Genomic DNA, 72,089 nt, shown 5'->3' with positions numbered 1-72,089 from the left:
TGATGTGACTTTGTAAGACCACTTCCCCATTCTCTTTATTGTCACTTAGCAAACAACTCAGCATCCTCCGTCTAAGACATAATGTTTTCTCAACACATCACGGTTGTGTTACAAGCCCACTATGGATCACATTTTGCATGTTTGGAATTTTGAGCCTTGGCCCCACATGCAGGTTAGAGTCATATAGTGGTGGAATGATGCCATCACTTGTATGGCAAGATTTCTCCAAATTTATGGTAGGAAGCTTGGAATGTACCAGAGGCATTCGTATGAAGCCACCATCAAAAATTAGTGTGTTTCTTTAGACACTCTATCCTTGAATCCTTTTGACACTCAAATCTGTAGCTGAGGCTTGCCAATCTTCACTGCCAAAAGAAAATTGCTCACAACTATGCTACTAGAGGATCTCAAATCAAAGCATGTCTCCATTGGCTTTAGATTGGAGACCATCCAAAAGAATTAAAGATGGGCAACAGGTTCTTTCAAACCTTCTTGATATTCTTCAATCCTTTGTTTTCCATTATGAAAAGGTTTTCATTCCCCAAGATTTCACTCTAGAGGGTGAGAAAGCCTTGAAGGAGTGTATTTTTTTACTCCAAATTGTCTTGCAGTTGAGTAAAATGCTTTCTGTGAGCAATTTCTTACCCTCAGTGACCCCAAGGAATTCATCTTTTTCATGGTGGATGACAAGACCCCAGGGTGTGATGGCTTTCCTTACAAATTTCATGAAGTCTTTTGGGATGCTATTGGGTCTGATCTTCATAAGATGTACCTAGAATCTTTTCACACCAAATCCTTAGGTTATTTCATAAATAAGGGAAACATCAAGTTCATACCTAAATTTGGCAATCCAAAATATATTTTCAATGGGTGGCTAATCACTTTGCTATATATGTTTCCTACAAAATCATAGTTGAATAGCTCTCAAAATTTGTCATCTTTTACCCATGATTGCTCGACCTAAAAAGACTAGCTTCATCAAATCTTATTTCATCCTAGACAAAATCATTGTTGTTTGGGAGGGCATGGAATGGGCCAATAGATCTAAGCAACAAACTCTTTTTCTTAAAATTAACTTTACTAAAGCTTTTGACTGCATAGAATGGTATTTCATTCTTGCTATGCTTCGTGCTCTAGTTTTTGGTCTTTTTTCCTTAGTCAATAGAAATGCTTTTTAGGGATGCCTCTGTGTGCATCACCATCAATGATAGGGAATTTGAGGACTTTGTGCTCTTTAGATCCATTTTCTAGGGTTGTCCCTTTGCCCCTACTCTCTACGTGTTAGTTGCTGAAGGTTTTGGATATTTGTTGGCTCATTCCATTTCTATTGGTCGGGTCTGAGGTATTTTGCTTCTGGAGTCTTCTTCCTAGCTAGTTAATGGTCATTTTTTTATGACTCTTTTCTCACTCTCATTGATGAGGAAACTAATGTCAACAATTCCCTTGAATGTTTTGAAATCTTCTACAGAGCCTTTGGGTCTATCATCCAATGGCACAAGATGCCTTGTTATGGGCAATCATTCCTCCCCACTTTCCCTTGGATAGATTAGTTCCATTGGAGATGGATTAAGCATGGAGAAATATTTTGATTTATGTACATTACTTTTTCTTTTCAAGCCTCAATAGTGGATCTTTGGAATGTCATGTTGGAGAAAATTTCCAAAAAGCTAGACTACTGGCTCACTAAGCCTCTCTCACTTGCTAGTAATTCCAAATTTTCTCTTAAGTTTTAACAGTGACTCATGTTCATTACTCTTCACGCTAGGCCCCTTATAGAGCTCCTAAAATAAGCTAGACAATCTTTTTAGACATCTCCTCTAGGCCTTAGATGCAAAGCATCATGGCTTCTATAGAGTTTCATGGGATTACTATTGTTTGCCCAAAGAGTTTGGTGGTTTGGGTCTTATCTCCACTCAAAAAAAAGGCATTTCCTTGCATGTCAAGTGGGTTCATAGAGCTCTCACTAGGGATAAAGCCTAAAAAATTCTCCTTTGGCATTCCATCTCCTCTGGTTTTCTTGCTCATTAGCCAATGTGGAAGGGGATATGATTTTAGACCCTTCTTATTGCCTCTGAACCTACACACATTCAAAGCTCTTCTATGGTCAAGAGCATATGGAAAGCTTGGGAAGCGATCAAACTGTGGCTTCATTAGGTGGGAAACTAATTTAGATATGGGCTTTCCCTAAACCATCACAACCTTTGGTGGTCGCCCCTATTTTCCATTAACAATGTTCCCCTAGCTAATATTCAAGGTCTCAGTGTTCCATGTTTCTTCAAACATGGCATCAGGAAACCCAAATATTTTTTCTCTAGAACCACTATGAGTATGAGATCTTGGATGATTTGTAGGTCCAGTTTTTTTTGCCTCACTCAAATCAAAAAACTTTTGATTTACTGGTCTCTACCTTTCCCTCTCACTTGCTTCACAATCTCGGCATCCAATCTATCAATCCTTGGTGGAAGGACTAGAAATGGTATCCTTGTACACCTCTTTTTAATTACAACCCTAAGATGGGCTATATGTGGTTGGTGCATCACTTTCCATGGTTGAGACTCTCAACCAACATTAGCATCTCCACTCCACACAACAATTTTGGAGATACAAGTTTAATATTATTTGGAAAGCCATTATAGAGATGAAGATTGCACAATTTTCCTGGTGTGTCATCTTCCAAGGTCTTCCCTCGGGTCCTCGACTCAAGCATCTAGGTATTCCTAACCATCGATGTACGTTTTGAGGTCAACTAGAATCTTTCCTGCACATCTTTTGGTTTTGTTGTAGAGCTCAACAGTACTAGCTCTAGATTCATGATTTCTTTAGACCCTTTAGGCCAGAGCCTTTCTCCCGGCATATGAATCTTCTCAAGGATTCCACCAAAATTTCCTTTAAGTTTTCTTAGATTTGTCACGCTTTTAGGATGGAGATTTTGTTCACTTTATGGAAAGATAGAAATGCAATACTTTTCACTCGCACTTTTCTTGACATCAATATTTCTATGTATACTAAAGCTTGCATACATAATAATGTCTTGCTCCAACTTAAGTACAAGCCAATAAGGTGGCTCTAGAGGTGGCCCACCTGCAGTAGCCACTTAATCATTGGGGTAATGCTCCATATATCATTTCCCAGGTTCCATCAAATTTTACTTCACTAGAGCAGACTCTACCTCATGGGTGTCATTGAGGGAGTAGCTCTTAGGCTCACCACTCGCAAATGCCTCATTCCCAGGCCCCCCACAACTCTCCTAGCAACTGGGATGTTTAGTGCCACCGCTCTTCCTTTCTGCGACATGGTTTTGGGTGGTCCTTAATTGCTCCTCCTACCTCTGCTAGTTGGTTGACTCCTCTTGCCTCAGATCCCAAGTGGTCCTTCCCTCACTCGGATCTAGCCATTTTTCCTCCCAGGGCAGAGGTAGAAGAAAAAGATGATAATGCTACTGCTAAAGATGGTTGGGCTCCACCTGAGCCTCCTACCAACCTCGTAGATCATTGGGGTTTTAATGATAGACATGACCCTCCTCCCTTGGTTGGCACCGTTGTGGCCGCCTAGGGGTGTTCTTTTATTTGATGAATAGTTGTTGATTTCCATCCTAGTGTCGAGTGGACTCTCATGGGGTGATCTTGTATCCCCCGACCCTTTTTTGTGAATATGAAGCTTTTATATTTTAATTTAATAAATAAGGTATTATTCATCAAAACAAAATTGTAAAATGCAATGTTAACTATGAAATGTTTAAATAGAATATTAAAAAGATTTCTCATCTAAAATTTTCTTGACATTATAATAAATTATAATTTTAAATCAAATATGAATAATTTTTTTATTTCAAATTCATTAATATTATTAAAAATAATGAATAAGAAATCTAATATATAAATTATTTTAATGAAAAATTAATTAAAATATAAATATTAAATATAATTAAATAATTATTATTATTTTTTTACGAGTAGTAGGCCAAAGCTTAGATTATTTATTATTTAATTATTGATAATAATAATTATTTTTAGATTATTTATTATGAAGTGTTAAGTTCGAGGCCGAAGACTTTCTAGATGAGAGGATCACTAGGCTCTTGCCTAATTTTATAATTATTTATTATCTTCTTACAAGATTAGAAAATATTAAATATTAACACATCCCTTAACATCTACTTTCACTAAACATAAGATTTATGTGTTAATTTAAAACAACAAAATTTGACTTATAAAATAATTAAAAAGTTGTTCCACTTAATTGATATACTCAAATGAGTGTTTATTTTAATTTTGTAAAAGATATTTTTACATTCTCAACTATTCTAGTCTAAGAGTTTATTATTCAGAAAAAAATATAGTATAACTATTATATTCTTTTTATAGGTAGACTTGTTATCATATACTTCACATCTATAATGAATAAAGTGGGCACATCATGTTGCTTACTTATCTTTAAGTTACCACACCACTAAAGGTTACTATGGAGACCATTGTCATGGTTTATGAGTCAAACACAAGAAAAAATTTGGACAAAAAAGTTCATTGTTGCATCATGATCTTAAGAGTCATGTGTAAAGGTCATCAAAAATTAATTATTTTGTATCCCGAACGCATATAATCAAGAACAATTGAGGCATGCTTTCAAACCAAAGTAGTTGTTTACATTGTTGAATTCTATCATTAATAACTTCAAATAATATGTAATGTGATTGAGAGGTAACATATCTAAAACTCAATTACGAAACTTTGTATTAGATTTCAAAGTGCTTTAAAATATCATACAATGTAGTTATAACTATCAACTTAACCCTTGCACCTTTCAAAGGTGTTAGTGATAGTAAACATTAATCAAAATATTGAAGTACAAGCATGTAATATTTACAAATTTGTAAATGTTGAAGTGTTTTTTTAAATTTTACTTGATATTGTTTTGTTTTTCATCGAACTTTTAAGTGAAATTTTTGAGGATTATGAAATTAGAAGAATCAAATCAGGTGTAAAGAAAAATTGTGGTTTGAGAATTACACCAAAATGCACTTGCCAACTTGAAACAATACCAAATAGGCTTTGACAAAAAGATATTCAAAATCAGTTGTAATGTGTTGTATTACCTAGATTATTATTTATTTCGCTAGATTATAAATATGAAACAAGAGATGTAGCGATGACATTGCCCATACAAAAGTACTAGTCATCTATTAAATGTATAATATGATATTCATTAACTATTTCAAATTTTCTAGTTATAGGTGCAACTTATACCAGGTTATTACTAACTGCTTGCAAATATCTCAAATTTGAGCACACTAGATCACCTTCTAGCCAACTAGAATAAAAAAATATAAGTTTGACATTAAATGATATTATTCTCCATAAATATGTTCTAAAATTTTTTTAAAACTATACTGTGATTTTTTTTGTTTTTTTGGACTATAACCTAATTGTCCAGACATTTACCACTAAAATGAAGAGAGTAGATGACATGCAGGCAAAGCTATGACTTCTCTAAAAATCTATATATTACTCTTGATGCCCTTTCAACAGAATTGATATTTGTCTAAATATGACACCAAACAACTACTAGCTAGCTATGTTGATGTGGCTTCAATCTTGTCTGAAATCTTAAAAAGAAAACAAACTTTACTCATTAAAGTGTTGCCACTCCACCAAGTAACCATATAATAGTAATCACTAGTACACATCAATAGACAATTAAGCTTAATTGTTTGAAGTATATTGATCTTATGCAAACGATTAGTCTATTCAACAGATGCAACTGGTTACCATACTACTAATTAATTGAGAATTAGAACAGTTTAATTATTTTCACAAAAACAAGAAGCTAAAATTAAACCAATAATAACAATCTACTACGCATTTGTCTCTACAGAATATGATAGTTCACTTAGAACAATTTGACACGTAATGATAGTTTCCAAACTGCAAAAAAATCACTTGACAAACAAGTTCTTTAATTTTCTGAAAGCATATTAAACATCAATTTTCAAGGAGATATGATATGACCCACGCAATCACCCTCCCAAGTTGGAACTAATTAGGTATAAAGTTTGGTTAACTGGTCGATTCTTCTCGGAAGGTGTAAAGTTTGGTTAACTGGTCAGTTTTTCTCTGAAGTTTGATAATCAAATCCGTTGCTACTTTCTTCATTTGATAGATAACTTCTCTCATTACCTGAAAGCATACTAAACATTAATTTCCAATAAGAAGACTAAACATCAGTTTCCAAAATGAAAAAAAGAGAGTATGGTTGCTGCTTAATAATTGAAGTTCTTCAATGTAGTGCCTGCCCCTAAGTCACATTTCTGTCATCCTTGCCAAACTCTTTTAGGCCAATGTTATGTTTGATGATTAGTATTATTATTTTAGAGATTATCAGATGTTGTTTTTTGCTCAGTTTATTATATGATGAGATTACTTGGTACTCTATATTTCATGCATGTATGATGATTGTTCAATGTTTTCAGTTATCGATGATGATTAGTTAGATGGTTTATTATCACATGTGCTTTCTTATGGATACTTACCCCATACTGCATGTGTATAGTGTGCATGTTTTTTTTCTTTATGTATGGTGTTTCTGATGTGGTTAGGGAAGGGAGTCGTAGTCACCTGCTAGTCGGGATCTACATGATGCACCACTTCCTACCGTTGTCTGTTTAGCTTAGAATATTGTGTTTGTACATGCATGAATTTTATGCAGGTTGCAAGTACCAGGTATCGACTTCCCTAAATTGCCAGGATGAGCATACCCTATCGCATTATCTCAATGGTAAGAGAGGGGAGATAAAATCTTAAGTCCAAATCCTAAACCCCTTAGCCATTTGTCCTAATTGATAATTAGGACAAGTATCTGAGTTGAGTACCCTCCGAATGCGTCAGATGATGTTAATTCGTGATTATAACCCTTTGTTTTATTTAGTATGTGTCTTTTTATGATGGGTTTTCGTATGTTGCTTTATGAGTCCTTGGTGTATTTTCTATTAATTAAGTCTAATTAAAAAGGTTAATTAATGATTTAATTTAATAGAAAATTATTATGATATTTTAATATTTAATTATATTTAATTAATTAAATAAAAAGAATTAAATTTGGAGATAAAAGTTTAAAGATAAATTTAGAACGTGATAATATTTATTCAATTTAATAATAATATATATTTAGAGTTCATTTTTAAATAAATGCTAAATATTATTGTTATTTAAGTTAATTAAATATTCTATCAATTAAGTTTCTAAAATAAATTAAAAAGTGAAAATATATTAATTATTAAAAGTTGTAAGATTGCATGATGCAAGCATGAGTTGAAAATAAAAAAAGAAATTAATTAAAAAGATAAAATAAGAGAAAATTATAATGTTGTTTTAATTTCATAAAGTGCGCATGGGTGTTAAAGTAATAAAGATTAAAATAGAAGACAAGTGAAATAGTAAATAAAGTTATTTAATAATTCAACTTAATGTGCATGAAAAGATGAATGCACAAGAAAAGAAAAGATAATAAAGGTTAATTTGGAGTTAACTCAGTTGTGCAAAGAGTCTTCTTGGGTGAACGCACAATTAGTGCCCCAATTTGAGGAGAAAACTTCTTATCACAACTTTGGGGGTTCATTTTTGGGGAAGGACACGAATTTGGACGAGAATTTTTGGGAAACAACTTTTGAAAGCGAATTTCAGAAGGCTAATTTCAAAGAAAGATTCTCGGAAGAAGGTTATTGAAGAGGAGCGAATTCTCTTACAGTTCCTAGGGATTGCATAATAGCATCAGGATTAGGTAGGGTCTTGTATTTTGATCATCGATTAAATACACAATTATCCTTTCCTGTCTTCTTCGTGCCTGTGGATTGTATATCCAAATTCTCTGTGATGAAAGCCTAAATATTTCAATATTGTAAATTATTAAATGTTTGTCAATATATTCGGCATACGTAAAAATTAGAAGAGTGATTAGGAATTCTTATTTGATCGATTAATGAAATCTGAATTTAATCGGGGAAGGGTTAAATTCTAAACTCATAAATAAAAATTGTAGATTGAAATTCGAATGGTTAATATTATTTTCTCTATCAAGTTATATTTATGAATGTTATAAAAAAAAAAAAAATGAATTAAATTATTTATAAAATATTTATATAGTAATAATAAACATATCTTAATTAAATTTGGAATAAGAAAGTATTGAGAAACAATTTTTAATTAAAAGTTTCTTTTTAAAAAATATATATAAAAATAATAATTAAAAAAAAAGAAAAAAATTAATATAAAACGCATGGGGAGGGGTCTTACCCTTCCCGCCCCCCCCACAAGCGATTTGAATCACCGACGGTGACCTATGTCAGCAGGGGACCGCACGGCTTTTAAAGCCTGCGGTACCCTGTGATAGGGCCACACGGCTTTTAAAGCCTATGGTACCCTATGACAGGGCCGCATGGCTTATAACACCTGCGGTACCCTGTGACAGGGCCGCACGACTCTTTATTTGAGGAGCATCAGTTATGTCTTTTAACAATGTTTAATAATATAAATTTGTTAATATATATTAATTATAAAAGTTTTTTTAATAAATTTTTAATTTATAAAAAGAAAATTGTTAATAATTTTAGAATAATAAATGTTTTTATAGTTAAATAAAATGTTAATTTATTTAATTAACTATAGTTAAAGTAATATCTGAAAATAGTAAAAGAGTTATTATTAAATGAAGATTAAATAATTGGGTTAAACTATAAGGGTAATAGTGAGAAACCTTTACATTAAAAACGTTCATTGAAACTCAAACTGAGAATTTCAACTTAAACCTTAGTGTGTATTATGGAAACAAACTTGAACTATGAACTGAATTATACTATTTTGATTTCTTTATGCTTCTATGATTTGGGGTTTGGGATTGTCTTAGTGTGGACCGGTTTAGGATGTTACCAGAGGCTTGGGCGTTATGCGATTGTGACATTATGATTATTTGTTCTCGATCTTTCTTAACCCAACCATGGTTATGTGATGGAGTGCTCTATGATGGATGTTTTACTATTTTTTATTGCTTTCTAGTTTCTTGGTGAGAAGCTGATGGTGTATGTATTTGAGTTACCTGACTTAACCATTTTTGGAGTCTTTGATTAGTTTTGTGTTCTATTATTGGGATTCTTTCTAGTTGCTCGTTGGAGAACCTTTGGATATTGTGATTTATCATGGATGCCTTCAGTTGCTGATAGAGAACTGTTGAGTTCATCATGATTATTATTTGATGCTTATCAGTTGCTCATGGAGAACTGATGTGATTATTGTGGATTATATTTATGATGCTTTCAGTCGCTTGTATAGGACTGAGGTGATTTTTATTTTGTGTTTTCATGAGCCTAGGGTAGGTTATCTATGTGTAGTGTCGAGAAGTGGCTTGCAATGAGCGACAGGAGACTCGAAGTGGCTCTGGGCATGACTCATTGTAAGTTGTTTGTTTTATTAAGTGAAAACATCTCACCTAAATACTGACTTAAATGAACCTAATAAGATAACTGTAAGTTCTCTCCCATGCCTTGAGTGCTAGTACAGGCTAGGATGGGGTAGAGAGAATGCTTGGTTACGACCTTGCATTCCGTAGTATGCCTTGTCAGTATGAAATGTCCCTTTTCTGATTTTTCATAATATTTTCAACCTCTAATCAGATCTTTAAAATCAAATAGCTAATATCCCAAAGATCCACCAAATTCCTCAAGAAACCCCAAATCGGGTATGTTGAAAATAGTGCTAAAAGCTTCACAACTTCACAAATTATTAATGAATCTGAAAATGGAAATTTTTACAGAACTTTCAGCAGCATAACAGCCTACAAATTGACATTTCCAGATCCGTATAGCCTTTACACAACAGCTCAAAAATGTAGGACCAAAACTATGCTCATCGGGCTCCCGAAATAGCACAAAATATGCCCGAAAACACCACAAGAACACTAATAATCTATCTCAGAAGTTTAATCACGTCCCAATATATATATTCATCTCTATTTTAACAGCTTAAAGTCTAAAATACAGCAGCAACCAAAACTGATATGAAATACTCAACCGGAAACACCAAACTCTTACAAAAAATACACCCAGAAACTCACAAATCTGCACTGTTCAGCACAAAGGCAAACTCTGTATGAGCATGCACATGGAATGGCTTCAAACTCCCATCCTTAGCCTTCCTAGAAACCTGCAAACTCCCGTTCTTGGGTCTCCCTAGAAACCTGCAAACTCCCGTTCTTGGGTCTCCTTCTCCCAGGTTTGGCAGCCTCTGAAGAATAACAAAGAATGAGCGAAAATCAAGTCTGGAATCCCCCCAAAATGCCTCCAAACCTCTTTAAAAAGGGCATAACTGTAACTCACATCCAAGAGAGGTTAATGAAACATATTTTAATAATAATTATCATTTATTAGTCCAACGGTTTCCAAAGATTAACTCCCTTTTTCCGAAACTTCACTTTCTTGGGCCTGCCTGCCTTAGCAAAGATTTTTTTTTTTTTTTTTTTAATTATTTGAAAAGGGGACATGACAAGTCCTCCCCTCCCAATCATTGCTTGTCCTCAAGCAATGGCTGAACAATAAACCAATCAATCCACCTGGATCCCAAATGTAGTCATGAACTATACTACTACCAATTAACATAGGCTCCTGCAATATCCTTTGCAATATGACCAAGAGGAATCCATAATCAAATTGACAATTATAGCTCAACCAAACTCCGAAATCACCACTACCACAAACAAAAACCCATGAGGCACAAACTCTTAGAACATCAGAACCCAAGTAAAGTGGACAAATCAAACTACCAACACAGTAAATACCATCAACGCATCCCACTGGCCTATATGGAATGTACAATCCAACTCTGAAACAATGGTGAACCCTCTTGAATGAAACTGTACCAAGTATGGAGAATCCACACACTGTACAACTCCTGCAGTCAACACAACTCTGCAAATCATCGGCCACTATCTCATAACCATAACTCCCATACACTGCTGATGGTGAAAAGACATTACAAGATAAAGAGTAAGAAATGGAATCCAAACCAAATTTGTCTACCATCAACTCCTCAGCACAAGGATCAAATGCTAACTGATGTACATACCCTGCAATATAATGTTGATAAAAAAAACCAACCTCAGTCAACAGCTCACCATGAAGAAGTGATACAACCCACTGTGACTGATCACTAGCTAAGTCAAGAGATCTCATAGCCAAAGGAGTAGAATCAATAACAACACCTGCTGAAGCATCACTCTGAAACTCCTGCTCTAAGTCATGTATTATCAAGCTGTCAACTGTAGAACCTATCACCATGTCATGCCCATCACAACTCTCATCTTGAGGCATCAAATTGTCCCATAACTGATGATAAGCACTAGGAACCAAAGTACATCTCTGTATCATCATCTCATCAACATGGTCATCAAAGGTAGATAGATGAGCATACCTCACAGTGTAATGCCGATAGAATGCACCAATCTCAGTCAGTGGCTCAGACTGCAATCCAGATGTAACTAACTGCAATCGATCATTAACCAAATTGGAACTGACTACTACCTCTGAAGACATTGCGAAGGGAGTAGTATTACTAGTAGGAACCATGCCAACTATCAGCTCACCAATGTCACACATGGTCTTTGATACAACATCTCTAGTCTTCGTGCCATTAGTACTAGAGGTCACCACCATGTCAGGCATACAACAATCTGCTACAACACCCAACTCAATTGAACCTAACTCTAGTGGGAATGAACCTGATATTCCAATGTTAGTATCAAGAATGGATGCATCCCCATCTCCACTGTCTCTGACAATCTCGGCCATGGACATCCTCGGATCACCAAACACCACTGCTTGTGACTGTATAGAATCAGGTGAAGACTGTAGTCACTCTAACTCCATGGTCACCTTGGCCAAATGAAACTGTGACTCCTTGAAAGCCAACTGTGTACTCTCAAGAATCTCAGAAGTCACCACAAGCTGCTCAGTAATCTCACTCACCTCATCTTCCTTGGCCAACAATGCATCATATGCTGTACTGCCCCACTTCATAATATAATCTCTGTCGGCTACCAACTGCATATAATCCTGTCTCAGAATCTGGATAGCCTCCCATAAAGAGTGGAACTCTATCAAGGAAAGATAACTGCCTCCCTGCTCATCACTAGTAGGAGAACCCCATCCATAAACTGCTAACAACTGACGAGCAGCATCGAAATGCTGGCAAGTGATAGCAATGTCTTGGTCACTAACTCTCAACTGATTAGACACATGATGGCACTGGCTTGACTGTCTCCTACAAACCTCCTCTGATGCACTGTCTAAAGGAGTATCCTCAAAGTTACTAGTCTCTAGAGTATTACCATCCATATCCTGTGAATCAAATCTAAAACTCCTATCAACATACAGAGTATCAAAAACACTGGCATTGCTGTCCAACTCCTCTATACCCAAGGAAACTAAGTCTTCAAAATTGCCCATTGCATCCTTCTGGATGTCATCAATGCCAATATGATCCTGGGACTCATCTATACACACTGCCAAATATGAAATATCATCAACACATTCCAGCAAGTATGGCCGACTGGATATATGAACAAGGCCCAACATTGGTGTATAAAAACTAATACCAACATCAGACAAGATACTGGCACAAGAAAAGACAACACCATGTAATCTGCTAATCAAATCCATGATAGCACCCAAACAAACACTGCTACCAAAAAGTGTTAAAGATCTCCAGTCAACTGAATCCCAAATGCCAATATAACAATCTTGAGTCCATATCCGTAAACTAGAATCAACTAGTAACTCAAGCAAACTCCTCACCTGAGTAATATGACCAATACCAACTAACTCCACATACCTGTCATGATGAGATAATGAAGTCACACTACTATCTTTGTTCACCTTCAACTGGCTGGACAAATCATGTGAAGTACTACCAGCCTCAACCTCATGTGATGAAGCATCTAACTGTGTCTGGTACTCTTTCTCAGCAAAGTCATGAATGCTCAATGTCTGCTCATCTCTACCAGGTATCTCACCATCCTGCACAACAACATCCTCATAATCATCATCTGAACCCACTACACTGTAGTCACTGCCTGTTGTAACTATACCATCCTGAATACCTGTGGCATCACCCTTTGACGACCTGTAAACAATTGTCTTAATTTGAGTATCAAGTTGACCGTTACTATCAATCTGTGTAATATCCTTTCCCACCACCTCTTGTGGCAGAGTAGAATCTGAGACCTCTACCTGGCTATCAGCTAGTTTCTCAAACTCCTCATGCAAGTTCTTGGGAATTGTGTCATCTGTCTTGTGAGAAAATCTGCCAAATAGAAATCCAGTCAACTTATCCACCTTAGCTGGGTCAGATAACATGTCATTTATACGGTGGTGCTCAACCAACTGTTTAGACATGTCATGGCTTATTTTCATAAGTTTATCTCGAATGTCTAAATAACCATCCTTTCTATTATTTTGACTCTGGCTATCAATTGTCCAAGATTGTTCCCTTTGAGACTCTGTACTATACCTGTCCATTCTGGATAAAGTAGAGTGTAACCCCAATAGGATATAACTTCTTCAAACATCAAGAACTAACATGCAAATGATTAGAAGTAGCATGCAACCATATATTTGGACATGCAACTGATTAGAAGCAACATGCAACCACCAAATTATGACATGCAAGATCTGGGTAGTTGTCAAAACTGAAATGCAAACTTCTACAACCACCAAATTCACCAAGAACTAACATGCAAATGATTATAAGTAGCATGAAACTATAGATTTGGACATGCAACTGATTATAAGCATGCAACCACCAAATTATGACATGCAAGATCTGGGTAGTTCTCAAAACTGAAATGCAAGATCTGGGTAGTTGTCAAAACTGACCTGCAACTTCTACAAACCCTCAGGCTGGCAAGATCATGGCTCTGATACCACTGAAATGTCCCTTTTCTGATTTTTCATAATATTTTCAACCTCTAATCAGATCTTTAAAATCAAACAGCTAATATCCCAAAGATCCACCAAATTCCTCAAGAAACCCCAAATCGGGTATGTTGAAAATAGTGCTAAAAGCTTCACAACTTCACAAATTATTAATGAATCTGAAAATGGAAATTTTTACAGAACTTTCAGCAGCATAACAGCCTACAAATTGACATTTCTAGATCCGTATAGCCTTTACACAACAGCTCAAAAATGTAGGACCAAAACTATGCTCATCGGGCTCCCAAAATAGCACAAAATATGCCCGAAAACACCACAAGAACACTAATAATCTATCTTAGAAGTTTAATCACATCCCAATATATATATTCATCTCTATTTTAACAGCTTAAAGTCTAAAATACAGCAGCAACCAAAACTGATATGAAATACTCAACCGGAAACACCAAACTCTTACAAAAAATACACCCGGAAACTCACAAATCTGCACTGTTCAGCACAAAGGCAAACTCTGTATGAGCATGCACATGGAATGGCTTCAAACTCCCGTCCTTAGCCTTCCTGGAAACCTGCAAACTCCCGTTCTTGGGTCTCCCTGGAAACCTGTAAACTCCCGTTCTTGGGTCTCCTTCTCCCAGGTTTGGCAGCCTCTGAAGAATAACAAAGAATGAGCGAAAATCAAGTCTGGAATCCCCCCAAAATGCCTCCAAACCTCTTTAAAAAGGGCATAACTGTAACTCACGTCCAAGAGAGGTTAATGAAACATATTTTAATAATAATTATCATTTATTAGTCCAACGGTTTCCAAAGATTAACTCCCTTTTTCCGAAACTTCACTTTCTTGGGCCTGCCTGCCTTAGCAAAGATTTTTTTTTTTTTTTTTTTAATTATTTGAAAAGGGGACATGACACAGTACGAGAGGATACTAGTGGCCGCAGGATCACAGGGGACCTGGAATTCTTAAGGGATTGCTCGGGTAACTTCCAACGTGATTTTTGTGATGACACTTTCTTGCTTGCATAGTAGGTTTCCTACGTGTCTTTGTGTGCCTCTAGGTCTAGATGTCTATCTATGTTGGAACCTTTGAGTTAGTGTACTTTTAGGATTTCCTAGACTTAGAGAGTACTTGTGTTTTGTGTTTGATACCTTGTTTGGGACTTGAGACTATCTCCTCAGCATGGTGGGAGTGGATGATTTAGGTTCCACGTGGTCGGGTGGTAGTGCTTTTCACTCTTACCATTGAGATCTGTCCATAGTCGCCATGGCTGGAGCTTTCTTGTTTGGCTTTTATCTTCATTCTGTTCATGGATGTTTTATCATTTTGGATGTATTGATGTATCATGTATGGTGGATGATCTCATTTATTTTACTATACTTTGTATCATGGATTTGAGGATGACGTATCTTTATCTTTACATATGTATATTCTTTTAAGCCTTTCATACCCTGTGACATGTACAGTGGATGATTGAGCATTCCAAATTAATTTACCAAGAGGCATTCAGAACAAATGTATATTATGGATATTGGAGTTTCTGATTATTCTTTCATATGTATGTGGTAGTTGTTAGACTTAGAATTAATTAAATTTAAATGTGACTCAACGTCTTGGGATCCTTAAGGTGTAACTTGTGATGCATGTTTGTTGATGATTACATGTTATTGCTTCTGCTACTATGTGTTTGATGTGTATGTTATGCTTTCTTACTTTTAAAAAAAAATATTTAGCAAACTTAGTGAAACTTTAGGTTAATTTTTTTGGATCCCTTGGTAGGGCATTACATCTGGTATCAGAGCCCGAGTTTCTACATTGGGAGCTCTGGGTTTATTGGAACGCCACTAGTGTTAACTAGTTGAACAAGAATGCAAACTTTAAACTATTATGTGTATCTCTTTCAAACTGAAACTTGAAACTAGTTGAACTAAAACATGATGTAAACTATTAGTTTCATATTTTTCATACTTCGACACTTAGACTTCAAAACTGAAATTATACTTAAACTGAAATTATAGGCAAACTGAAAATTGAAACTATCTTGTTTGCAAAACATGTGTCTTTTATCTATGTTTTTCAATAGTATTTTTATGGTTATTATAGCATCTTGTGTCTTGGATATTATTGTAGGATGGTATCTCGGATGAGGTCTTCCATTAGAGGTCGTGGTAGAGGGCATTGACGAGGTAGAGCTATCAGTGTCCATGAGTCTATCCACGAGAGCCCCATTCAGGAAGAGAATAGGGAAGAGCATGTCAATGAGCATCAAGAAGAGAGCCATAGAGAGGAGCATGCTGACTCGGAGGAGGTTGACATGAGGCAAATGATGTAAACCATCATTGAACGCCTACCTCCTATTCATGATCAGGATAGAGCACATCGGGCAGGACATGAGCATAGACCTAGGTCTAGGAGCCCTCTGAGGGATCAACATAGATCCATTGTATCTTCACAGATGAAGGACCTTCAGAGGTCCAAGGTCAAGCCCTTTAACGGGAAAGGTTTTAGATATGTAGCTGAGAAGTGGCTTATTGCCCTTGACAGGATTTTTTCTATGCAGGACTTTGACAACAATGTCAAAGCAATGTTTGCTATCACCAACCTAGAATTCTTTGGGGCCACCTGGTGGACTATTGAGGAAAAGAAGTTGGGCATTAACATGGGTAGTGTCACTTGGGAGATTTTCTTGGAGAGATTTCATGAGCAATTCCTACCAGAGGAATGGAAGCAACATAGAGCAGATGAGTTCCATAACCTGAGATAGTACACTATGACCGTTGTAGAGTATGAGCGCAAGTTCTATGAGATCATGCCCTTTTCAAGATTCAGTGACAACCCAACGCAGTTGGCACAACATTTAATTGGAGGTTTGAACAACTGTTTAATTGGGGGTGTGAAGGTGTTTGAACCTAAAACCCTCAAGGATGTTGTACATCGAGCCGTCCTTGTAGAGCAGAGTGTGAACTTAGGAAATGGGGGTTTTGTAGGAGCACCTTCAGCATCAGGATCGAAGGGTGGTCAGGAAGCAGGTGGCAATAGGAAACCTCCTTCTAGGGGTAATTAGCGATAGGAAGGAACTTATCCTCCCACATAGAGTGGTGGTGGTGGTTCCAATGCTAGGAACTATCACAAGACTCATCACAACAAGCCCAACCAGTATGATCGGCCATCTCAGAGTGTTTAGTCTTATCCTAGTGGGGGTAGTTTTCAGTAGTCTAGTACACCTAGAGTTCAGAGGAGCTTCGATGGAGAGTGTTTCACATGTGGACAACGTGGACACAAATCATCTCATTGCACTCAAAGGGAACCACAGTTCTCAGGCCAGGGACCCGCAGCTTCAGAACCTACAGTTGGTGACATGGGTAGAGCCCAAAGAGTGTACTCAATGGAGTCTTATCCTCCTACAGGGGGAAAGGGTCCAATGGGACCCGCACAGTGAGTCCTTAGCTTTTCTGTTCTTGTAGGCTTCCAGGAGTAAGCCTAAGTCTAGGGGGAGTGGATGTAGTGCCTGCCCCTAAGTCGCATTTCTGTCATCCTTGCCAAACTCTTTTAGGCCAATGTTATGTTTGATGATTAGTATTATTATTTTAGAGATTATCAGATGTTGTTTTATGCTCAGTTTATTATATGATGAGATTACTTGGTACTCTATATTTCATGCATGTATGATGATTATTCAATGTTTTCAGTTATCGATGATGATTAGTTAGATGCTTTATTATCACATGTGCTTTCTTATGGATACTTACCCCATACTGCATGTGTATGGTGTGCGTGTTTGTTTTCTTTATGTATGGTGTTTCTGATGTGGTTAGGGAAGGGAGTCGTAGTCACCTGCTAGTCGGGATCTACACGATGCACCACTTCCTGCCATTGTCTGTTTAGCTTAGAATATTGTGTTTGTACATGCGTGAATTTTACGCAGGTTGCAGGTACTGGGTATCAACTTCCCTGAATTGCCAAGATGAGCGTACCCTATCGCATTATCTCAATGGTAAGAGAGGGGAGATAAAATCTTAAGTCCAAATCCTAAACCCTTTAGCCATTTGTCCTAACTGATAATTAGGACAAGTATCCGAGTTGAGTACCCTCCGAATGCGTCAGATGATGTTAATTAATGATTATAACCCTTTGTTTTATTTAGTATGTGTCTTTCTATGATGGGTTTTCGTATGTTGCTTTATGAGTCCTTGGTGTATTTTCTATTAATTAAGTCTAATTAAAAAGGTTAATTAATGATTTAATTTAATAGAAAATTATTATGATATTTTAATATTTAATTAATTAAATAAAAAGAATTAAATTTGGAGATAAAAGTTTAAAGATAAATTTAGAACGTGATAATATTTATTCAATTTAATAATAATATATATTTAGAGTTCATTTTTAAATAAATGCTAAATATTATTGTTATTTAAGTTAATTAAATATTCTATCAATTAAGTTTCTAAAATAAATTAAAAAGTGAAAATATATTAATTATTAAAAGTTGTAAGATTGCATGATGCAAGCATGAGTTGAAAATAAAAAAAGAAATTAATTAAAAAGATAAAATAAGAGAAAATTATAATGCTATTTTGATTTCATAAAGTGCGCATGGGTTTAAAAGTAATAAATATTAAAATAGAAGTCAAGTGAAATAGTAAATAAATTTATTTAATAATTCAACTTAATGTGCATGAAAAGATGAATGCAAAATAAAATAAAAGATAATAAAGGTTAATTTGGAGTTAACTCAGTTGTGCAAAGAGTCTTCTCGGGTGAACGCACAATTAGTGCCCCGATTTGAGGAGAAAACTTCTTATCACAACTTTGGGAGTTCATTTTTGGGGAGGGACACGAATTTGGACAAGAATTTTTGGGAAACAACTTTTGGAAGCAAATTTCAGAAGGTTAATTTCAAAGAAACATTCTCAAAAGAAGGTTATTGAAGAGGAGCGAATTCTCTTACAGTTCCTAGGGATTGCATAATAGCATCAGGATTAGGTAGGGTCTTGTGTTTTGATCATCGATTAAATACGCAATTATCCTTTCCTGTCTTCTTCGTGCTTGTGGATTGTATATCCAAATTCTCTGTGATGAAAACTTAAATATTTCAATATTGTAAATTATTAAATGCTTTTTAATATATTCGGCATACGTAAAAATTAGAAGAGTGATTAGGAATTCTTATTTGATCGATTAATGAAATCTAAATTTAATTGGGGAAGGGTTAAATTCTAAACTCATAAATGAAAATTGTAGATTGAAATTCGAATGGTTAATATTATTTTCTCTATCAAGTTATATTTATGAATGTTATAAAAAAAAAAAATGAATTAAATTATTTATAAAATATTTATATAGTAATAATAAACATATCTTAATTAAATTTGGAATAAGAAAGTATTGAGAAACGATTTTAAATTAAAAGTTTCTTTTTAAAAAATATATATATAAATAATAATAAATTTTTTTTTTAAAATTTAATATAAAACGCATGGGGAGGGGTCTTACCCTTACCCCCCCCAAGCGATTTGAATTGCTGGTGGCGACTTGCGTCAGCAGGGGACCGCACGGCTTTAAAAGCCTGCGGTACCCTGTGACAGGGCCACACAGCTTTTAAAGCCTGTGGTACCCTGTGACAGGGCCGCACGGCTTTTAATGCCTGCGGTACCCTGTGATAGGGCCGCACGACTCTTTATTTGAGGGGCATCAATTATGTCTTTTAACAATGTTTAATAATATAAATTTGTTAATAGATATTAATAATAATAATAAATTTAATTTATAAAAAAAATTGTTAATAATTTTAGAATAATAAATGTGTTTATAGTTAAATAAAATGTTAATTTATTTAATTAACTATGGTTAAAGTAATATTTGAAAATAGTAAAAGAGTTATTATTAAATGAAGATTAAATAATTGGGTTAAATTATAAGGGTAATAGTGAGAAACCTTTACATTAAAAATGTTCATTGAAACTCAAACCGAGAATTTCAACTTAAACCTTAGTGTGTATTATAGAAACAAACTCAAACTATGAACTGAATTATACTATTTTGATTTCTTTATGCTTCTATGATTTGGGGTTTGGGATTGTCTTAGTGTGGACTAGTTTAGGACGTTACCAGAGGCTTGGGCGTTATGCTATTGTGACATTATCATTATTTGTTCTCGATCTTTCTTAACCCAACCATGGTAATGTGATGGAGTGCTCTATGATGGATGTTTTACTGTTTGTTATTGCTTTCCAGTTTCCTGGTGAGAAGTTGATGGTGTATGTATTTGAGTTACCTGACTTAACCATTTTTGGAGTCTTCGATCAGTTTTGTGTTCTATTATTGGGATTCTTTCTGGTTGCTCATTGGAGAACCTTTGGATATTGTGATTTATCATGGATGCCTTCAGTTGCTGATAGAGAACTATTGAGTTCATCATGATTATTATTTGATGCTTATTAGTTGCTCATGGAGAACTGATGTGATTATTGTGGATTATATTTATGATGCTTTCAGTCGCTTGTATAGGACTGAGGTGATTTTTATTTGGTTTTGTCATGAGCCTAGGGTAGGTTACCTATGTGTAGTATCAGGAAGTGGCTTACAATGAGGGATGAGAGACCCGAAGTGGCTCTGGGCATGACTCATTGTAAGTTGTTTTTTTTAATAAGTGAAAACATCTCACCTAAATACTGACTTAAATGAACCTAATAAGATAACTGTAAGTTCTCTCCCATGCCTTGAGTGCTAGTACAGGCTAGGATGGGGTAGAGAGAATGCTTGGTTACGGCCTTGCATTTCATAGTATGCCTCGTCAGTACGAGAGGATAGTAGTGGTCGCAGGATCATAGGGGACCCGGGATTCCTAAGGGATTTCTCAAGTAACTTTCAACCATATTTTTGCGATGACACTTTCCCGCTTGCATAGTAGGTTTCCTACGTGTCTTTGTGTGCCTCTGGGTCTAGATGTCTATCTATGTTGGAACCTTTGAGTTAGTGTACTATTAAGATTTCCCAGACTTAGAGAGTACTTGTGTTTTGTGTTTGATACCTTGTTTGGGACTTGAGACTATCTCCTCAGTGTGGTGGGAGTGGACCATTTAGGTTCCACATGGTCGGGTGGTAGTGCTTTTCACTCTTACCATTGAGATCCGTCTGTAGTCGCCGTGGCTGGAGCTTTCTTGTTTGGCTTTTACCTTCATTCTATTCATGGATGTTTTATCATTTTGGATGTATTGATGTATCATGTATGGTGGATGATCTCATTTATTTTACTGTACTTTGTATCATGGATTTGAGGATGATGTATCTTTATCTTTACATATGTATCATCTTTTAAGCCTTTCATACCCTATGAAATGTACAGTGGATGATTAAGCATTCTGAATTAATTTACCAAGAGGCATTCAGAACAAATGTATATTATGGATATTGGAGTTTTTGATTATTCTTTCATATGTATGTGGTAGTTGTTAGACTTAGAATTAATTAAATTTAAATGTGACTCTATGTCTTGGGATCCTTAAGGTGTAACTTGTGATGTATGTTTGTTGATGATTACATGTTATTGCTTCTGCTACTATGTGTTTGATGTGTATGTTATGCTTTCTTACTTTAAAAAAAAAATGTTTAGCAAACTTAGTGAAACTTTAGGTTAATTCTTTTGGATCCCTTGGCGGGGCGTTACATCCAATTCATTCATTTTCTGAATGAAGGCTAAACATTAGTTTCTATACCAAAAATAGAGTACAGTTACTACTTAAAAGATAAATCCTTTCATTCATTCAATTCCAAGCCTTTCTTCAAATAGCAGCTTCCAAAATATTTATGAAGTTTAAAACCTCTCATTTCCTGTAAGCATACTAAACATCAATTTCCAACAACAAGACTTAAACATCAATTTCAAAACTTAAAAAAAGAGAGCATGGTTGTTGCTTAACCATTAAAGTTATTTGAATCATTCATTTTTCGAAAGAAAATTGAACATTAGTTTCCTAGACAAAAACAGATAAGCCCTTTCATTCATTAATTCAATTCAAGCCTTTCTTCAAATAGCATCTTTTCAAATAGAAACTTTTGGAATATTTTGGAGGTTAGAAAACCTTTCTACCTACTTAAACGAAGGTCTGAAACTCCAAAGGTGGATCCATGTTTCATCATGTGCAATACCAATGGCAGGTTCATCATCTGCAAAACTAGCTACATGTTTATTGTCAGCTACCAAAATATTCAAGGCCACATCCATATGCTCATTCAACCGGTAGAGGGGCTCAATGTTGTGGCCACTCCTGGCATTCCAAACCTGCACCTTCCCATCAATGCAAAGAAATGCCTGTTGAGTATTTAAAGCACCTAGAAGGAGCTCATCACCATCATCTGGTACTATGGCAAAAGAAATTGGCCAGCTATCTCCATCTTCAACATCAGTAACATCTCAAATTATAGTGCTGCCAAACTGTGACGTAGTCAAGAACCCATCATTACTACTTGCCTCTAGGCATTTCTCTTGCCTAAACCAAACTCCATAATGCCCTCGACTGAATACTACAAGAATTCCATTTCTATTAACATGCATGTGATTAATGCGCCTCACCTATTGCGTCAACAAATGCCACCCTCGCATTCTCTTTGGATTTCTTATTGTGAGAAATATAGATTAAAATCAACTCACAACATAACTCTAAACCTAAAATGAATTTTATCTGGCACTTAAAAGTTGCTCGGCACATGAAGGTGTCGAGTGCCAGTTTTACTCGGCACTTGATGGTGCCGAGTGGCAGGTTGCTCGGCACTTAAGAAAAGTGCTCGGCACAGGAAGGTGTCGAGTGCCAAAAATTACTCGGCACTTGCTCGACACATGAAGGTGCCGAGTGATAGGCAACAGGTGCTGAGTGAACTTGGCACAAAGAGGAGAGCTCAATAAGAGAAGGTGTCGAGTGAGCTCGGCTTGCACTGTGGAGAAACAGGGACCAAGCCGAGTGACCAGGATATCACGTGAAACATTTCACAATTAAAACCAGAGACTCGGAACTAAAAAAAATTCAACAAAGATCTTCTCAAATGCAATGTAGAGAGGAAGAAAAATAGATTCGAGTATGCCTGCTTGCTTAGTATTTAACTTTGATTTAAAACAATACAAGATCTGGGAGCATTCGGCTTCAACTAGAAAACCCTAAATTTACCGTAAAACTTCAAACGACTTCAATAATTCAAACTTTAAACTTGCAGCTCTAATAGCTGCATACAAAAACACCTGGAGCAATCATTTCTTCATAGGTCAAATCCAATGAAAAATAAACTTATAGAATGATCAGAGAGAAGACGTGCAATTGCAGGCACGAAATAAACAAACTTCTTTCTTTGCACTTTAATGACTGGATCTGCTGATCTTCTTCAACTGCTCTTCTCTACAACTTCTAATCTATTTTTGTCTCTCTAGTCGAATGAATACAGAACATTCCCTTTTGTCTTCTGACCAAAAAAGTTTTCCCTCTCATTTTCAAACTCACCTACCCGTATTAATTTTTTCTATCTATTCTGTAATCTGTCAGAGGTGGTAGGTGGGCGTTTGGCTCTAGGGGCAAACGTCCAAGAGCATTAAATATTCCAACACTCCCCCTTTGTCCCAAGACAAAAAAACAAGGATCACATCTGATCCACATCAATTACACCAAGACTCTCTCTTAGGTGTACAAAAGTTTCAATGCCTAATGGCTTAGTAAAGATGTCTGCTAGCTGCTGCTCAGACCTGCAAAAAATCATCTTGATATCCCCATTCTCCACCAACTCTCTGATGAAGTGATATTTGATTTCTATATGCTTGCTTCTCCCATGGAAGACTGGATTCTTGGACAATGCAATTGATGAGATGTCATAATAAATTGTGGTTCCATCCTCTTGCCTTTCATTCAAATCTGTCAAGATCCTCCTTAGCCAAATTGCTTGACATGCTGCTGCATTTGCTGCAATGTATTCAGCCTCTGCTGTAGATTGAGCAACAATAGGTTGCTTCTTGGATGCCCATGAAATTGCACCCAATCCAATATGAAACATGTATCCAGAAGTGCTCTTCCTATCATCTAAACTTCCAGCCCAATCACTATCAGTATAACCTACCAACTTGAATTCATTTGATGCAGTATACAAAATCCCAAATCCCTTGGTACCTTTCACATACCTTAGGACCCTTTTTCCCACTTGGCAATGAGAATCCTTTGGTGTTTTCATAAATCTGGAAACCAGACTTACTACATGCATTAGGTCTGGCTGAGTTCCAGTCAAATACATTAGACTTCCAACCATACTCTTGTATAGTGTTGGATCCACTCTCTTGCTAGAGTCTTCCTTGCTCAACTTCAGACCTACTACTATTGGTGTGGGGGTTGCCTTACTGTTATGCATATTAAATCTCTCCAAGATCTGCCTTGCATACTTTTCTTGAGAGATGAAGATGCCATCATGCATTTGTTTTACTTCTATGCCTAGAAAGTATTTTAAGAGACCTAGGTCTGTCATTTCAAATTCACTTTTCATGGCCTCTTTGAACTCACCAATTTGAGTCTTATCATTACTAGTAAAAATTAAATCATCTACATACAAGACAACAATCAATACATTACCATTTGCTGCCTTAATGTAAAGAGTGGGCTCACCATTGCTTTTTCTAAAACCATTGCTCATCAAGTATGGGTCAATCCTACTGTACCATGCCCGTGGAGCTTGCTTGAGCCCATAAAGAGCTCTCTTCAACCTATATACTTTGTTCTCTTCACCTACAACTTGATAACCAGGTGGCTACTCCACATACACTTCTTCTTTCAATACACCATTTAGGAAGGCAGACTTCACATCCATTTGAAATACCTTCCACTTATGCTGAGCTGCAATTGCTAAGACAACACACACAGTTTCCATTCTTGCAACCAGGGCATAGGTCTCATCATAATCTCTTCCATACTACTGTTTGTAGCCCTTGACTACTAGCCTTGCCTTATGCCTATCAATCTTGCCTTCAGCATTGCATTTGGTCTTATAGACCCATTTCACTCCAATCACTTGCTTCTTGGGAGGCAATTCAGTTAGCTCCCATGTCTCATTCTTTTCTATAGCATCTATTTCCTCATCCATGGCCTTACACCATTTCTTCTCCTTAATAGCTTCTTCAAAATATATTGGATCACTATGAGAAAATAATGCAAAATTAACACTCTCATCATAATCTTCATACCTTTCATCTTGGTATATCTCCCTAAGACTCTTGGTCTTTCTTGGTAACAAGGAAGAGAGTGTGGGATTGGAATCTTCACTGCTGTTGCTTTGCCAACTAACTCGGTCTTCACTGGTACTCAGCACTGACACTCGATCATGCCTAGAGGAGCTCAGCAATGTCTGAATCTGCTTGCCTTTTCTTCTACTTGTTCCTTCTTCTTGCTGTTCATCAGCATCTTCTTCACTCATAATTGGCACTTTACTTGAAGTGCATGGTGACTCATCAATTTGTCCATACCAAGACTGATTTTCAAGAAATTCCACATCTCTTGAAAGCATCATCTTGTTGTTCAATGGGTCATACAATCTATATGCCTTTGATTCTTGGTTGTACCCTGTGAAAATGCATTTCACACCTTTTTCATCAAATTTTTGCCTTTTCTCTTTAGGCACATGTGCATATGCAACACATCCAAACACCCTTAGGTGTTCAACTGTCCATCTTATTCATGACCAAGCTTCCATTGGAATTCTGTCATGGACTGCCTTTGTAGGACACCTATTAATTAGGTAAACTGTTGTTGCCATAGCCTCTCCCCAAAATTTAGTTGGGAGACCTTTCTCTTTCACCATGCTCCTTGCCATTTCAACAATGGTCCTATTCTTTCTTTCAGCCACTCCATTTTGTTGTGGTTTATAGCTGGCTGTGAGCTCTTTCTTAATACCATGTTTTCTGCAAAAGTTTACAAAATAATTAGAGGTATACTCCCCTCCTCTATCTAATCTAAGAACCTTGATATAGTGTCCACATTCTCTTTCAGCCTGGGCTTTAAATTCTACAAATTTATCAAATGTTTCAAATTTATTTTTTAAGAAATACACCCATGTCCTATGACTGAAATCATCAATAAATGTCATAAAATAAGTACTCCCCCCAATGGAAGTAACTTGCATAGGACCGACTAGGTCAGTATGCACTAATTCTAATGGATATCTAGCCCTCCTAGAATTTTCAGAATTAAAGGGAAGCCTATGTTGCTTACCCAAAATACAAGCCTCACACTTGTCACAAGAATTTCCTACATGTGGCAAACCTTCTACCATTCTTTTATTTGACAATAAATTTAAACCAGCATAGCCAAGATGACCATACCTGAGGTGCCATAGCTGTGAGGGGTCTTCAATCACACTCCTTAGAGCTGATTGTGTGGGAGGTGCATCACTAACTTGAGATGAGAAACATGTCACAATCTTCAAGGGAAACATTCTATTTTTTGTCATTTGAACTGCTGCAAGTAGGTTCTTGCTCCCATCCTTTTCTTGAATGACACACATGTCATTCTCCATCAGCACTTTGTATCCATTTTGAATGAGCTGATCAATGCTCATCAAATTGTGCTTCATACCAGGGGCAAAATACACATTTTGCATTTCCCTTTTCTCACCTTTCTTGGTGCGGACCATAATAGATCCTTTTCCCACAACTGGTAGGGTTCCATTATTACCCATTTTAATCTCTGATTTGAAACTCTTGTCAATGAATGACAAAAAGAGGTTTCATTACCAATCATGTGGTTGCTACATCCACTATCGAGGTACCAAACCTCAAGGCTTCCTTCTTCACCAACATTACACATGATGAAGACAGCAGCATTGGGTCCACTTCTCATGTTCCCATCAACCACATTTGCTTGTCCTGACTGATCATTCTACTTCTTCCAACATTCATTTGCATAATGCCCATATTTATGACAGTAGTAGCATTCTACATTACTCTTATTTGAGTTGTAGTTTTTCTTACCTCCTTTTGAAGTATTTTGTGAGCTACTTGCTCCATCTGGTCTTCCTGAGTTTTCTGCTGTAGCATTTCTTTGTCCTCCATAACCTCGGCCTCTGCCTCTAGAGTTTCTGCCTGAGCCATTTCTTCCTCTCCCCCTTTCTCTTGGATTTGACTGAGCCTTGAAGGCTTGGTCTTGGGTAGAAGAAGATGTGGATCTATTGATCCTATACTCATGGGTTTGAAGAGAACCCATCAACTCATCCATTGTCAAAGTAGTGAGGTCTTTTGCCTCTTTTATGGTCATGACCAAATGGTCATATTTGTGAGGTAGACTCCTCAATATATTTTCCACTATCCTCTGCTCTTGATAGTCTTTTCTATTTGACTTCAATTGGTTAATCACATTCGAGGTCCTTGAACTGAAGTCTGTAACTGATTCATTTTCCTTCATTTGAAGGTTCTCAAACTCCCTCCTTATGTTTTGCAGCTTTACTGTGCAGACTTTATCAATCCCCTTGAAGTTCATCTCAAGGATAACCCATGCTTCCTTTGCATAATTTTTTGCTGCAATCTTTGGGAATACTGTCTCTGTCATTACTGCTTCAATCAAACTTAATGCCTTAGCATCCTTCCTCCTTGACTCTTTCAAATGAGTCTTCTATGCATTTGTGAGAGCAGCATACTGAGTTGGATCAATCACATCATTGAATCCATTAACTACAAACTCTCACAAATCATTTTCAACCATAATGGTCTTCATCTTCTTTGCAAATATATCATAATTATGTCCATTAAATGATGGTGGTTGCTGCCATATCTTTCCTGCATCTCCTGCCATGTCAAATATCTCAAGAAAAATAAATGCCCTAACTTACTGTGGATGTGGGGCCTCAACTAGGCTCTGATACCATGTGAGAAATATAGATTAAAATCAACTCACAACTTAACCCTAAACCTAAAATAAATTTTATCCGACACTTAAAAGTTGCTTGGCACATGAAGGTGCCAAGTGCCAGTTTTACTCGGCAGTTGATGGTGCCAAGTGGCAGGTTTCTTGACACTTAAGAAAAGTGCTCGGCACAGGAAGGTGTCGAGTGCTATAAATTACTTGACACTTTCTCGGCACATGAAGGTGCCGAGTGATAGGCAATAGGTGCCGAGTGAACTTGGCACAAAGAGGAGAGCTCAGCAAGGGAAGGTGCCGAGTGAGCTCGGCTTGCACTGTGGAGAAACAGGGACCAAGCTGAGCGACCAAGATATCACATGAAACTTTTCATGATTAAAACCAGAGACTCTAAACAAAAAATTATTCAACAAAGATCTTCTCAAATGCAATGTAGAGAGGAAGAACAATAGAATTAAGTATGCTTGCTTTCTTAGTATTTAACTTTGATTTAAAACAATACAAGATCTGGGAGCATTCGACTTCAACCAGAAAACCCTAAATTTAACCTAAAACTTCAAACGACTTCAATACTTCAAACTTTAAACTTGTAGCTCTAATGGCTGCATACAAAAATGCCTAGAGCAATCACTGCTTCATAGGTCGAATCCAATGAACAATAAACTTACAAAATGATCAGAGAGAAGACGTGCAACTGCAGGCATGAAATAAACAAACTTCTTTCTTTGCACTCTGACGATTGGATCTGTTGATCTTCTTCCACTGCTCTTCTCTGCAACTTCTGATCTATTTTTGTCTCTCTAGTTGAATGAATACAGAACATTCCCTTTTATCTTCTGACCAAAAAAATTTTCCCTCTCATTTTCAAACTCACCTACCCGTATTAATATTTTTTGTCTGTTTTGCAATCCGTCAGAGGTGGTAGGTAGGCGTTTGGCTCCAGGGACAAACAGCCAAGAGCATTAAATATTCCAACACTTATATCTATAACATTGATTAATAATTGTTGTCATAGCATCCCAAATATTATAGGCATGACAGAGGTTATACAAACCCACCCAGAATTTGTTTGAGCCGATAAATTCCATCAGGTCATCATTAGCCACATTAACCCTAGCCCTGTGTGTGTGTCAGACAAGCCCTTGCAAAACTCCTCCAACGAACACATGTCCCTTCTGTGATGCAAACACAACCTTATCGCCGTCTATTACAATTCCTATAATGCGATCGTCTACAATTATTGAACCTATAGGGAGCCTCAATACATCAAGGCATTCATTGCTGGTGAGGTTATATATGCATACAACCTTGTCTAAAAAACTAGCAGCCAAATATTCTGGTGATAGGGTCAAACATAGACAAGAGAAATCAGTGTGCTCTCTATCATCGGCTAAAGGGTTGGGATGGCGTTGATAAATCAAAGAATGTTTAGCTCGGTTGTTGATGGAGTTGGATGCCGTCAAGTATCTGTGGATGTATTCTTTGTGCCAAGTCTCTGATCTTCTTTGTGCTTCTTGTGGCATGTCCCAGACATGTCGTACAAGTTCCTCCCATAGTAATTCTAAATCTGAAACTCTCCCCCAAGTGGAGCACACCTGCAAAAGTAAACAATGTCTGGAGTCAGAATCGTGTATTTCAATCACTGTTCTTGGTTTAGATGCAATATTATTTGAATGTATTAATATTCAAGAAGAGTTACAACTTTTTATAATCCCTTTTAACAAAACCATACAACTTTAATTTATGTAAAGCATCCATTATTCATTAACCTGTTGTGTCCACTACAATCAAATATATTGTATTTCAACTTGTACGCATTTAAAATCAGATTCCTATTATGGTCTTTATGAAATAAATGAGAATTCTAGCAGTTAAGAAATTAAATTGGTAATAAGTATTTACAACAATGCTTGTGCTAATCGTGATATGTATTTACAACAATAATTGTGATATGTATTTACAACAAACATAGCAATCTAATTTGCTTATGCAGCGTCTATATTAGAATTATTTATAAATACAATTTGAAAACTAGATTTGAATATGTAAAGGTATGAAACCCAACAGTCAAATTTTTCCCTCCAAACCTCTTGGCTGTTCATATTCTGATTAATGTTTGTTTATAAAAGGATGTTACTACTGCATTGTAATAGTGTGGAGAGTTATGTCTCTCGATTAAAGATTAATGAGATTATTGCTCTATTTGAAGAGTAGATTATTGTTGAATCTCTATTTTCAATTTGATGTTTGTGTTTTAACAGAATAATCCATTGCAAACATTATATATTATGGAGCTCTTCCTCTTCCAGAAATATGCAGATTCCTCTAAGATGTGTGTATCTGTTGTGCATGTAAAGAGTAAACTACTACTTTAGATGTATTACAATATTCAAAGAAGAGCACCGGCGTGATGATACAGAGCAGCTTTTGAAACTTGGAAGGTAACTCTCTTTCTCTCACACATCCATACATCTTGACTCCACAACACTCAAGTATTCTTAACAAGGCATCTTTCTAAGCTATGACAACTAATTTGAAACTACAATTTGCTCAACTAATGAAGTGACTTGCTTCTTTTTGTTTTGCAGTGACTGGCCTAAATTAGGTCTACAAGCCCTGAAACAAGGCCTAAGTAGGTCACATTAACAAATGAAGTATCTTCCAAAGGTTTGGAAAACTCACAAATATAAACCAGTATCAGTTTGGACCAGGAAAAGCCAAATTCAAAGGTTTGATGCACAGATTCCACTATTCCATCAAATTCTAGCTTGCTACATTGAGATGTCAAGTTAGGGCTCGCTCAAAGACAAACAAACCCCCCACTCCCTGCCCTGCAACCATCAAAAATGGGAAAAGAACACTAAACAATTCCATTCCATCATGATTAAAAGAATTTCACCAGTGGAATGGTCTGAAATACATTATTATTTGACAAAAGGCACAAAACAAACATATGCTCATAGCTGTTGTCAAGAAAATTTAGAACAACATAATTAACAAAGGAAGATGCCAACAATGTAATGGAAATATGATTTTGCAATTGTTCATAAATAAAATAGAGTAAAACAATATTGCAAATCAGAGTCATTCATCCCTGAAATATTCAATTCTCTTGGACTAACTAGCACTCAATTCATCAAATTCGCAGGTCCTTATTGTTGGAAATTAACGTCAATGTCTATGGCTTGTCCTTGAGCCCCACACCCATCTACCCTGTTAGGTCACCACAGGCATTCATGGATGGTAGGAATTCATTTTGGTAGGTGAGAATTTGAAATTTGAATGTTGAGAGGGAAAGGAAGAATATGATAAAAGGAATGTTTTAACATTCATTCTATTAAGAGTAGATCAAGCAGATTAGATTAGAAGTTGCAAAGAAGAGCACTTCCTCCTCTGTTCATACTGTAAGTTCGTGGTTATTGGATTCGTCCTGTTGATGCAGTAATTGCTCCAGGCATTATTGTATGCAGCCATTAGAGCTGCAAGTTTAAAGTTGTAAAGTTATTAAAGTTGTTCCAGTTTTAGGGTAAATTTAAGATTTTCTGGTTGAAACTGAATGCTCCCAGATTTGTAATGTTTTTAATCTAAGTTGAATACAAGAAATCAGGCATACTTGAATCCATTCTTCTTCCTCTTCTATTCATTGCATTTGAATAATTTATTTGAAAGGTTAAAGCTATGGCTCTTTGGTTTTAATGGTGAAAGCATTCACGTTAAAATTGCATTAAGTTTTTTTTTTTTTTTTTCTTTTTGTTGGAGCTGAGCTTACTCGGCATCTATTGTTGTTGAGAAAATTGGCACTCGACACCATCAAGTGCCGAGCAATCTATCACTCGGCACCATCAAGTGCCGAGTAAAACTGGCACTCAGCACCTTCACATGCCGAGCAATTTTAGGGTGCCAAGTGAAATATTTCAAAGGTTTAAATTTAAATTTTAATATTTCTCACATAGTATCAGAGCCTTGAGGCCCCACATCCACAGTGAGTTAGGTCATTTTTTTTTCTTGAGATATTTGACATGGTAGGAGATGCAGGAAAGATATGGCAGTAACTACCATTATTCAATGGACAGAATTATGATATATTTGCAAAGAAAATGAAGACCATAATGGTTGGAAATGATTTGTGGGAGTTTGTGGTTAATGGATTCAATGATGTGACTAATCCAACTCAGTATGCTGCCCTCACAAATGCACAGAAGACTCATTTGAAAGTGTTAAGGAGGAAGGATGCTAAGGCATTGAGTTTGATTGAGGCAGCAATGATAGAGACAGTTTTCCCAAAGATTGCAGCAGCAAATTATGCAAAAGAAGCATGAGATATCCTTAAGACGAACTTCAAGGGGACTGATAAAGTTTAAACTATAAAGCTACAAAATATAAGAAGGGAGTTTGAGAACCTTCAGATGAAGGAAAATGAATCAATTGCAGACTTCAGTTCAAGGACATCCAATGTGATTAACCAGCTGAAGTCAAATGGAGAAGACTATCAAGAGAAAAGGATAGTGGAAAAGATATTGAGGAGTTTACCTCATAAATATGACAACTTGGTCATGACCATAGAAGCAGCAAAAGACCTCACTATTTTGACAATGGATGAGTTGATGGGTACACTTCAAACCCAATAGCACACAATCAATAGATCTACTTCTTCATCTTCCCAAGAGCAAGCATTCAAGGCTCAGTCAAATCCAAGAGGAAGGGGGAGAGGAAGAAAAGGCTCAGATAGAGTAGATGGAGCAAGTAGCTCACAAAATACTTCAAGAGGAGGTAAGAAAAACTACAACTCAAATAAGAGTAATGGATAATGCTACTACTGTCATAAATATGAGCATTATGCAAATGAATGTTAGAAGAAGTAGAAAGATCAATCAGGACAAGCAAATGTGGCTGATGTGAATATGGGAAGTGAAAACACTGCCTTCATCATGTGTAATGTTGGTGAAGAAGGAAGCCTTGAGGTTTGGTACCTTGATAGTGGATGTAGCAACCACATGAGTGGTAATGAAACCTTATTCTCATTCATTAACAAGAGTTTCAAATCAGAAATTAAGATGGGTAACAATGGAACCCTACCAGTTGTGGGCAAAGGATCTATTATGGTCTACACCAAGAAAGGTGAGAAAAGGGAAATACAAAATGTGTATTTTGCCCCTGGTATGAAGCACAATTTGATGAGCATTGGTCAGCTCATTCAAAATGGATACAAAGTGCTGATGGAGAATGACATGTGTGTCATTCAAGAAAAGGATGAGAGCAAAAACCTACTTGCAGCAGTTCAAATGACAAAGAATAGAATGTTTCCCTTGAGGATAGAGACATGTTTCTCATCTCAAGTTTGTGTTGCACCTCCCACACAATCAGCTCTAAGGAGTGTGATTGAAGACCCATCATGGCTATGGCACCTCAGTATGGTCATCTTGGCTATGCTGGTTTAAATTTATTGTCAAATAAAAAAATGGTAGATTGTTTGCCACATGTAGGAAATTCTTGTGACAAGTGTGAGGCTTGTATTTTGAGTAAGCAACATAGGCTTCTCTTTAATTCTATAAATTCTAGGAGGGCTAGATATCCATTAGAGTTAGTGCATACTAACCTAATTGGTCCTATGCAAGTTACTTCCGTTGGGGGGAGTACTTATTTCATGACATTCATTAATGATTTCAGTCGTAGGACATGGATGTATTTCTTAAAGAAAAAATCTGAAGCATTTGATAAATTTGTAGAATTTAAAGCCCAAGCTAAAAGAGAATGTGGATACTATATCAAGGTCCTAAGATTAGATAGAGTAGGGGAGTATACCTCCAATTCTTTTGTAAACTTTTGCAAGAAACATGGCATTAAGAAAGAGCTCACAGCCAGCTATACACCACAGCAGAATAGAGTGGCTGAAAGAAAGAACAGGACCATTGTTGAAATGGCAAGGAGCATGATGAAAGAGAAAGGCCTCCCAACTAAATTTTGGGGAGAGTCTGTGGCAACAACAGTTTACCTAATTAATAGGTGTCCTACAAAGGCAGTCCGTGACAGAATTCCAATGGAAGCTTGGTCACGAATAAGATGGACAATTGAACACCTAAGGGTGTTTGAATGTGTTGCATATGCACATGTGCCTAAAGAGCAAAGGTAGAAATTTGATGACAAAGGTGTGAAATGCATTTTCACAGGGTACAGCCCAAAATCAAAGGCATACAGATTGTATGACCCATTGAACAACAAGATGGTGCTTTCAAGAGATGTGGAATTTCTTGAAAATCAATCTTGGTATGGACAAATTGATGAGTCGCCAAGCACTTCAAGCAAAGTGCCATTTATGAATGAAGAGGATGCTGATGAACAGAAAGAAGAAGGAGAAAATAGAAGAAAAGGCAAGTAGGTTCAGACATTGTCGAGCTCCTCTAGGCATGACCGAGTGTCAGTGCCGAGTACCAGTGAAGACCGAGCTAGTCGGCAAAACAAAAGCAATGAACATTCTAATCCCACACTCTCCTCCCTATTACCAAGAAAGACCAAGAGTCTTAGGGAGATATACCAAGATGAAAGGTATGAAGATTATGATGAGAGTGTTAATTTTCCATTATTTTCTCATCGTGATCCAGTATATTTTGAGGAAGCTATCAAGGAGAAGAAATGGTGTAATGCCATGGATGAGGAAATAGATGCTATAGAAAGGAATGAGACATGGGAGCTAACAGATTTGCCTCCCAAGAAGCAAGTGATTGGAGTGAAATGGGTCTATAAGACCAAATGCAATGTTGAAGGAAAGATTGATAGGCATAAGGCAACGCTGGTAGTCAAGGGCTACAAATAGTAGTATGGAAGAGATTATGATGAGACTTATGCCCCAGTTGCAAGAATGGAAACAATGTGTGCTATCATATCAATTGCAGCTCAACATAAGTGGAAGGTATTTCAAATGGATGTGAAGTTCGCCTTCCTAAATGGTGTATTGAAGGAAGAAGTGTATGTGGAGCAGCCACCTGGTTATGAAGTTGCAGGTGAAGAAAATAAAGTATATAGATTGAAGAGGGCTCTCTATGGGCTCAAGCAAGCTCTAAGAGCATGGTACAGTAGGATTGATTCATATTTGATGAGCAATGGCTTTAGCAAAAGTAATGGTGAGCCCACTCTTTACATTAAGGTAGCATATGGTAATGTATTGATTGTTGTCTTGTATGTAGATGATTTGATTTTTATTGGAAATGACAAGGCTCTAATTGGTGAGTTCAAAGAGGCCATGAAAAGTGAATTTGAAATGACAGACCTAGGTCTCTTGAAATACTTTCTAGGCATAGAAGTAAAACAAATGCATGATGGCATCTTCATCTCTCAAGAAAAGTATGCAGGGCAGATCTTGGAGAGATTTAAAATGTAGAACAGTAAGGAAGCCCCCACCCCAACTGCAATAGGTCTGAAGTTGAGCAAGGAAGACTCTAGCAAGAGAGTGGATCCAACACTATACAAGAGCATGGTTAGAAGTCTAATGTATTTGACAGAAACTTGGCCAGACCTAATGCATACAGTAAGTCTGATTTCCAAATTTATGGAAACTCCAAGGGATTCCCATTGGCAAGTGGGAAAAAGGATCCTAAGGTATGTGAAAGGTACCAAGGGATTTGGAATTTTGTATACTGCATCAAATGAATTCAAGTTGATTGGTTACACTGATAGTGATTGGGCTGGAAGTATAGATGATAGAAAGAGCACTTGTAGATACATGTTTCATATGGGATCAGGTGCAATTTCATGGGCATCCAAAAAGCAACCTATTATTGCTCAATCTACAGTAGAGGCTGAATACATAGCAGCTGTGTGCTAAAATATTGTCACACTTCTATGAATCATTACATGTAAGAAAATTCAAGAATGAGCTCTCACAAATTGATTCATAGCTCTCTACTCATAGAGTGCAAGGGTTTGCAATGGAGGCCCTCAGTTTGACCTATTTTTGTGCCCATGCAAGTACACCATGAGATGAGAGATTCGAAGAGGAAAAGCAAGAATGCTAGTCTCCATGATCTTCAAATATGCATGAAAATAAGATTTAATCTATGAAAACAAAATCTAATCTATAAATGCAAGATCTAAGCTAAAAGCCCATAATGGGTGCAAGAGAGAAAAAGACAAGAAAATAGAAGTTCTCCACAAAAAGCTTTTGTATTCAAACTCCTTCAAAAATTGGTCTTCAAACCTGTAGCATAACGATAGCATAATCATGGGTGTCTAACATGAGGAGAGGGCTCTCCCTTATAAAAGAAATTATGGAGGTGAGAGGCTTCTCACAACCAATATGGGATAATAGAGCTTGATCCATGTGAGACAAAATTCCACCAATGAGAAAAGAGGAGTGGTTGAGAAGAAAGTGGTGATCCATGTGAGACAAGATTCCACCAATTAGAAAAGAGGAGTGGTTGAGGAGAAAGTGGAAAGATAAATCCCACTTAGATCACATTTTAAGTGTAGAGAAATTAAATAAAAAGAATTTATTTTATTTCCTTTTTTCATCAAAAGAGATATTTAAGTGGGATTTTTATTTAATTAAAAGGGAGCAAGTTCTTTTTAATTAAATAGAAGATATTTAATTAAATTAAAAGAGAGGTTTTTCTCTTAATTAATTAAATGTGGATGATCTGTTTAATTAAAAGAGAGGTTTTCTTTTAATTAAATGGGGATTTTATTTTATTTAATTAAAAGAGAAGATTTTCTTTTAATTAAATAAGACTTGGAATAAAATGATCAATCTTAAAAATGAAATAAATCGAATTTGATCAAGGAAATTGATTTGAATATATTACAAACTATTGATTCAGAATTTTTTGATAAATTGATAAATTGAATAATGGGGGCCCATAGTCTAGGCGACCATTTTTGGGTGCATACATTTGCCCCTCTTTGACTAATGTGTGATTGATTCGGGAACACATGTAGTCAAAGAAAGAAATTGAAGTGTGAGGTCAATTTGGGATCACAAAACAACCCAGATGTGTGGTCGACTCGAGAACACATCAGGACAAAGAAGACAAATAAATTTTAACTTGAAAAAGTCAAGGATAAAATTGATAAAACTGAATCAAGGATTGAAATTGATAATTACTGCCCCCTCGTGATCAAAATCGAAATGAGATAGAGGAGAAATAACAAATTGATAAATTTGATCAAATCGAACAAAAGATAAGGTTCTTGATGTAAGATGAAAGATATAAGAATCATAGAACCAAGGTAGATCATCAAGCATGAAATATTATGCCCCAAAGGTGATTTAGAAGAAAAGAAGTGGGGAAAAATAAAATGGAAGAGAGAAGTTTGAAAGATATGGAAAGAAATAGAAATAAGAAAAAGAAAATGCTCCAAAAATCAATCAACTGTTTAAGATAAAAAAATTTATTGAGATCACGAAAGAAAATAAGGAAATGAAGATCAAAATGTGACCACAATTGATTAAATGTCCACAATAAAGATGAAAGGAGAACCCTCTCAAACTCATAATGCAACCTAAAAATGCAAACTAACATGAAGTCTAATAATGCAAGCTACATGAAATGCAATGGTGTACTTGCAAAAGAGCAACTGTAACATAGGATTTTGTGTTCATCATTCATTAGAGAATGTAAAAGAACTTATTTTCATCATTGGTCCATTATTAACGGACATCGAAAAATCACACAATCATCACTAGTTACAAATGCAACTATGAAGATATGAATGCGATTTATATTGGATTGAAATGTGGAAAGATTCTAACATAAGCATCAAAGACATAAAGGTCAAGATGACTTCGATGTTAGCTTACCCAATTTAAGATAGAAAAACTATGCTCGCATCAAGGCATAGATGCCAAGATGACTATAAGAATGGTTGTGCAAAAACAATCAAGGATAATGTCTCAAATCTCCTAAGTGTTTCAAGGGGACAACAAAAGACACTCTAGAGTTCAAGACCACACCCACAAGCAAAAATAAATAAAAAAAAATAAAAACATGTCTCATGCCCCAAGTCTTCTAGTGATGCATCATTGAGAGACTTATCAGACAAAGACACTCAACAAAAATCAATAACAATTAGTACACAGAGAAAAAAAATCATGACATAAGTCAAGCATTAAGTGTTGCATTTAAAAATTTAAGTGTGTTAACTGATACTGAGTTCTGAGGATAAGGATCAAATGCTTGTAGGAAGGTAAGATCACATGATGATACTGGGTAAGACCAAACCAATAAGTGTTGAAAAACACTCGATGTCAATGGGTGTTGAAAAACACCATTTGTGAGGTGTCCTAAAGACTCACACATCTAAGAAACCAAAGCTAACATAGTTATGCCCCCTAGACAAAGACCAATTCCAAATCAAGGTAACAAGGATAAGGCATGGTGGAGAAAGGCTAAGTGTCGAGGACATCTGCTAAGAAACAGAAGTGCAAAGGCCTCAAGTAGTGCCCGTTTCCAAGTTTTCACCACTTGGATTTTATTTTATTTTTATTTTTTCAAGACTTTTTATAATTTTTTTGTATTTTTGGAATATATAATTTTTTTGAAGATACATCAAAGTGCCTTTTACTAGGTTGTCACTAAGATGATCATTTTTTCAGGACATTTTTCAATTTTTAGAATTTTTACAATATATCATTTTTTTGGATTTTTTAAAATATATCAATTTTTTTGGATTTTTTTCAGGATCAATAAATATGTACAAAGATGCCCCTAGACAGAATGGGCATTAAACTCTTAAGCAAGATCACATCGTGCAGTCCCAATGTCTAACAAGGTGGAGGACATGATGAAGCAATAAGCTAATGGATATTATGGATAAGCAAGGAGTGTATGAAGCAAGTGAAAGTGATCTTCAAAGGTTGACTCCTCAAGAGTACCCAAGCTAGGGAAAATTTGTCATGTAAAGAACATTTGGACAAGAAATGAAAGGCCAGTATAGGATAATTCAAGAAAGCATAATGTAAAAGTGGGAAAGATGCAATCCAAAGAAGTAGACATGTCAAGAGACTTTATAGCATCATATTTTACTCTATTTTATTAGATCAAGACCAAAGGGGTAAATGGGAAAAGGGTAGCGAAAGACTAGAATGAATGGAGAAAAATAGACATGAAGGCTAAACATGAAAGGAATGAAAAAAAGATCATCATAAGATATCTCACAAGATAGCCAAATGTTTGTCTATAGGTCAACATTGTCAAGATCAAAGAGAGAAGACGAAATGAATGAAAGATGTAGAAGAACTACGCATGATGCCTATTTGTTAGGTTTTCATCATGGTACTTATCCAAGGCACCACAAGGGAGTGGTTTTCAGCATAGGATGAATTTATTTCTCTTTACTTTTGCTACCAAGGTGCCTGATTACCAGGTTTTCACCAAGGCACATTTTCAAATTTTTCATTTTTTTTTCTTTCTTTTTTTTTTCAATCTTTTTCAATTTTTTTTGGAAGAAGTCAAGCTTTTGAGATAATGCTCTTTGAATGTTTAAACCATGATATACAAAGGAATTCAAATAATATGCTCAAAGATGCTAATATGGAAAGGAAGATGGGAGACAAAAATGGAGGATATGGCTTTATGCGAAGTGAGTGAGATTGAAAAATGAAAATGAAGGCAAGATCAACGTCAACACACACCTTGAAGGGTGGTGAAAGGATGGAGAAAATGTGAATGAAGGAATATGTGAAGGAATATGGTGAGTGGATAGAAAAGGTTGTAGTTTAGGCACATGGAATGGAATAATGCTTTTGGAAGAAGATGAAGCGGAATTCTTTGGAAGCTTGAATGTCAAATTTAATTTTTGTTCAACATTAGACTCTCTCAAGAGAGATTTTGGAATCCATATAGCCTTAGGCTTCTTTTCATTTCTTTTTGATGATTTAGAGATAATATCTTCAATGATGGATTTTGGAACCCATACTTGTCTTGTAATTTTTTTCTTAGATATCTCTTTTGACTTAATGCCCCCATGTCGATTAGAAGAGACATGGTGGTCTTCTTTTTTATATGGATTCTTGAATTGCTTCTTTTTTTTGTATTGAACATTCAAGTTACTTCCAAAAGACTTGGGACTTGTGGAAGAAGAAGGATGATATGACTGGTTTAGGTGAGTGGGTGGATGAAAAGGATTCAAGGATATGCATCTATGTTGATCTTGAGGAAAGATAGGAGAGGGAGGGACATAAGGACCCAAAATGGATGAAGAACTAGGAGAATTGGGAGGGGAAAGTGAAGGGACATAAGGACCCAAGATGGAAGGAAAATGTGAAGGATTTAGTATTGGTGGGGGAGGTCCAAGGATGGATGTGGAAGATGCAAAAGGATAATCAATAAGTTCATTAACATCTATATGACAATCAAGGACATCAACATCTTTAGAGTGAGCATCAGGATTTTCAATAGGAATATAAACATCTTTAATAGGAGCAAATTTATTGATAGGAGAACTTATAGCTTGAGAAGACTTAGGAAGAGTAGAAAGTGGAAGGGAACATGGAGTGGTAGAACAAGAAGATGGAAGACTTTGATCTTGACAAGGATCTTTGGATAACATAAGCATAGAATTGTTCTCTTGATTTTCAATAGGCTCAACATTGGAAGTAACAACATCATTTTTAATAACCTTAATGGAAGTATCATCTTTGGAAGGAGCAAGTGTACTAAGGTCATTTTTATTGTCAATAAGCTCAATGGTGCAAACAGTATCTTGATCTTTCTTAGGAGAAGACTTACGACATGGTGGACTGAATGAGAAAGGGCGTAAGGGATCAAAAGAAAAATGAAACCTATCAGAAACATTTTGAAAAGGATTGGATGACATGGAAGGTTCTTGATCTTGATCTTTTTTTATATTCTTTTCTTTATCATTTTTAGAGTCCTCTTGACATGGAGCCACTCCTAAGGAGAAGGAAGCATGTTGGAATTGTATGGAAGACTTTGGAATAGATGATGAAGGACTAGCTGAAGTAGGCATTATAGTGCATGAAGGCTTAGGCTCTTTAGGTTTAACATTATCAAAAGTATTTGCAGCCAAGTAAAGGTTAGCTTGAGTTTCTTTAAGAGGTAGCCCTTGAGGATAACTATAGGGAACTGCATGAAAAGCATTAGGATCTTTGTTGGATGAAGGATTGGTAGGAGATTTGAAAGACTCTAAATCTTTAAGAGATGTATGGATAGTGGAGGAAGTAGAAGATGGAAGGGGAGCATTAGAAGACAAAGGTTCAAAATTAACATGATCTTGCTCAAGAGTGTAATCTTTATTTTCAGCATGAGGGTTCTTAGAAGAGGAACTCTTATCCCATTGATGTTGTATTTCAGCACAAAAAAATGATTTCTCTTCATCAAAAAATGCAGATTTATCATTTAGGTATTGTTCACAAAATTTATCAATGTTGTTTTCAAGATTTGATTCATGTGAATTACCATCAATATCTTTTCGTGACTCATCCCCTTTAAGCACAAGCATAGGACTAGGAGGACTTTTAGGAACTGTTGGAATGTAATAATCATCACCATCATAATCATTGTCACTAGAAGAATTATAGATAGGCATATCACAAGACTTTTCATGTTGTTCATTATCATATGTCTTAATAAGAGGAATAAGACTCTTGGTAGAAATAGAAGAAGAATGATATCGTGAAAAAGAGGTAGGTGAAGACCTAGATGGATGATATCTAGAAGAGTCATGGTAAGATTTAGAATATGAAGAATGTGAATGATATTTAGAAGAATTATCGTAAGACTTAGAAGATGAAGAATATGAAGGATATTTAGAAGAATCATGATAAGACTTGGAAGATAAGGAATTTGAACGATATTTAGAAGAATCATGATAAGACTTGGAGGATGAAGAATCTGTATGATATTTAGAAGAATCATGATAAGACTTGGAAGATGGAAAATATTTGGAAGAAGGATATTGTGATTTAATCTTGCACATGATCCTAGAAAAAGTGTCTGATTTATCTATTTTTTTAATCATTTTTGTTGCAACATTAGCATCCATGCATCTATTGGAGTGACAACACTTTTCAAATTCAAGAAGGAGGTGGATTTCATCTGAGCTCAAATGAGGATCCCTAAAAAGATATCCAAGATCCATGGTTCTAGAAGAAGAAGAATCAAGTATGGAAGAAGAGAAAGAATGAATAGAAGAAGGTAGACTATATGATAATAGGAGGAAAAGAATCAAGAAGACATGAAGAAGAGGAATAATGGAAATGAGAGACTAGAAAGACATGGAAGATGAAGAAGAAAGAAGACCAAGAGTTATTTTGAAAAATTTGATACCATTTGAGATCATTTGAATGTTGAGCAACATGTAATAGCACTTGTAATCAACATGAAAGAAAAGGCACTAGTTGATAGGATAACCCTAAGAAACGTTGGTACCAAACTAGGACAGTAAAAGCACTAACTTGTCCAAAAGAGATGTGATGAGATAGAATTTTGCAATAGGCATAAACCAACACTGCCACAGAGGTGCTCACAACTTTGGGTGAATACCCTAGCACATATGGACCAGGAGGATGATTTACCCAAATTATAAATAATTAAAATTGATTTTTTTTTTTTTTTTGAAAGTGTGGACAAGAAATTACTAAAACTCTCCAAGTGTAATTTCAAAGGATCAAGTGTATATCTTTCTCAATAAGGACAATTTCTATCTTACCAACTTCAAACAAGGTCTCTTGTGAAATCAATGACTACTAATTCAAGAGGTCAAAGCACAATAACCTAAGGTGCAAAAAAAGCTTCTAACAATGGGTTAAGTAGCCTAATCCAAATAGGATCAACCTAGGGAGACTCAAAATAATGGGACAACAAAGTTATTTGATCATGAAGTCTCAACTCAGGAACCCATATTTGTTTTAAAATATCAAGTAAGCACATCAATAGGTTTTCATCATTGAATAGGCACATAAGACAGCAATCAAGGAGTTCAAGCAAGCAGTCTTCAAACAATGAGCAAGGGCAAAAGCAACCTTGCACATGAACAATCAAGTGACTTAGTTTATGCTAATCCCTAGGAGAGCTAATCATGTATGTTCTCAAAGAGTTTTACAATCATTGCATACATCCCTACAAAATAAAAGTTGGCCTCTCTAAGGTTTTTAGTAATGGTTTGACTTTGCAACTTTTATGATTCACAGGGGTGACCTTCAATCTCGATGCACCGAGGTTTTGACACAGTCTGAGAACTTAATCTTCAAGAGCTGCTAGGGAGATCTAACAACCCACAATGAACCATACCCCATGGAGATTTCTTCCACGAGGACATTTATATAGCGATTGTTGCAACCACAGCAGAAGTGGCTATTACCGCTTGAGGTTCTGTCTGCAGTTTTCCCTATATAGGGATTGTCTGCTATGGTTAACCCTCTCTAAAGGTGATGGACTCACAATAGTGGACCACAAGGGGACTTAGCTTTCAGATCCAAGGTTTTGACACCTTTTCACTTTTAGCCCAATCAAAGCAAGCAGATTAATCTGACACGCTAACTAAGATTATCTCAAGATCTATGATATCAACCTTTAGTGATCTATCAACCTCTCCGAAGAAAGGATGCCTCAATCAACAAGTTGAAGATCCATCTATCTAAGAGATTCTCAAAGTATCCTCCCCACCTACAAGGAATCCGTCTTTGAGAGGAGTTTCACTAGGAACTCACTCCCTCAAGATCCATAAATAGTATTCATGGGGCCTAATTACTATGTGTGTACAGATGTTAATTCCCCAAAAGCAAATCTATCCAAGAATAATCAAAAAGCACAAGGTGGTACACTTAATAACTAATGCAAGGTGAGTCCAAAGATGTGGAACACTTAACCCCTCACACAAGCCAAAACAAGTCCACAACTCAAAGATTAGTGAGTTATAGAAAGCACAAGAGGGTTTCCAAGTGGAGCACTTAATGCTTCTATCTTGTAGACCCCTCCCCTTTAATGTGGTGCTGATCTTGCAACCACGGGGTGGAATGAGGGGCCGGCGGATTCAGCGAGTCCAATAACCCAATATAGCTATCTAAATCTATCACTAATAATCAAGCTTGCTAAGTAAAAATCAATGGAGATTACAACCTAGTATCAATTATGCATGTGTTTGAAAAATAAAATCATAAGAAAAAGACACAAGCTAGACACATGAGAGGTTCATTTTAAAGTTCCAAATCAAAGTGTTATCAGCTAAAGAAGAATACCTGAAGTCCTCGCAAAGCGCTTAGTAGATCTTACCTATTTTTAACAACTTTAGCATGTTTTTCCAATGAAATCACAACTTGCTGCTATGCTATTTCAAAAAAATAAAAAAACACAGAAAAACCCAAAACAGTGAGCAGTTAGCAGAAAAAACCAGAAAAACACGAAAATTCCTGCAAAAAAAATACAAATAACCTAGTCAACATGATTAGACCTTTTTTTTGCTATGATTTTGAATCCAAAAATAGAAATGAAAAGAAGATACCCCTACTAAAAACTAAAGAGCTTTCCAAAAATGTAAAAAATTCAAAAAAATCTCTTCATTTGTGCTCTAGGGACCCAATTTTTCAAAATAGGCAAGATTCATCAAATCGAGTTTTTGATCCTTAATACGGCCTCAAAATTCAAAACACAAAGAAAGAACCCCCCTTAGAATTTAAAAATATTTCTGAAAATATAAATTTTTTTGAAAAATATGCTGATTTTCAATCAGAAATGGCTTTTTATGAAAAATAAAGAGAAATTCATAACTCACGAAAATCATGTCAAAATGATTTGAAAATCGAACTGGGACATTTTGGGCACATACCCAACCGAAAAAAAAAATTTCAGAACCAAACTCTAAGTGATTTAAAAGATATGATTGAATCTTTAAACCAACTAGATTTTTTGCCTGCAAACCAATCTTTATATGGGTTGGCCTTAAAACCAAAGTGAAAAATTTACAAGAGCACTTGATTAGATCTAATATGCTGCCGTAAAAAATCAGAGATGAAAAATAAGATCAAATGGAGCTAAAAACTTAATTCAAGCCCCACGGTGGGTGTCAAAAATGTGTGCTAAAATATTGTCACACTTCTATGAATCATTACATGTAAGAAAACTCAAGAATGAGCCCTCAAAAATTGATCCATAGCTCTCTACTCATAGAGTGCAAGGGTTTGCAATGGAGGCCCTCAGTTTGATCTATTTTTGTGCTCATGCAAGTACACCATGAGATGAGAGATTCAAAGAGGAAAAGCAAGAATGCTAGTCTTCATGATCTTCAAATATGCATGAAAATAAGATTTAATCTATGAAAACAAAATCTAATCTATAAATGCAAGATCTAAGCTAAAAGCCCATGATGGGTGCAAGAGAGAAAAAGACAAAAAAATAGAAGTTCTCCATAAAAAGCTTTTGTATTCAAACTCCTTCAAAAATTGGTCTTCAAACCTGTAGCATAACGATAGCATAATCATGGGTGTCTAACATGAGGAGAGGGCTCTCCCTTATAAAAGAAATTATGGAGGTGAGAGGCTTCTCACAACCAATATGGGATAATAGAGCTTGATCCATGTGAGACAAAATTCCACCAATGAGAAAAGAGGAGTGGTTGAGAAGAAAATGGTGATCCATGTGAGACAAGATTCCACCAATTAGAAAAGAGGAGTGGTTGAGGAGAAAGTGGAAAGATAAGTCCCACTTAGATCACATTTTTAAGTGTAGAGAAATTAAATAAAAAGAATTTATTTTATTTCCTTTTTTCATCAAAAGAGATATTTAAGTGAGATTTTTATTTAATTAAAAGGGAGCAAGTTCTTTTTAATTAAATAGAAGATATTTAATTAAATTAAAAGAGAGGTTTTTCTCTTAATTAATTAAATGTGGATGATCTGTTTAATTAAAAGAGAGGTTTTCTTTTAATTAAATGGGAATTTTATTTTATTTAATTAAAAGAGAAGATTTTCTTTTAATTAAATAAGACTTGAAATAAAATGATCAATCTTAGAAATGAAATAAATCAAATTTGATCAAGGAAATTGATTTGAGTATATTACAAACCATTGATTCAGAAATTTTTTGATAAATTGATAAATTGAATAATGGGGGCCCATAGTCTAGGCGACCATTTTTGGGTGCATACAGCAGCAAATGCAGCAGCATGTCAAGAAATTTGGCTAAGGAGGATCTTGACAAATTTGAATGAAAGGCAAGGAGATGGAACCACAATTTATTGTGAAAACATCTCATCTACTACATTATCCAAGAATCCAGTCTTCCATGGGAGAAGCAAACACATTGAAATCAGATATCACTTCATCAGAGAGTTGGTGGAGAATGGGGATATCAAAATAAATTTTTGCAAGTCGGAGTAGCAGCTAGTAGACATTTTTACCAAGCCATTAGGCACTGGAACTTTTGTGCACCTAAGACAGAGTCTTGGTGTAGTTGATTTGGATTAGTAGTGATCCTTTGTTTGTGGGTCTCAGGACAAAGGGGGAGTGTTGGAAATTAATGTCAACGTCTATGGCTTGTCCTCGAGCCCCACACCCATCTACCCTGTCAGATCACCGCAGGCATTCATGGATGATAGCCATTCATTTTGGTAGGTGAGAATTTGAAATTTGAACGTTGAGAGGCAAAGGAAGAATATGATAAAAGAAATGTTTTAACATTCATTCTATTAAGAGCAGATCAAGTAGATCAGATTAGAAGTTGCAGAGAAGAGCAGTGAAGAAGAAGGAAAGAAGTTTGTGCCTGCAGCTACACGTGATTCCTCCTCTATTCATACTGTAAGTTCATGGTTATTGGATTTGTCTTGTTGATGCAGTGATTGATCTAGGCATTATTGTATTCAGCCATTAGAGCTGCAATTTTAAAGTTTTAAAGTTATTAAAGTTGTTGTAGTTTTAGGGTAAATTTAGGGTTTTCTGGTTGAAGCCAAATGCTCCCAGATTTGTAGTGTTTTTAATCTCAGTTGAATACAAGAAATTAGGCATACTCGAATCCATTCTTCTTCCTCTTCTATTCATTGCATTTGAATAATTTATTTGAAAGGTTAAAGCTATGGCTCTTTGGTTTTAATGGTGAAAGTATTCACGTTAAAATTGCATTAAGTTTTTTTTTTTCTTTTTTTTTTTTTTTCTGTTGGATCCGAGCTTACTTGGCATCTATTGTTGCCGAGCAAGTGCCGAACAAATTGGCACTCGGTACCATCAAGTGCCGAGCAATCTGTCACTCGACACCATCAAGTGCTGAGTAAAACTAGCACTTGGCACCTTCACGTGCTGAGTGAAATATTTCAAAGTTTTAAATTTAAATTTTAATATTTCTCACACTTATGAGAAATATTTAAATTGATTTCATTCCTTTACACACATTTGCCAATCTTTTGAAGCTAAAGATATACAAGAAATATTTCATCATATGGTGGTCTGGAATTTAAAATGAAAGCGAAAATTTAACTATTAAACAAAGAAAATCAGAGAGAAAAGAGGAAAAAGGAATACCTCAAACATGGCCACAACAGCAGGTCCAGCAGCCAGCGCTCTGCTGCTTTTGGCAGCATCTAGAGCTAGTTTACATGCCACCATCTCCAGAACTAACTCAGGCAATACATCGAAGAATCCTGTGTGTTGGAAAATGATGTTGGGGTAACTGATTCACAATGATAACCAAGTTCACTCGGTAAGCTAAGAAAAGTTTAGTTCTTACCGAGATCACTCGGGTAACAAAGGATTTTGTAGCGAATGGTTAGTATTAACTGAGTTTGCACGGTAAGCTAAGAAAAGTTTAGTTCTTACCAAGATCACTCGGGTAACAAAGGATTTTGTAGCGAATGGTTAGTATTAATCGAGTTCGCACGGTAAGCTAAGGAAAACTTAAGTTTTCACTGAGCTCACTCGGTAATCGAAGACAGCTTTTACCCAGTCCAGTCAGTTTCCAAAGGAAGTGGCAGGTTTACCGAATTCCCCGGTAACTGTAGTTTTTACCGAGTTCTGCCGGTTAACACAGGAAGCAATTTTTTTTTAGTCGGCCAGAGAAGAATTTTGTTTTGATTATTAGTTCAAGCCGACTTTTAGAATATGTTTTGTCAAATTGGTTGGGCCGACCTGGTATCATGTATAGTATATAAAGAGAGGCTCAAGATGTGGAAAAGTGTGCATACGAATAGTGCAAGGAAATGCAATGAAGAGACTTGTGTGTGCCTAAGCAGAGTTGAACAGAAGGAAATCTTGGAGCTGCAAAGATATATTTAATCAGTAAGGATCTTGAGGAGCTAAACTGAGATCTGTATTCAGCAAGATAAGTTGCATGTATTTTCAGATCATTCATTGTTGCTTTCTAACCATTGTAACAGTGATTCCAAAATCTCCTAACAGAGTTGGTTTAACAGCCATTCCATAAATCCTTTAACAGGGTGGAAATTCAGTTAAATTATTCTAAAGACCTCTACAAGGCCACTCCTAATAGGGTGATTAAATCCTCTAACAGGGTCACACCTAACAGTGTGTTTTGTAACCTTTAACAGGGTTGGCTCCTAACAGGGCTCACTTCAGAAGAGTGAAAATTGGTGACTAGTTGCTGGTGGTTTTTCCCATATTGGGTTTCCACGTAAATCTGGTGTCTACTGTGTTCATAATCACTTTCTTTTGCATGGTTTCTTATTTCAGTAAATGTTTAATAAATTAACTAAACATCTATCCAGTTTTAAGCAGCAATTTATGTGTTTACCAAGTAGCAGCAGCAACTAAGTTTAAGGCGTCTTTGGGACTGTTGAAAATGTTTTTGGGGTAACTGATTCACCCCTCACCTCTCAGTTATCCCATTGTCATTTTCCAACAATTGGTATCAGAGCTTTTGGTGCTTGCAGGAGGAGATTTCAAAGATCTAAGCCAAAGATCAAGATGTCTTACAAGAGGGAAATCGCAAGGCTTAACCGAAACAACTTCTCAGCATGGCAGGGATTAATGAGACTTCATCTAGCTTCCATTGGTGACACTGGTCTGAAATATCTTGATGAGAAATATGTAGAACCATCAGGTACATTATCAGTCAATGACATTGCTATAAAGAAAACTCATAACATTATGATGATTGATATTGCATCTACCTTGAGTTATGAAGAGTTTGATGATGTCAAGGACTGCACTACTGCCTATGAAATGTGGGAAAGACTGAAAGAGATCTATGGTGGAGATGACAATGTCAGAAGAGCCAAAGCTGAAAGTCTGAGAGGATAGTTCGATCAGATGAAAATGAAAGAAGATGAAAACATTGCCAAATATGTTGAAAGAATTAAAGCATGTGTTAGTGCTATCAAAGCTTCTGGAGGAAGTATCAGTGAAGAGACAGTCATAAGTAAAGTTCTTAGAACTCTACTTCCAGTTTATGCCATCAGGGTATCAGCCATTCAAGAAAGAAGGTGTGAGGCCAATCACAAGATAAACCTAGAGGCCATAGTTGGAAGATTGACAGCATTTGAACTAGATAATTTTGATAATTATGTTCCAACTGCAAAGAACATTGAGTCTGCATTTGAAGCCAAGCTTTCACTCAAGGACAAAGGCAAAAAGAAGAAGGAATCTCAGTCAGAGAGTGAAGATCAATCAGATCAGAGCTCTGACAGCGACCTTGAAGTAATTGAAGCCCTACTTGCAAGGAAATATTCAAGAGGAAGAGGTAAATACAGAGGTAAAGTACCCCTAATCTGCTTTTCATGTGAAGAAGTCGGTCATATTGCTGCAAGGTGTCCAAACAAGAAAGATAAAGATGAAAAGAAAGATAATAAATGGAACAGTAAGAAAGATTTCATATCATTTAAGGATAAAAGTAAGAAATCATGTTTTATGGCTAAAGATTCTAATGATTCTAATGATGAAGAAGAGGATGAGATTGTTTACATTGCTATAAAAGATGAATCTGACAATGAAGAAATGGCACTCATATCTCACATAAGTAAGAATGATACATGGATCATTGATAGTGGCTGCTCACATCATATGACTGGAGATAAAACAAAGTTTGATCAATTTGAAGAGTATGATGCTGGCAGTATAAGATTTCGAAACAATGAACCTTGTTGCATCAAAGGAAAAGGAAGAATCATTCTAACCCAAGAACTTGTATGTGATAATGCTTATTGGGTAGAAGGCCTAAAGCACAATTTATTGAGTGTGGCACAGTTACTCAACAATGGACTCAAAGTAGAATTCATCCAAGGCAAAGCAAGACTGCTGAACGGTAAAAGAAAGCTAATTGGATCTGGTACTCAAACTAAAGGTAACTTGTTCTATCTTAAACTTGATGAACATTCATTTTTTATTGCTCAAGTAGAAGAGATTTGGTTATGGCATAAAAGGTTATGTCATGTGAATTTTGACAATCTGGTAAAGATAAGAAAATTCAAGAAAGTAAGAGGCATTCCGGATTTAAAGAAACCAGAGGTCGGTTTATGCAAAAATTGTCAAATTGGAAAGATGGGTAAGTCCAGCTTCAAAAGCAAAAATTATTAGTCTGAAGATTTATTAGAAATTGTGCATACTGACTTATGTGGACCTATTGAAACTGAAAGCTATACTGGCGAAAAATATTTTATTCTTTTTGTTGATGATTATTCAAGAATGATGACCATCATGTACCTAAGGAACAAATCAGAAGCATTTGAAAAGTTCAAATGGTATTTGGAAAGAGTAGAAAAAGAAACAGGGAAAAGATTGAAATGCCTAAGGTTAGACAGAGGTGGTGAATTTATTTCACATGAATTCAATAACTTTTGTATTGAAAGAGGAATCAAAAGACAGGTTTCAGCACCAGGTACTCCTGAACAAAATGGCATAGCTGAAAGAAGGAACAGATCCATCATGGATTGTGCAAGAACCTTGATGATAGAAAAGAATGTTGCTATCAAATACTGGAAGGAGGCTATCAGTACAGTAGTTCATACCTTAAACCGAGTACAGTTAAAAAATGACTCATTCAAAACTCCCTATGAAATATGGTATGGCTATAAACCCAATGTAAGTTATCTGAAAGTATTTGGAAGCAAATGTTATATCTTGAAAGAATCTAGAAAAGGAAAATTTGATGTAAAAGGTGATGACGGTATATTTCTTGGATACTCATGCAAGAGTAAAGCATATAGATGCTTGAACTTATCTACTCACAAAGTCATAGAAAGTATACATATGAAAGTTGATGAGTTTGTAGAAAAGACTGAAGAAGAAAACAGAAAAGAACCAGAAGATTACAAAAGATTTGTCTTTAGTGATCCGGATATAATATCAACTGCATCTGAGAATCAGAAACCTTCTTCTACCGAGTCATCACTAACCGAGTTACAGGAAACATCTACCGAGCCAACATCTACCGAGCCAACGTCTACCGAGTCAAAAAATACCGAGTTAGAGATTACCGAGCCAGAAGTAATCGAGCATGTGCATACCGAGCCAGTTGATACCGAGCCAGACCAAACCGAGCATGAAGGAGAAATGCAAGAAGATAATGAAAAGATTCATCCAAAAGGAAAAGAACCTGTTCTAGCCAAATATGTCAGGAGACATCATTCAGCAGATCAGATCATTGGAAATAAATCTGAAGGAACCATCACAAAAAGTAAGTTGAAAGGTACTTGTTTACTCGCTGATTTTGAACCTAGAACTGTCAAAGATGCATTAGAAAATGATAATTGGATTGAAGCAATGAATGAAGAAATAGAGCAGATAGAGAAAAACAAAACATGGACTCTTGTACCTAGGCCTAAAGACAAAAATGTAATCGGTACAAAGTGGGTTTTCAGAAATAAGTTGGATGAAAATGGTAAAGTATCAAGAAAAAAAGCTAGATTAGTGTGCAAAGGATATTCTCAAGAGGAAGGCATAGATTATGGAGAAACTTTTGCTCCCATTGCTAGATTGGAAGGTGTTAGAACCTTATTAGCATATGCTTCTTACAAAGGATTTAAAGTTTATCAGATGGATGTCAAGTCAACATTTCTAAATGGTATACTGGATGAAGAGGTCTACATTGAACAACTTGAAGGTTTTATAGATCCAGATAAAAGGAACATGGTTTGCAAATTGCACAAGGCACTGTATGGTCTGAAACAAGCCCCTAGAGCATGGTATGAAAGATTGCATAGCTATCTTATTCAAATTGGATTTCTAAGAAATAATGACAACAGTAGTTTGTATATGAAGGAAGGACCAAAAAATAAGATTGTCCTAGCAGAAATATTTGTAGATGATACTGTTTTCACAGGGAATGATGATCTTTGTAAAGAATTTTCAGAACAAATGAGCAAGGAATTTGAAATGTCAATGTTCAGTGAAATCAAATTCTTTGTTGGACTTCAAATTCAGCAGAACAAGAATGGCATCTACATCACTCAAGCAAAATACATCAAAGAGATATTGAAAAATTTTGGTATGGAAGACTGTAAACCAGTTGGAACTCCCATGTGTACTGGACTAAAACTTACCAAATAAGATGATTCAAAAGAAATAGATCAGACATTGTACAGATCTATGATTGGAAAGTTGCAATATGTAGTTCATACTAGGCTAGATATTGCTCTTGCAGTTGGAATTGTGGCAAGATTTTCAGCCAAACCAAGAGAAAATCACATGATGGCAATCAAGAGGATAATGAGATATCTGAAAGGAACTGAAGATTATGGATTATGGTATAAATTTGGAGGAAACCTAGACTTAAAAGTGTTTATTGATGCTGATTGGGCAGGAAACCTTGACGACAGAAAAAGCACAAGTGGAGGTGCATTCTTTCTTGGAAAGAGGTTGGTTTCTTGGACAAGCAAAAAGCAAAATTGTACAGCTCAATCAACAGCAGAGGCAGAGTGTGTTGCTGCAGCAGTAAACTGTTCTAATATTGTTTGGTTCAAACAATTGCTACAAGGCATGAAGATGGAAATCAAGGAACCAGTCGTCATGTTTTGTGATAATACAAGTGCAATCAACATATCTAAAAATCCAGTAATGCATTCTAAGACTAAGCACATTGCAATCAAGTATCACTTTGTCAGAGAATTGGTGCAGGACAAGGAAATCAGATTGGAATATGTCCATACAAAGGAACAGATTGCTGACATATTCACAAAGCCTTTACCTAAGGATGCATTTTTGTATCTCAGAGGTAAGTTAGGGGTCATTCCCCTATCTGAAGTTCACTAAAAATAAGTTTTAGTGATGCATCAGCTCCTAAAAATTGAACAATCATCAGTTGATGCAGCAAATCAAGGAAATATTGCATATGAATCAGTACTAAAGGTACAATGAAATTCATTGAAATTGGATTGTCTTTGGCATGTGTTGTCAAAGAGGGAGAGTTTTACTGTCATATCTTTTCCAAAATTTGATTATGTAATTTCTTCACAGAGGGAGATTACTGTAAGAGGGAGAGTTCTCTATCTTAGAGGGAGGATTGTTAATTGTGTTGTGTTGTTGTAGACTTGCTTTCAAATTTCATTTCTGCTATGACATGTTGTGTTGCCATCAATTCCAAAGAGGGAGATTGTTGGATACAATTAAGTAATTATGTATTGTCTTTGATGTTACACAAATGCCATATCAAGAAAACAATTTATAGAGTCTACCGAGCTCAGTCGGTCAGTAAAGCCTTTTGCAGTGTATACCGAGCGTTCCTGTATGTCACACGGTGAGTTAATGATAACCAAGTTCACTCGGTAAGCTAAGAAAAGTTTAGTTCTTACCGAGATCACTCGGGTAACAAAGGATTTTGTAGCGAATGGTTAGTATTAACGGAGTTCGCACAGTAAGCTAAGAAAAGTTTAGTTCTTACCAAGATCCCCCTAGGCCATTCATGTCTTCCCTTGTGAGATTCACTACTTCAAAATCAAGTGAAGAAGAGGAGGAATAATCCTTTTGGTTTATTATGTTAACAATATTATGGTTTTATAAACTTTTCATGATAGCCTAATGGACGAGTTTTTATTCTTTTTTGTATGGTTGGTTAGTGTTGATACTCTGTGACACATTGTGTAAAAATCCTTCATTCTCTTGATATGCATTATTAATAAGATAGCCAATAAAAGTTTACTATTACCATTTTATTTGAGTAGATAATCATTTTTATTTATTTTGTAATTTTAATTTTAAATTTTTTTAAATATTCTTTGTTTGATATTTACATTTCACATACCATGCTGAAAATAATCGCCTTCAAAAGAGGGGGTCCTATAAAATGAAATGAATATAACCAAACATAATGATGATAAATAATTTATGTAGTATAATTAATAAATAAATAAATATTAAGACTTTAACTATGAAAAAAAACACTTTTAGTGGTTTGTTGGAGGAAAATTGATTATTATAGATAAGTGAATGCAATAGTACATTGCCAAGTGTGACTTTTTAAAAAAAATTTATAAATATATTAATTTTTAAAAAAATAAATAAGCTATTCCTACAAAAGTGTACAACTATTAACAAATGAAGAGTGACTTACTAATTTCTTTAAGTTTTAGTATAAACTTATTTTTTATTTAATAAATTTATTATTATATATAAAATATTTAAAGTAATAGAAGTATCATATAATTATTGTCTTGATAATTATAGTAATACATATTTTTTATTATAATTATATAAATTTATCAATTGTTAATTATAAAATATAATTTTTTTAAATCTTAATTTTAATTTTATTTGTAAATATACTTATTGATATATTTTTTAATTGCATTGATATGTTAGTATTTTATTATAAAGAAATTATGATATCAAAATAATAATATTTTTATAACACTAATATAAAACAAGTGTCACATAGTGCATGTACTTGTCATAATAATTTTTATAATAACTAGAAATTTTAATATATATTGAATATTGTGAAGTTGAAAAATATGAAATATGGAGAACCTTCCGAAAAAGGGCTCCTATAACACAACATGAATAGAACTTAAGAAATTTGTAAATTACCTAAAAATAATAGTATATTGAGTTAATTGAGTTATGTAATTAAGCCGAGAGGCTTTCTACAATGGCAACAATCTTCAATGTAAACATTTTTCATTTTGAAAAAAATCTGACGTTCATTTACATGTCAGAAAAATAAAATAGAAATAGACTAAATATAATTATTAAGCCGAGAGGCTTTCTACAGTGGCAGCAATCTTCAATGTAAACATTTTCCATTTTGAAAAAAATTTGATGTTCATTTACATGTCAGAAAAACAAAATAGAAATAAACTAAATATAATTATAATTAAAATCGTGAAAATTATAGAGAGGAAATGGAAGTAAAAATGAGGCAGATAAGAGTCTTGAATCATTTCCTCATGCCTCTTAGACTCACATAAATATACGATGATTAAAATTATGGGATTATGAAAATAGGCCAATGATATCTCTCGGCTTATTTTATATATAAAAAATATATATAAGCTAGTAGTATATTGCAATAATATTTCTTAAAATGTTATATACCAATGATGCACTGATAGAAAATATTACATTTTATAATGAATTAGATCAAATTTTAAATGTACTAGATATAAATTATATATAATTATTCTATAAATAATTACATTGAAATACAATAAAACTAGTGCTTGCACTAGGGTAAGGTGCAAGTGTATAGTTGATAGGTTTTGAGGTTGCATTAATTTTGTATAATGTTTTATGTGTGAATCATTTTTTGAAGGTTGAAATATTTGGTGCAAGTGTATAGTTGATAGGTTTTGAGGTTGCATTAATTTTGTATAATATTTTATATGTAAATCATTGTTTGAAGTTGAAATATTTGGAAAAGAAAGAGATGCATGAAAGATATTAAAAAAAAAGGATTTGTGAAAGATATCAATACTCACCTATAGCAAAATCCTAACACTAATCCTCTCCCTTCTTGTCACAAACTTACCTAAAAGAAATCTTAGGTAGGAGTTGAATACCTTTTTACATAGTTGCATAAATAAATTATCAATCTAGGCATTAATAAAACTAAGACAATTTTCACTCACTTAGAAACTAAAAGTGAAATTGCTTGTAAGCTTTGAGAATATTTAAATGGAAAATCATATATTATATTAATTATTATTCTGAAAATATTGATATATGTTCCATTTATGTTTTTGAGCCAAAATATTTCCAATTTGAAATATATTATAATTATGAACACATTCTATCGTAGGAAAAAGAATAAGATATGATGTAGTTTATGTTTCTAAAAAATTTAATTCAATATGGAATAATTTTTGTTTTCAACAAGACATGTAGTAATCATAAAATAAAAGTTAAATAATACAATCTTTTATTCTTCTCAATCATTATTTGAAAATAAAATGGAAATTAAAAATTTAGTATTCATAAATGTTATTTTAATTTATTAATTTTATTAGTAAACGGTCTAAGCCTTGATTAATTATTATTATTTGTTGGAATTAATTATTATTATATGTTAAGAGAAGGTAGATTCAAATCCAAGACCTCCCACGTCGCAAGTTACCGTTGCTTTTTCCTAATGTTATTTTAATTTTTAGTTATTTTAAAGTTTAAAAAATAATTATAAATCTTTTTTAAATTTTAAATTTAATATAATTTTTTTTCTATGATGATTATACTATAATGTAATAAAAGTTGGTTTGAGGGCTCGTGAAGGGAAGAACTTGGTTACAAAATATTGTAGGATTAGATGCCACAATTCAAATATATCATAGTTTAAAGAGAGCAAATTTCCACAATCCATTCTATTGTACTAATATGTTTCTGGATTCGATTGTGTTAAGATTTTTACCATCAACGTTTCGAATCACACTACGTGATCCATCATCAAGATGAATAGCAAGAGATGCAAAAAACAATATGTTGTAGATAATGGATGACCCAAAAAAGAAGAAGATAAAGGGAATAGGCAAGAAGGAAGGCACAAACTCCGAGGTTGAAGAATGAAAATAAAATAAATAAAATAAGAAACATTAAAAAGGGGGTAGACAGAAGGACAAGGGGCCAAAAAGGGGGAAACACTCCCAAGGACAGACTAGGAAATAAATAAAGGTGTCAAACGAGGAAATTAAGAGAATAGACAAGTGAAGAAGTAGAAATATAGAAGAACCAATGAATTAGATATAACTAAGAGCGCACCTAAAATTTTTACATAGACAAAATATAACAAGAATATAAAAGAAAACAATCAAATACACATAAGCAGGAGACATGCAATGGTCAGAGATGATAAATACGAACTAGCTAATATATATGCGACTAAATATATATATTAGAGAGACAAAACAAATGGTTGTGTATAATATTATGCACCAATGTGTGTGTTTTAATTTTTGAATAGGTTATATATATATATATATATATATATATATATATATATATATATATATATATATATATATATATATATATATATATATATATATATATATATATATATATATATATATATGTATATGTATATGTATATGTATAAAACATGTAAGTATATAAATGTTCAAATACATACATAATCATATATAAATTAAAATGTATACATATTTTTACATTAATATATATAAATACACAGATATTCATATATATATATATTAATGAATATATGTATTCATATGTATATATATTCATATGTATATATATAAAATATATATGAATATGTGAATATGTATACATATGTACATATATGTATATACCTATGTGTATATATCTATATATACATATGTGTGTGTGTGTGTGTGTATATATGTGTGTGTGTGTTTGTGTGTGTATGAATATCTATATATATATGTATATCTATATATATATATATGGTATCTAAATAAGCATAAGAATAAACCATATAAAAATCAAAATAAATAAGAAAAATAAATGTGTGAGAGTGGATGAATCTATAAATAAGAATGAATATATGCACATGCTCTCACAACAATATGCAGGAAACCCAAGCCGAACGAGAGGAACACCCCAAAGAGGTAGAGATGAGGCAAGGAGACAAGGAGGAAATGAAAGGAATGAAACAAACAAGAAAGGAAACACAAACCATAGAGACCAGGACACTAGAAGAACACCTACGCCCGAGCCAACCGAAAGGTGGTGTGGTGGTATATATATAACCTATTCAAAAATTAAAACACACACATTGGTGCATAATATTATACACAACCATTTGTTTTGTCTCTCTAATATATATATTTAGTCGCATATATATTAGCTAGTTCGTATTTATCATCTCTGACCATTGCATGTCTCCTGCTTATGTGTATTTGATTGTTTTCTTTTATATTCTTGTTATATTTCATCTATGTAAAAATTTTAGGTGTGCTCTTAGTTATATCTAATTCATTGGTTCTTCTATATTTCTACTTCTTCACTTGTCTATTCTCTTAATTTCCTCGTTTGACACCTTTATTTATTTCCTAGTCTGTCCTTGGGAGTGTTTCCCCCTTTTTGGCCCCTTGTCCTTCTGTCTACCCCCTTTTTAATGTTTCTTATTTTATTTATTTTATTTTCATTCTTCAACCTCAGAGTTTGTGCCTTCCTTCTTGCCTATTCCCTTTATCTTTTTTTTTTTTTTTTTGGGTCATCCATTATCTGCAACATATTGTTTTTTGCATCTCTTGCTATTCATCCTGATGATGGATCACGTAGTGTGATTCGAAACGTTGATGGTAAAAATCTTAACACAATCGAATCCAGAAACATATCAGTACAATATATCATAGTTGTTTATAAATAGTAAAAGTTATTAATTTAAAAATACTTTTTCATTTCGAAAGATTGATTTCCTCATAGAATCAAATAAATTTACATTCTAATATATGAAATATCCCTATAAAAGTTCAAATTCAAAATAAATTTAAAATTTTGTAGTCTACTCTTAGGACAGGCATAAACTATCAGGATAGGCACAAATTAACACCCAAGTCACCCAGATTAAAATGTACTTTTAATTTTTTATACTTTTTAAAGAATATGAGCAACAATTTTACCTCTTGGACTATTGAAATATTATTTGAATCTCTTGCCCAGAGATTGTTTAACATTCTCTATCATTGCAATTTGTTTTTCGAACTAATTTGTGCAATAAATTGAATGTTTTAATACAATATTGATTTGCAATTTTAAATATGAAGTGGCAACTCTATCAGATTTGGCTTTCGGCCCAATATGGCAGATTCCATTCATTGATTGCTTTAAAAAGGTAATAATTGTGTCATATATTATATTAGTGGGGTGTGGGCCATAGGTAGCTTCCACATTATAGATGCAACCACTCCCATAATGTTGGTGTCATGCTCATCCCACCAACAGTAAATATAAATGATCAACGACAAAGTTCCTAACACAACAGAGTGAGGAAATTCTGGTGGGCTTTCGCCCAAGTGAAATTCTATCAGCTAACGAATGTTGTAAAGTACTGGCAACGTCTATACAACCACGAAAATGCACTTCCATATGAAGGAGAGGACTTAGTTAATTTTTTTTAAAGTTAGAAAAAGTGATGTAAAGGAAGTGCATTTTTATGGCTGTATAGCCACGGGCTAAAGTACCTTGTAACATTAAATCGGAGTACACTTTTTTATTTTTAAAATACTGAGTTAATTTGTATCTAACCATTTCATAGTGTACCTTGTCAATATTTTTATGCATAGTCACAATCTAAAAATGTAATATAAATCTCCTTATAGAAAGATATTTTTTTATTACAATGAAAACACAATTTAAAACTCATTTTAATTCACATCATCTATTTATGATTAGTTTCCTAACATCCATGTTCAAGTTTCATTGAATTTTTTTTATTGAAACTAGTTATAAAAATGCAAAGTGCAAAGTCAACTAAGTCTATGAGGGAAACCATGTGTGTCAACAAGAAACACTACAATCTTTTTTTCTTTTTTTTTTTAATATTTAAATTCTTACTTAAATATTGTACACATCTACTTCCAATGATAAACTAGGTAAGAAAAAACATTTTAGAGAATTTCATAGTTTGCAGTGAGATTTTTAAAAAATTGTTAACTCTACTAACCCACAAAAACTTTTATTTCCAAAAGAAATTGTCAAAAGAAAAACTTGAAATAATGTCATTTATTCTAATTTATAAAAAATGGAGAAAATAAAAAGAATATACAAGATATTTAAAATATCTAAAGGGGACTATCCAAATAGAAATAATGTAACTCAAGATTTTTAAAGAAAAAATAATAATTCGTAAAGATCTAAACAACCAAAATATAAATTGAATTAGAGAGTATAATTTTTTTAAATTTAGATGTTATAATCAAATGAAATCTTACACTTACTCATTACACCGAGAGGTGTAACCTACAATGGCAGAATGGGGAGAATTGAAGTGGTGTGACTATGTTAATGTTAACTTTTTAATATTAAAAAATTAAAGCCGACTAATATTGTATTAAATGAATCATTGTAAATATTAAAAAAACTCAACTCATTTAAATGAATTCATCCACGTTTCCATATGGACAATTCAATTTGGTAGATCAATTCTTCTCAGCTTGAGTTTCATACAAAACAATAATCTCTATTATTGAAGATGAGTGAATATATTCTGCATATATAGAAATATCTGGTATGTGTAAATAGATCTGATGCAAGCGTATAAACTACATGTGTATTTAGAGTAAATTTAGTAAGTGGCAATCAAATATAATCTTATCAAATATACAAACAACAAACATTGCAACAATCTTATCTTCTCATTTTTCATTTCAAATCGATTTTTGCTTCTATTGGCGGCACATTGAGATATGATTTATCAAAGTGTCATTTTTTTCAAAATCTCATTATGCTTTGATGGACCATGTGTAAGACAATCTTTAAAATGGCTTCTCTTAGCTATGTATCTGAATGTATTTCTTTTTTTTTTTAAATGTGTTCTTTTTCACTATTTTCTGTGAACATTTAACTTTCTTTTAAAAGCATATCAAGATGGATGTACAGGATAAATTTAGTACCATTGCAAATTAGAGTTCTAGAATTTCTTTTAAAAAAATTAAAATTTTTATATATGATTTGTTTGAGCACATATGAATTTATAATGGAGAAAAACAATGGGAGAAATCACTTGTCTAGTCAATAAAATGTTTATTTTAAAAAAAAAAAAACTTTGATTGAATTAAATAATTTATAACCACTATTCACAAATCACAAACTTTATCGATCAATCAATTTGTTTTTAGGGTGAAATAAACGTCCTCATCATAACACTATTTTTGTGATTGTTTAAATATTTTATTCGGTATAAAAAATTATTTACTTTAAAACTAAGATTTCATACATTTTCTCTTTCTCTTGCATTTATTTCTATGATCAAAAATATAGAATAAATAGTATAATTTACAAAACAGAAAAGAATAGTTTCATATTATTTGTACTAATATTAATATTACACAATAAATCAAATATTTAAATTTAAATACATTTATTTTTACATAATTTTGATGCATTTCAATCACTTTGCATCAATTACTTCATTGAATGGTTGCAATATTTAATTTAATTTTCATTCTATGTATTTTTTTTTATTTGGTTGCACTTCCTTCTTTGTCCTTTGAACTTCTATATATGTTTTTTATGTTTGAATTTAATTTCTATTTTAAACAATATGTGTATTGTAGTTAGTTTACTTAATATTATTTGAAAGCTTCAAAACTATTAGAAGAACCAAATAAATGGCTTGGTTTCCTTTTATCAATTTAAATTTCCCTTCCAAAAAAGAGTGGGAAGGTAGGAGAGAGGGTAGGAGGGAAGGTGTGAGGGGAAAGGAAAAGGTGGGAGGGGATTGCAGGGAGAGTCAGAAGGATAGGACGGAGAGAGGGATGAAGAGGAGATTGAGGGATGGGAGGGAGATAGATAGTGGGAAGAGAGGGAGAGGGGGGGATAGTGGAAAGAGGGGAGAGTGGAAGGGAGAGATGGGAGTGGGAAGAGGTGGGGAGGAAGGGGGTAGACCAAAAGGGTATTAGAGTGGGAGGGTGGGGGAGTGGGAGTGGGAGATATGAGGAGATTAAGGGAAGGGGATAGAGGGGGAGATGGAGGGGGCAATCGAAGAGAGGAGAAAAGGGGAAGGAGGGGGAAATGGAGAAAGGGGAGTAGGGAGAGTGTGTATAGAGGGAGAGTGAGACCTGTAGGGGAAATGGGATGAGGGTGATAGGGGATATAGGGAACAAGGGGTGGGGGGTGTTCATGAGAAGGAGCTATGGAAAAGGTGAGAGGGGGAAGGAGGGGGAAATTTGATAGAGGGGAGTGAGGAGAAGGAGAGATGGGGGGAGAGAGAGAGAGTGCGAGAGAGGGAGAGGTAGTGAGGAAAGGGTAGATAGAGGTAGATTTGAGGGGTATTAGAGTAGGAGGGAGAGGGTGAGGGTGAGGGAATGGGAGTAGGAGTGGGAGTGGGAGCAGGAGTGGGAGATGGAGATGGAGGGAGGGAAGGTATAGAGGGGGCAGGAGGAGAGAAGGGGGGAGTGGTTGGAGGGCGAGATGGAGGGGAGAAGAGAAGAGGGGGAAGGGGAGGTGTATAGAAAGGGGAGAGGGGGAAGGGTAGGGGTACAAAAGGGGAGAGGAAGGAAAGGGGAGGGGTATGGAGAGAGGGATAGAGAAGGAGCTATGGAAAAGGAGCTATAGAGGAAGATCAATTATTTTAGTAGGAGATTTAGGAAAACTACCTCCTATTAGTGACAAACTACCTTATGATAGTAATTTTCATGCAAAGTTATTATGGGAAGAGTTCAAGACTATTCTTACTTTTGATAAAGTGTTCAAACAAGAAGGTGAAAGTGAAGACCAACAAAGGTTTCACCAATTACTCACTAATATATGAGATGCAAATCCAACTATAGATGATTGGAAATTATTAATGATAGGGACAGATGTTTCATTGCCCCAAAATGTTAAGGAGGAATTTGATAATAATATTCATCTATTTTCAACAAATGATAACATTCATAACCATATTATAAAGAAATTACATTCACTAAAAAATCTAGTTGCCCACAACTTTGCATCAAAAGAAGGAAGTACTAATCTAGGGGGAGGTCAAAATGATGAACTAAATATTGAATTATTACTTGCTAAGGATGAAAGGGTCATGTTAACTTCTAATTTATGGATTGAAGTGAGACTTGTCAATGGAGCTTTTTGATACATTCGAAATATCATATGCAAACATGGAAATGCCCCACCGAATCTGCCAACCTATGTTATAGTTGAATTTGACAATAACTCTAGAATTTCATTTGAAGACAGAGCTCCAAAATTAATTCTCATTTCCCCAATACAAAGAGGGATCACACATCAATTGCCCTTACATTTGACTTGGGAATTAACTATCCATAAGTCATAGGGATTAACACTTTCTAAGACAATAGTTGACATTGGACTAAGAGAAAGGACAAGACTAACATTTGTTTCTATATCACAAATTAAGTCTTCGGATGGACTTTGAATTTCACCACCATTTTCTTATGATTGTTATGAAAAGATGAAGACAAGGAAGCAACTTGTGAAAAGGAAAGCAGAGAAGGAACGACTCAAGTCTCTAGAAAGAGATTAATTGTATGCATTGTATATACTATATTTCAATATCTATAAAACATAATGGATATGATAAGCATCATGCTTTAAAAAGATTATTTTAGATTAAAAATTTAATAGATTTTAGTTTTACATGTGGCATTGTGGATGCTACTAGCTTAGATATCTTTATACATCTATCTAAAACATGCCGAGAGATATCAAGCTCGAGGCACCTATTTCAATAAATAGTTATTGAATATAGATAGGGGCCTCAAGCTTGATATCTCTTGGTGTGTTTTAGATAGATGTTTAAAGATATCTAAGCTAGTTTTAAAACAATAAATCTACACTTACTATTGTTAATCTTATATTTTTAATTAAAAATTATATTAAACTAATATCTAGATATATGTGGAACCTTTTTTTCGTATGCAAATTATTTTACATTCTAAAAAAATTATATTTATTTATTTTTATACTAAAGTATAATTAAAAATATTTTAAATATAATTTTATAAAAAAGTTATTTGTTCAATTATAAATTTTCATAATGTATAATGTTCATTTTATCTAATTCTAATTCAATCATAATCTAGAATCTAAGGCGAATCCTCATTATATTAAATTAAATCTTTTTAAATTTATAAATATTTGTTATGTGATGTTAAATAACTAATTTTCTAATAGAAATAAATTAGATTAAATTTATAAACTTATTTTAATCTTATAATTAATAATTATAATTTTAAAATAAATAAGAAACTAATATCTAGATAGATATATAGACAATGTAAACAATCTTTCTATTTTATTTATCTTTTTACTTTAAGATATTTCATATTAGAAAACTTTAATCTAAATTAAATGGTTTCTAAAATGTGAATATAAATCTCATCCAAATAATTTATATTCTAAAATTAAATTAATTTTTAATTTCAAGAAATACCAAAATAAAATTTAGATGCACAAATAATTTCTACATTTTTTCAATTTTGATCCAAATTACTCTTTTTAATTATTTTTTATGTTTATCATTTTATTTTTCTACTTTTCTCTCTTGTTAAGATGCACAAATGACTTTTTCTATTCAATGTTTTAATACTATTTTTTTTTCATTAAAGCTCTTATTTTTTAATTTTATTGGTGCATATATAAGTAACACACTCCAATTTTTAGTTATTGTTATATATGTAATCACAAATAATTATTAAAAGTAGATTCCACACAATTCAATAAAATGATATTATCCAAATAGAATGGAGTTTGGAAACACAACTATCTTGATTCAAACAATTGATATAAAAATAATTCTAGCCTAATTAAAAATGAATAATCTGTCACAAAAATAATATACAATCTCAAACTTTTTTTTACCTTCTTTTCATCATTGATTCACTAAGTATCTCAAATGTTTATAATCAAGAACAATTGAGGCATGCTTTCAAACCAATGTAGTTGTTTACATTGATGAATTCTATGATTATTAACTTCAAATAATATTAATGTGATTGAGAGGTAACATATCTAAACCTCAATTGTTCTTAAAAGCATCATCCAATATAGGTATATAACTATTAGCTCAACCCCTACACCCTCCAAAGGTGCAAGTTCTAGTAAACATTAATCAAAACATTATAGTACAAGCATTTAGTATTTTAAAATGTGTAAACATTGAAGTGTTTTTTTAATTTTACTTGACGATGTTTTATTTTTTCATTGAAAAGTTTTCAAAGATTATGAAATCAAAAGAATCAAGTTACATGTAAAGAAAAGTTCTGGTTTGAGAATTTCACCAAAATGCACTTGCCAACTTAAAACAATACCAAATAAGCTTTAATAACAAGCTATTTGAAAATCAATTGTAATGTGTTGTAATGCACACAGAACCTAGATTATTATTTATTTAGCTAGACTATAAATATTAAAAAAGAGATGGAGTAGATAAATGATGACGTTGCCCATACAAAAGTATTGGTCATTTGCAAAATGTATAATATGATATTCATTAACTATTTTAATTTCTCTAGTTCCTTGCAAATATCCCATTTTTTAGCACACTAGGCCACCTTCTAGACAACTAGAATAACAAATAAAAGATCGAATAATAAATGATAAAATTGTCTATAAATATGTTCTAAAAGTTTCTTAAAACTATACTATGGTGGTATTTGTTTTTTGGACTATAACCTAATTGTCCAGATATTTTCCACTAAAACAAAGAGACTAGATGTCCTGTAGACAAAGCTATGGCTTCTTTAAGAATCTATATATTACTCCTGATGCCCTTTCAACACAATTCATATTTGTCTAAATATGGCACCAAACAACTACTAGCTAGTCATGTTGATGTGGCTTCAATCTTGTCTGAAATCTTAAAAAAAAAAACAAGCTTTACTCATTAATGTGTTGTCATTCCACCTAGTAACCATATAGTAGTAAACACTAGTAGACATTAGAAGATAATTAAGCTTGCTTAATTCTTTGAAGTATATTGGCCTTATGGAAAAGATTAGTTTATGCAACATGTGCACCTAGTTACCATGCTACTAATTAATTGAGAATTAGAACACATTTAATATTTTTTTACAAAAAAAAGAGCCAAAACTAAACCAATAATAACAATCTGCTACACATTTGTCTCTCTAGAATATAATAGTTCACTTAGAAAAATATGACACGTAATGACAATTTCCAAATTGTAAAAAAAATGCTTAGCAATAAGTTACTTAATTTAAGCATACTCAACATCGATTTCATTTCCTGAAAGCATACTGAACATTGATCTCCACGAAGAAGACTAAACATCAGTTTTCAAACTAAAACAAAAGAGAGCATGGTTGCTGCTTAAAAAACCTCTCATTTTCTAAAAGCATAATAAACATTGATTTCCAAGGAGAAGACTTAACATTAGTTTCCAAACTTAAAAAAGAGAGAGCATGGTTTCTGCTTAACCATTGAAGTTCTTTGAATTATTAATTTTCTAAAAGAAAACTAAACATTAGTTAAAAATAAAATAGAGCATGTTTACTACTAAACAAATAAGCCCTTTCATTCATTCAATTCAATTGAAGCCTTTCTTCAAACAATAGCTTCTAGGATATTTCAAAGGGCAAAAGACATTTCTACTTGCTTAGAAGAAGGTATAAAAATCTAAAGGTGGATACATGTTCCATTATATGGAAGACTAGCTACATGTTCATCATCTGCAAATCCAGCTACATGTTCATTAGCACCTGCAAAAATATTCGGGGCCACACCCATATGCTCATTCAACTGGTAGAGGGGCTTAACACTATTGCCACTCTTGGCATTCCAAACCTAAACCTCCCCATCAATGCAAAGAAATACCTACCTAGTATTTAAAGCCCCTAGAATGGAGTCATCACCATCATCATCATCTGGTACTGTGGAAAAACAAATTGGCTAGCTATGTCCATCTTCAACATCAATAACATCTTGAATTACATTGCTGCCATCCTCTGATGTAGTCAAGAACCCATCCTTAGCACTTGCCTCTAGCCTTTTCTCTTGCCTAAACCAAACTCCATAATGCCACCATTTGATTACTACAAGAATTCATTTTCTATTAACATGCATGTGTTCAATGCATCTCACCTATTACATCAACAAATGCCACCCTCACATTCTTTCTCGATTGCTAATATTTGTAAAATTCAATATGTATTGCTCTGTCACAACATCCCAAATATTACAAGCATGATGAAAGTTGTACAAACCCAGCCAAAATTTGTTTGAGCCAATAAAGTTGATTAGGTTGTTGTTGATTAAATCATTAATCCTAGCCTTGTGTGTGTGTTAGACAAGCCCTTGTGAAACTCCAACAAATACATATCCCTTTTCTAATGTAAATTGAAGGCATAGATAAACAAATACACATAAGTAAAACTTATTTCATTGCCTTACTATCTTTTTAAAATACATTACATAAGGGCTCTATTTATAGAGGTTTCAAAACTTTCTTGAATATGAAATACATTTATTTTATATATATTAATACATTGCATTTACTATGGCCAACCATGGGTAGTTGGAGGTTGAATATCAAATGGTGTTGGGCAGCTTCTTGTTTGTTGTTTATCACTAAAATGTGGGTTATGGGTAGTTTTGGTTGAAAGAAACTAATATGGACAACACTCCCCCTTAATTTCTACCATTAACATATTTTGCATCAGTAATAACAATTTTTTCTTGTAGATATTCAAAGTTACTTTTTGGTATTGCCTTTATGAAAATATCTGCCTATTGATCTTCAAATTTACAAAACTCAAGATAGATTTCTCCATTGTTGACTAATTCTCTGATGAAGTGGTACCTTGTATCAATATGTTTTCTCCTCTTATGAAATACATGATTCTTAGATAATGCTATTGCTGATTTTTTATCACAAAGGATTGGTGTTGATTCCTCTTGATGATGGTGAAGATCAAGAAAAATACGATGCATCCATATTGCTTGACATGTTGTGGAAGTGGTAGCTATATATTTTGCTTCAGCTAATGAGATCATCACTATAGGTTGCTTCTTTGATTCCCATGACGTGACTCTTGATCCAAGGTGAAAGATATATCCAGAAGTGATCTACCTATCATCAATGCTACCTACAAAATCACTGGCAGTATAACCAATCAAACCAAAATTGTTAGCTTTGGATTATAGGATTCCATACCCCATTGTTCTTGCAATATATCTCAATATCCTTTTTCCAACTTTCTAGTGAGAATTTTGTGGTGACTCCATGAACTTTGAGATCAAACTGACACCATACATGATGTTTGTCCTTGTAGCTATCATATACATTAAACTTCCAACAAGTCTTTTAAACATATTTGGATCAACATTTGAGCCCTTCTCTTCCTTGCTAAGTTTTGTTCCTATTGCAAATGGAGTTGATGTTGGATTATAGTTCATCATTTTAAATCTCTTCAAAATATCCTTTATATACTTGGATTTACAAATGAAGATACCTTTGTCACATTGAATAAGTTCAATACCTAAGAAATATCTCATCAACCCATAATTTGTCATTTCAAATTCTTTTATCATTTTTGACTTGAACATGTCTATTGATAGATTTCTAGTGAATATCAAGTCATCAATATATAGACTTACAATCAAAATCTAACATTCCTTATTAGTCTTGACATAAAACATGGGCTCACTATTACTTCTATTTAATTGATTAATTATCATGTATGAATCAATCCTCTTATACCAAGCCCTAGGAGCTTGTTTCAAACCATAAAGTGCCTTTTTTAGTTTATATACCTTGTTATCATGCCCACAAACCTCATAACCAGGTGGTTGTTTTAAACATATACCTCTTCATAAAGAAAACCATTCAAAAAAGCTTATTTTATGTCCATTTGATACACTTTCCAATCATTTTGTGTAGCTCTTGCTAAAATAGTTTGAACTGTGTCAAGTCTAGCAACTAGAGAAAATGTTTCATTATAATCAACTCCATATTATTGTGAAAAAACTTTAGCAACTAGTCTTGCCTTATGCTTAACAATTTCACCTTTTCCATCAATTTTAGTTTTGTAGACCCATTTGACTCCTATACATTCTTTTCCTTTAGGTAAATCCATTAATTCCCATGTTTTATTTCTTTCAATAGAGTCAATTTCTTCATTCATTGACTTGATCGATTTATCTTCTTTAATTTCTTCATCAAAATACAATGGATCACAAGAAAATAAAGCAAAATTTGAGTATATTTCTACATTCTCTTTTTCTTGATCATATATCTCTTTTAATCTTCTTGTCTTCTTACCTTTATAACTTGGTCTTGAGAATTTAGAATATGATTTATCACTTACTTTTGAACTTGGAGGTGAGGCTCCTTGCACAAAGATCCTTGGTAGAGTATTCAGTGGTGATTGAGTCCCTTGTTCCTTCAATTCATCATCACTTTGTAATATTGGTGCTCCTCTTGTGACTTGTTTCTTATCATTTCAATGCCATGAATCTTCTTCTTCAAATTTGACATCCCTGCTAATGATCAATTTATTTGAAACAGGGTTATACAATCTATAAGTCTTTGATTCTTCACTATAACCAATAAAGATACATTTTTCATTTTTATCATCCAATTTCCTTCTTAATTCAGATGGAACCAATGAATAAGTAACACATCCAAAAACTCTAAAATGGGATACATTATGTTTCTTACCATTCGATCCTTCTTGTGGAGTTGTGTTCTTAACACTCTTTGTAGGACTCCTGTTTAAAATGTATACAACACATGCTACTGCTTCTACCCAAAACTCATTGGATAGATTTTTGGCCTTCAACATACTCCTTGCCATTTCCATTATGGTTCTATTCTTCCTCTCTACTACACCATTTTTCTATGGTGTGTACTTTGTGGTAAACTACTTCTTAATTCCATGAAATCTACAAAATTCTAGAAACTCATTAGAATTGAATTCACTACTTCTATCAAATCACAATACCTTGATATAGAGACCACTTTTTTTTTTAACCAAAGTTTTAAACTCCTTGAATTTTTTAAAAGTTTCACTCTTTTGTTTGAGAAAGTATATCTAAGCCTTCTTACTAAAATCATCAATAAATGTTAGGAAATATATACTTCCTCCTAAAGATGGAGTTTGCATAGGTCCGCATATATTAGTGTGAACTAATTCCAATGGTGTTGTTGCTCTATATGAACCTCCTACTGGGAAGCTTTCTCTATGTTGTTTTGCCAATATACAACTTTCACATGAACTTGTTGGTTGCACTATTTGAGGCAATCCTTTCAACATAGCTTTATTTTGTAACAAGCTCAAAGCATCAAAATGAAGATGATCATACATCAGATGCCATAGCCACGACTAATATGAGAATACTATTTTGAAAATGACTTCTTTTCCTCCTTGAATGTAATGAATCTAGGGGGGGAACATATGATTTTGTGTCATGTTGACCATTGCAATTAACCTACCACTAAGATTTTTATTCAAGATTGTGCAAACATCATTGGGTATGTGTAGGATCATGGTGTGCCAAAAAGTGGCGATGTGAAAAAAAAAGAGTTTGAAGATGCCTAAAAGCACTTCAAAATCTACTCTGAATTTTTTTTACCTATCCAGGAACCAAACTTGGAAGGTTAAGCCGAGCCTTATCGGATATCCGATTCTAAATCAAATATCTGACTAATAATTATAATCATATAATAGTATGATATATTATTTAATAATATTATTATTATTTAATATTAATATTTACGTAATGATATTATTATTATTTAATATAATATTATTATTAAATAATAATAAGATATAATAATAATATCATATTAAATAATAATAATAATAATAATATTATTATATTAAATAATATTATTATTATTAGTATATTAAATAATATATCATACTATTATATTATAATAATATTATTATTATAATTATTATTATACTACAATATAATAATAATAAAATTATTATATTATAATCATATAATATTTTACTATAATAATAATAATATAATGTATTATATTATAATAACATATTATATTATAATAATATAATATAATATTTCATATATTATAATATATAGTAATGTAATATAATATATATATATATATATAAGATATAATATAATAATAATAAGTAATATCTTATAATATAATATATAATAAAAAAGTATAATATATTATAAATTATAATAATATAATATAATAATAATATTATTATATAATATAATAATATTATTATTATATAATATAATATTTAATATTATAATATATAGTAAATTAATATAATAAATATAAAATATAATATAAAAATATATAAAATGTAATATATATTATATATTATATGTTATATTATATATATTGTACTCATTTTATGTTATTGTGCCATATCAGATATCCGATGTTATATTGGATATCCGATATAATATTGGATATCCGATATAGTATCGAATATCCAATACCTGTACATTGGATTAAATAAAATCACAGACCTGCGGGCCCTCATTTTACGTGAATTTGGGGCCGATATTGCCATAGCGGATCGAATATCAGATACGAGATCAAATATTAGATATCAGGTATGTTGCTCCCCCCCCCCTGCCGTGACTCATTTTTAACCTAAATTTAATAGATTTTAATATGATTTTGTTTGTTTTAGTTGAATCTAGGGTTTTTTTGACAAAAATGGTTAAATTTTAGATTTTTTTTTAATATATATTACGTTTTGCAATTCAATAGGAATGGCTGATCAAAATGATGACATTGACGTAGGGAATAATATTCCTTGTAACCCACCACCAAACGATCCAGTATCCCCACAAAAGCCTCCACCAAATGATCCTCTACCTCCTCAAAACCCTCCTTGAATCGAGGATTTGATAAATGAAAGTCTCACTGAGTTGAGGGGTTTTCATAGAACATACAATAATGTACCTGCACTGGCTCCTATGTTATCCACGTTAAACACCATAGTGGATAACATTGAAACCCTTACAAACCAACAAAATGTCACTCTTTGTTGGTGTGATGAAATGCACCAGATGTTTGATGATGGTTTGGATTATGATGAGGTCATGGCCCTCAACATAACCAAAGACGATTTGGCTAGCCTTTTTACTAACCCAAAAATAGGTATACCAGTTGACCCAAAAAAAACCAAACTATCGATTAAATGGTGCACAAATGACGCCATACATGCAAATTTTTGGGATCGTTGGTGGATAGTCTTTGATATCCTCCACATAGCATTTTAGACATAGCATTTTATTTCCTTAGAAAATTATATG

The 72,089-nt window shown here is 34.1% G+C and overlaps 1 protein-coding gene across 1 annotated transcript; it reads right to left on the bottom strand.

Annotated features, from left to right (window-relative positions):
- Positions 1-28,971: 28,971 nt before the first annotated feature.
- On the bottom strand, positions 28,972-47,384 carry LOC149574851 (transcriptional regulator STERILE APETALA-like). Its single transcript, XM_089815974.1, has 2 exons — positions 47,301-47,384; positions 28,972-29,436 (listed from the first exon to the last, which is right to left on the bottom strand). The coding sequence occupies exons 1-2, from the start codon at positions 47,382-47,384 to the stop codon at positions 28,972-28,974; spliced, it is 549 nt and encodes a 182-aa protein (XP_089672100.1).
- Positions 47,385-72,089: the final 24,705 nt, after the last annotated feature.

Source organism: Cupressus sempervirens, chromosome 2 (genome assembly GCF_028749045.1).
Source record: "Cupressus sempervirens isolate cs-2001-9-10 chromosome 2, ASM2874904v1, whole genome shotgun sequence".
In the NCBI taxonomy this organism is placed as follows: domain Eukaryota; kingdom Viridiplantae; phylum Streptophyta; class Pinopsida; order Cupressales; family Cupressaceae; genus Cupressus; species Cupressus sempervirens.
The sequence above is the reverse complement of the archived record's forward strand: the minus strand, read 5'-3'. Positions and strand labels throughout refer to the sequence as shown.

Coding starts and splice junctions, on each gene's coding strand:
- LOC149574851 (XM_089815974.1), bottom strand. CDS start 47,384: ATGGTGGCATGTAAACTAGCTCTAGATGCTGCCAAAAGCAGCAGAGCG. Junction 29,437..47,300: donor CTGTTGTGGCCATGTTTGAG/GTATTCCTTTTT, acceptor TTACTTTTGCAG/GTGTGCTCCACTTGGGGGAG.